Raw genomic sequence first — 68913 nt, forward strand, 5'->3', positions numbered from 1 at the left:
ATAGATTTCTTTTCCTAACTTTTAAGCGTGGACACCTTGCTTAATTGACAGAGGTTGACTTCCAAATTACAATGCGGTCTCCAGAACACAGACCATTTTGTAATTTTCTATTTTTGTCACGTGTCATGTATGATTGATGACTGGCGTACTGACAGTGTTCCTGTAGGCTGTGCCCCCCAGAGCAGCAAGCTAAGAAATCCATCAACACAAGCTAGATCCACAGCCAGCATCTGATTAAGAATTACGGATTATCCTCAGTGGCCAGAACATGACCAGCATCTCCTCAGCTTTGAAACTGGAAGGTGGCCAGAGGTCAGATACCTGTCAGCGAAGTTGCCTTTGAGTTTCCTTGTTTGCTGGTGGAGTAGCACTTGCCACGCAGGACCCAGACTTTCCAAGGACTGAAGTTTAATGATCGAAAACAGGAGCTGCATCAAGACATGAAAAATCAGAAGCCAGATGCATTTCTGCGAAACATGTCAAGGGCAGGCGGATGTGCATGAACCTGTTGCACTCTTTCCAAAGCAAGAAGTTTGGTGTACAGACCAGTGACAGGGTCCAGATGGAGAAGAGCAAGAGCAAGGGTGACCGGGTGTCAGGCTGAGGGGTCAGGACAGGGTGACCGTGTGTCAGGCTGAGGGTGAGGACAGGGTGACCGGGGCGTCAGGCTGAGGGGTCAGGACAGGGTGACCGGTGCGTCAGGTTGAGGGTCAGGACAGGGTGACCGGGCGTCAGGCTGAGGGGTCAGGACAGGGTGACCGGGGCGTCAGGCTGAGGGGTCAGGACAGGGTGACCGGGGCGTCAGGCTGAGGGGTGAGGACAGGGTGACCGGGGTGTCAGGCTGAGGGTGAGGACAGGGTGACCGGGCATCAGGCTGAGGGGTCAGGACAGGGTGACCGGGTGTCAGGCTGAGGGTGAGGACAGGGTGACCGGGCGTCAGGTTGAGGGTCAGGACAGGGTGACCGGGCGTCAGGCTGAGAGGTGAGGACAGGGTGACCGGGTGTCAGGCTGAGGGGTGAGGACAGGGTGACCGGGCGTCAGGTTGAGGGTCAGGACAGGGTGACCGGGTGTCAGGCTGAGGGGTGAGGACAGGGTGACCGGGTGTCAGGCTGAGGGGTGAGGACAGGGTGACCGGGTGTCAGGCTGAGGGGTGAGGACAGGGTGACCGGGTGTCAGGCTGAGGGGTCAGGACAGGGAGACCGGGCGTCAGGTTGAGGGTCAGGACAGGGAGACCGGGCGTCAGGTTGAGGGTCAGGACAGGGAGACCGGGCGTCAGGCTGAGGGTCAGGACAGGGTGACCGGGCGTCAGGCTGAGGGGTCAGGACAGGGTGACCGGGCGTCAGGTTGAGGGGTCAGGACAGGGTGACCGGGCGTCAGGCTGAGGGTCAGGACAGGGTGACACGGGGATTTCATACGAAGTAGCGAGGGGGGCGTGGCACACAGGAGGCTCGGCACGAGCAGGGCTTCACACATACTTCTTATGCATGTAAATTTCAGTAGCCTTAAAATAATGTTGAATAACGATTTATGAACATTTCAAGTTATGAACGGTCGTTCGGAGAGGAGCGTCAGTGTTAACTTTGAAATAAAAAATAACACTGAGCAAACATCAATTCAGTGACTCCACATCATACAGAGAATATAATTCCTAAGTACAGAATTTTGTATACAGTTCATGATCTTGCGAGCATTCGTTCTGAATTCTGTATTTTACCGCTAGTTCTGTGCTACCTCGATCCCCCATTTTCCTCTTAAATAATTACTTACCTGCTTCCTCAAAAGACTCTGCATTCCTTTTGACGTACACGTGTGCCCAGTAGATAATTTTGAGTAGCTCTGCAAAAGTTCCAGAGTTAAAAAAACGGGAGCGTGCCTTTGTGGGGCGGAGTCTGACCGGGTCCCGACGGAGCGGAACACCTCAGTCACATGCTGATGGAAGCCTGACCTACTCAGCTGTCCTGTCAGCGCCTCACGATCAACAGTCATTAGTGCCATTAAAGGTGGGTTTCTTGTTTCCGGCCCCCCACTCAGAGTCATTTTGCCCCCCCCCCCAGCCTCACTCAGATCTCCTAAATATGGAACGTGTCTGTTTAATATTTAGTAAAGTGACTGTTTGTGGCCAACAGGGGGCGCCCCAAACAAACATGGTTTGAGTGGTAGCAAACACTGCCACTGAGCCTTTGATTCACCCCTAAAGGCCAGTATCAATGCTGGGATCTACCCTGTGGACAAATGAAGAGAAACCCTGTTGGATGAGAGTCAGCCGGGGGCTCCAAGCTCTCAGCTCAACATTACAGAACCGTTTCCTGACGCCCAGTCTGGCTCCGCCCTGTTGGTGACACTGCACTCGTTTGAAGCTCTTCTATATCATCACATCACACATGCACTTTTAACATGGTCCTGAAATTTAAACCCGAAATGCTTGATGCCTTTTAACTGATACAGAGGGTGGACAAAAAATAATGGGAACAGCACATGAAAAAAACTAACTTTGAAGTAACAGTCAATTAGAAGCGCAGCTACAAAGGTGAGTCATGTTAGGCTGCATGCCAGGTACCCGGATGTGTCGCCTGCAAATTAGCGCTTTGATGTGCGAGTTTTCAAAGCAACACAAGTTGAAAGGAGTCCAGATAGAGCCTGGATTTCTGATGCATCGGTGCCTAAATCAGCAAAAATCATGGATTATTTAAAGGAAGACCGGCTCAAAAATCATGACAGCGCATGCCAAGTACAGACAAGAGGCACGAGTGAAGAGGAAGAGTCAAGTTCACTTCAACCCAAAGTATCTGCTAGCGTTTCTCCCCCAGGGAGCCATTATGCCAGATGTTTGTCCCACATGGACATATTACAGGAGAAAAATCACACTATGGTGCGAACTCCGATTCCTCAGGATGGTGATAACACCCCCTGACAGACCACTAAACAAATTCACGAGTGCTACAATGAAGTCAAACATATTCCACGTGCTCCCCTGTCACCTGATATATCCTAACCTAATTCATCCCTCATCCCTCAAAGAAACAGAGGCATTTCATCTTGGAGAATGGTCCAACATTCCACTGCACAACTATATGACAGTGCCAAAGACCCCGGGGACAGCGACAGGGACAGTGCTAGTGACAGTGCCAAAGACCCCGGGGACAGGGACAGCGACAGGGACAGGGACAGCATAAGGAACTGTGCCGGCGACAGTGGCAGCGCCAGGAACAGTAGCAGCGACAATGCCGGGGACAGTGTCAAGGACGGGGACAGTGTCAGGGACAGTGCTAGTGACAGTGCCAGCGTCAGGGACAGCGCCGGGACAGTGGCAGTGACAATGCCAGGGACAGTGTCAAGGACTGGGACAGCAACAGAGACAGTGCCAGTGACAGTGCCAGCATCAGGGACAGTGCCGGGGACAGCAGCAGGGACAGTACTGGGGACAGTGCCGGATACAGCGCCGGGGGACAGTGCCGGATACAGCGCCGGGGGACAGTGCCGGATACAGCGCCGGGGGACAGTGCCGGATACAGTGTCGGGGGACAGTGCCGGATACAGCGCCGGGGACAGCGCCGGGGGACAGTGCCGGATACAGCGCCGGGGGACAGTGTCGGGGGACAGTGCCGGATACAGTGCCGGGGGACAGTGCCGGATACAGCGCCGGGGGACAATGCCGGATACAGTGTCGGGGGACAGTGTCGGATACAGCGCCGGGGACAGCGCCGGGGGACAGTGTCGGGGGACAGTGCCGGATACAGCGCCGGGGGACAGTGCCGGATACAGCGCCGGGGGACAGTGTCGGGGGACAGTGCCGGATACAGCGCCGGGGGACAGTGCCGGATACAGTGTCGGGGGACAGTGCCATAAGAAGGAGAGTCTGTCACAGGCCATCCAGACAGGCTGACTTATATTTATTGATTCCCAGTTTTTATATAAAACTGGGTGTTGAGGCATAAACAGAACATTTCTACAGTTTCAACAAAAATATAACCAATATTTACAACTGTTGTATTAAAAATACAAAAAGGATACAGACTCCACCAATTGTCTTTCTAAAAGACATACAGGACCAAATAGTATCAAAAGCTTGAGAAAATCACACATTTTAATGTACATTTTAAATCGGACATCACACAGTGAACTGAACAGCAGTTCTATTAACTATAACCATATACATTTCTGTGTGGCTTGTTTAATTACTAGTGTTCTGCCTGACAGTGTACACACTATCTCCAGGGACTACGACGGGAGTGATTAATGCTCATTACCATTAAATTACAAATGCAGCATCAACAGCCGAATATGCAACAGGAAAATAAACATCGAGAACATTATCTGGTTACGAAACGAAATTTAAATAAAACACCGATGTCACACAGTACAGTGAAAAAACACTGCGATCTCTCGAGTCTTCTATAAATTCTCACTTACCGATCAATATGATCAGCTCAACTCAAAAGGAAGGACAGTAACCTAATGACAAAAATGGAGGAGAAGATCTTTGTATTTTTCTACGACAGGATATAATTCATTGTTTTCCGGAGTCTCGAAAGAAAAAAAAAAAAAAAGACCTTTGCTCATCAGTCATTAAAACGGGCTGGAGCAGCATTTAGGAGCAGGCTGAGGAAAGCCGGCCTTCTTCATACACACCACAAAGTCCACCTCAGAAGTCTTTAGTGTTCATGGACTAAAACAGTACTGATACAGATTGGCCAGCAGAGGGCACAGTCAGTTTTTTTAAAAAAAAAAACACACAAACACTGTGATTCCCTAAAAGGCTCATAGGTAAAAGGTAAATACTGTAACCATGGATATGATTTAGGAAATGGCCTGTTCGACCATAACTGCACACGTGAGTCCATCCTCAGACTGTCCTCTGGCAGAGGGATGCGGTCATTCTAGGGAGCCCAGAGCCCCCGGAGGCCGGTCGCCAAGACGATGTGTGTAAACAGGAAGGGAGTGGCTGGGGAAAAGCCGCCCTGCCCCTCGAGCAGGCGGCAGCTACGGCCGTTTGTCCCCAAACATCACGGGTCCCCGGAGTGCTGAGCGTCTGTCCAGTTCCGGTAACGGACCGGCAGGGCACCGGGAGCCCCCGGCAGCTTTAAGGCGGGGAGGAACTCAGCACCTGTCGCTTGTACGCCACAAAAGGGGGAGTGGGGGGTTGAGTTCTTTTTTGCTGTAAAAACACATCCAGCAGATGGCGGTCTTCTCAGACAGCAGATACCTGTTCGTCTGTGGAGAAGGGGGACAGACAGAGGTCAGTACGGGCAAGAAAATCGCAGCGGCGATCCAGAACACAAGCAATCTGAACACTGAATGACTCAGAATGACACGTGACATGAAATGAGTCACATGACAAATAATGCAAATTAAAACTTCACTATGTACTCGTACCACATGTAATTCTGACACAGTTGCAATGAAATGCACTTACTATACAAAAACGTGTGTAAAATAAAGGGTGTAGGGGGCAGGGGCAGAGCTGGAGGGAGCACAGCAGATGGGGGGTGGTCCGGTCGCGGCCACCGGGGGACACTGAGCATGCGGGGTCTGGCACACGGCTCCCAGATGCTGAGGACGCCACACCACGGCTCGTACAGCGCATGCACCGTCAAAGAGCTGAGAGGGTTACCTGCCTCCGACTGGCCCGCCTCTCACTCACGGCCTGGCACTCTCAGGGGTATAAGCGCCTGTCTTCCGCAGAGGAACAAGTTTTGGGGACAAGGACTCACCCTCTTCCTCAGCCGGCGGCCCCTGGGCCGGAAGGCGGGGGGGCCGCGGGCTGGGCCGGGCCGGTGGCTGTGGGGGGTCACTCGTGTGAGCGACCATGCGCGACCTCTGCAGCGCCACGTTATAGTCGGGGGGTTTGCGGCCGACGTGGGGCGGGGTCTTGCCAAAGTCGGAGATGGTCAGGGCCGTGTAGCCGGGGGGCGTTGGGGGTGGCTCCCGGAAGCGGCCGTCTCTGCGAGCTGGGGCCACGGACACAGGGAGGGGGGGAGTTAGCGGGCCTGAAAATCTGAAATCGTGTACGGCATATTGAGCGGAAGCAACACCCTGACGACATGAAGCAGGGCACTGCAGGGCGACCAGAAGCAACACCCTGACGACATGAAACAGGGCACTGCAGGGCGACAAGAAGCAACACCCTGACGACATGAAACAGGGCACTGCAGGGCGACAAGAAGCAACACCCTGACGACATGAAACAGGGCACTGCAGGGCGACCAGAAGCAACACCCTGACGACATGAAACAGGGCACTGCAGGGCGACAAGAAGCAACACCCTGACAACATAGAACAGGGCACTGCAGAGCGAGCGGAAGCAACACCCTGACAACATAGAACAGGGCACTGCAGAGCGAGCGGAAGCAACACCCTGACAACATAGAACAGGGCACTGCAGAGCGAGCGGAAGCAACACCCTGACAACATAGAACAAGGCACTGCAGGGCGACCAGAAGCAACACCCTGACTACATAGAACAGGGCACTGCAGAGCGAGCGGAAGCAACACCCTGACAACATGAAACAGGGCACTGCAGGGCGACAAGAAGCAACACCCTGACAACATAGAACAAGGCACTGCAGAGCGAGCGGAAGCAACACCCTGACAACATGAAACAGGGCACTGCAGGGCGACAAGAAGCAACACCCTGACAACATAGAACAGGGCACTGCAGAGCGACAAGAAGCAACACCCTGACAACATAGAACAAGGCACTGCAGAGCGAGCGGAAGCAACACCCTGACAACATGAAACAGGGCACTGCAGGGCGACAAGAAGCAACACCCTGACAACATAGAACAGGGCACTGCAGAGCGACAAGAAGCAACACCCTGACAACATAGAACAAGGCACTGCAGAGCGAGCGGAAGCAACACCCTGACAACATGAAACAGGGCACTGCAGGGCGACAAGAAGCAACACCCTGACAACATAGAACAGGGCACTGCAGAGCGAGCGGAAGCAACACCCTGACAACATAGAACAGGGCACTGCAGAGCGAGCGGAAGCAACATCCTGACAACATAGAACAGGGCACTGCAGAGCGAGCGGAAGCAACACCCTGACAACATAGAACAGGGCACTGCAGAGCGAGCGGAAGCAACACCCTGACAACATAGAACAAGGCACTGCAGGGCGACCAGAAGCAACACCCTGACTACATGAAACAGGGCACTGCAGAGTGACCGGTGGTATTATCGTGACAACATGAAGTAGGGCATCATAGGGCGACCGGTGACATTGCCATGACAGCACAAGATAAGCAACTGTTTCACTGCCATCCATCATCCCTCCTTCCATTGCTTAGCCTGGACAGAGTCACGAAGGGGTGGCAATTGGGGGCTCAATGGACTGGATGCTAGTCCATTTCTCTCTCTCACACACACACACACACACACACACACACACACACACACACACACACACACATACACAAGGACCAATTCAGAGACTAATTCACAAATTCAGCCCTAAGTCCTTGGGGCAGTGGGTGGGAAATCAATATGAAAGAACAGGTTAAATCCACACACACAGCTGCCCAATATATTACCTCTAACAATAATTATCACGATAACAAAACTGCTACTAAACATCGTTATTGTTAATAGTGGGGGCAGGGCTTACCGACAGGGCCCTTGGGCGTCCCAGAGGTGGTGCTACCGTGCAGTGCCCGGCCATGATGCTTCAGTTCCTCTACGCCCCCTGGCGGCACGCTGTCCATTTCCACCTCAGGGTTCACGTCCTTCCCCCCCCGCCGTTTGATGGTTCCCGTGTCTCCTTCCGAGTCCTCCCCCCCAGTAGGCGGGCGAGGATGCCCAGCTCCCGCGGGCCCGACCCGGATCGGGGGTGGCCCGGCCTGGCCCGGCCCCGTGCTCGGGGAAGTTCGGCCGGTCAGAGGAGATCGACTCCCGCCAGTGGTGGATGGTCTGGATGTTATCGTGGGAGCCGCTGGAACAGGACGTCCAGCTGCCGCGGCCACTGTCAGCAGCATCCAGGGAGGCCCGGTCCTGGTCCTGAGTCAGCTCCTCCAGGCTGGGGGAGGACAGGGCTGTGGTGCAGGAGTATAGGCCACGGGCCTCGCCCACCGAGGAGTAGGAGCTGAGGGGGAATGGAGGGTCATTAGGGTGTCAGTGGCCAGGAGAGGCTCCCGTCACTTCGATCGCTGTGGTCCGACTCACCCCAAACTGTACTGGTCGGGGTCCAGGGTGGCCCTGCGCTCCATGCGGCCGCCCCCGGGACTGGCCTCCATGGCGCTGATGGAGTGCCGCTGCCTGCGCTCATCCTGGATCAGGTCGAAGGATGAGTTGCTGAGCAGGCTGGAGCGCGACGACCGCTCGCTGTGGCCCGAGTCGGAGAAGGTGTCCGCTGTCCGAAAATAGCCTTAAGGGTGGGGGAGGGGAGGGGGGCCGGTCAGCTTTGTGTTAATGGTCGTGCTGTCAATCACCACCAGACACAGCACTGCCATTATCGAGACATCATTATAGCAACGGCATGAGCCCAGAGCGCTGGGACACGAGCCATTAGCGGGGCGTCCTCTGGAAAACGCGGGTAGAACAGGAAGAGCAGGACGAGCTTAGCGAGAGCCTGTGACTGCGGAGCACACAGCGCCACCTGCTGGTGGCTCCCAAAGCCGCTGCTCACTGCAAGTCACGTGCAGCGGTGCTGTTCACCACTAACACCATCTGCTAGCCCCCTGTTGGGCACATACAGTCACTACAGTCGTTTTAAATAAACTCATTCCTTATTTAGGAGATGCTGAAGCAGCTACAATCTTCTGATTGTGCTTGCTAGCTGTTTATTTGGTTTTTGAAACATTTGCGGAGGAGGCCAAGAAAGCATCGAACACCCCCCCTGGGTTCATGCAGAGTTTATACCCAACGGAGCTCTTAATCAAAGAGGCTTGATTGAATCATAATTAAAATCGCCTGACATCTGCTACTTGAGAGTTTCCTATAAATCTTAATTGCACTAAATTAACCGTTACATGTTTGTCTTAATAAAATGGGCCAGAATTTTAACAAGCAATATATTTAAGTCGACTCCGTATTAGTTAAGGGCTATGAACAAGTGTATTACCTGAAAATCTATAATGAAACCTGGATTAGTCGCTCTAAAGCTGTTTTGGGTTAGAATAATTTAAAAGAATCTTCGTTCATTTTTCTGTGGCTTAGACAAAGCACACCGCACAGAGTAATTATTTCAATCAGCAGCTCAATCAAGCCTAATGAGTAAAGAGGCCAGACCAGGCATGTGGTGGGGATCGAGATTAACTCTCTCCTCCCTGCTGATCTTACATGTTGCTGCTCATCACACCCTACGAGCCACATTAATAACGGCGTCTGATGAGTGACCATCACTAGGCGAGTCACTGAAGTCGCTCGGCAACCTCGCACCGATTCTGTGACAAGAGCTAGTAACTGCAAACAGTATACACCCCCCCCCCCCCCCAAAAAAAAAGCCAGAATGGCCCAGGAAGACTACCTCTCTGTTGGCCAGGACATTTACTGCAGGAAAATCAATCAACGTTCCCAGTCCCAGTGACAAGCTGCTGCAGCTGTGAGGCTGGCAGTTGCTCAACTGTCCACTAGGGGGCAGCAGCCGGACGTTCTGCACCATACCTTTGCGCGGAGAGCTGCGTGGAGAAAGAGGCGGCGAAGACAGATGGGACGAGGCACTGGAGATGCTGTCTTCCGTCTGCTTCCTGGGTCGATCAGCGGCTTCATCCGACAGCATCTTCTTCAAGGCCTGAGGGGAACTGCCCCCTTGAAAGAAAAAATATTTATACAAAGAATTATATACACGAAAAAGTAAAAATAAATGAATAAATAAAAGGACCAGTATTTTAATGGCATCTCAGCCAATTAGTGGCACGGTGGTGCAGTGGTTAGGGTGTGGGGGGGCATGGTGGTGCAGTGGTTAGGGTGCGGGGGCGGCATGGTGGTGCAGTGGTTAAGGTGCGGGGGCGGCATGGTGGTGCAGTGGTTAGGGTGCGGGGGCGGCATGGTGGTGCAGTGGTTAGGGTGCGGGGGCGGCATGGTGGTGCAGTGGTTAGGGTGCGGGGGCGGCATGGTGGTGCAGTGGTTAGGGTGAGGGGGGCGGCATGGTGGTGCAGTGGTTAGGGTGAGGGGGCGGCATGGTGGTGCAGTGGTTAGCACTGTTGCCTCACACCTCTGGGACCCGGGTTTGAGTCTCCGCCTAAGTCACATGTGTGTGGAGTTTGCATGTTCTCCCCATGTCGTTGTGGGGTTTCCTCCGGGTACTCCGGTTTCCCCCCACAGTCCAAAAACATGCTGAGGCTAATTGGAGTTGCTAAATTGCCCGTAGGTGTGCATGTGTGAGTGAATGGTGTGTGAGTGTGCCCTGCGATGGGCTGGCCCCCCATCCTGGGTTGTTCCCTGCCTCGTGCCCATTGCTTACGGGATAGGCTCCGGACCCCCCGTGACCCAGAAGGATAAGCAGTTTGGAAAATGGATGGATAGATGGATATCAGCCAATTAGCTTTGGCTGATATGTCATGAATATAATGTTTAAAATTTCATACAAGCTTGAATCATAATCTACACCTAAAAAAATCGCACCACTAAAGGACAACACAGTTCCATTATCAGCCAAGTTCCTGATTTTGTACGTCTTTGACACCCCCAGCACCCGTTTCCTGCTGAGAGAATCAGCAGACTCCCATGCTCTCTCTTACCGAAGGCCGGCAGGTCCTTCGCTGGCATCTTCTTGTGAGTAGTGTAGTGCAGCCCAGCTGCCATTTGCAGGTTTCCTTTCTGCTGTGACGCCCTCTGCAGGCCAGTGCGCTGGACCACAGGCGATGTGTCGGGCTTCCGCTTGTCACCGGCACCCTTGGGCACTGAGAGGGGGCAGCGACTGTCATGTCATTTGACCTGTGTGATGATGGATCACCCTGCACACTTCACAGATACATCAGATTATTCTGGCTAAGCTCCCCGGGCTGTGGAGCACTTGAACTATACCCAATTCATCCGCACAGTGCCTCTAGAGGTGGGGAGGACTCACAGGTGCTGGAGGAGGGCTCGCACTGCAGGGACATGGTCTGCAGGGTCTCCTCGCTGGTGTCCAGCGTCAGGTCGGACAGGTACTGGCGGACACGGCGGGCCATCTGGGCGTCCTCGTACAGCTTCTTGGCATTGAGGAAGGAGCTACGGCGAACGCGCTTTTTGTGCCCACTGGCCTGTGCCACGTCCAGGACGGCTGAACTGGCGCTGCCCTGACTCAGAGACCTGTACAGTGCCAGAAGAGAGAGGCCGGGTCAAGACCGAAAAACCGTCACTGACCCCAACCACGCGTGTTAGCATTCCGTCCGTGAAGGAGCGCTGCATGCTGGGGATCCGAGCACTTCCTACGTTCCTGCATGCATGTGCTGCTCACTGCCATTAGTGTCTACTTGCCCGGCACACTGCGCGAGACTTCGACGTCTCACTGCTCCAGTGGAGGGTGACGTGGTAATGCTAACAGCTGTATTAGGCATGCAGCTGGCTAGCTTCCCTGCCGAGGTTAATCCTCACCTGCACATGGGAATCCCGCCCCCCAAACCACTCTAAACCGGAAGGAGGCTGCCCTCCATCGCATGATGAATCATTACGACAGCGGCAAGTACTTTACATTATTAATTCTTTCATAAGTGAGCTTTCAATTCAAAATCTGGATGCATATCAGGCCGAAATGAGTTTATTTTGAAGACTAAGAGTACTTATGTCAGGGTCATTTCTTTGGGTGAATTATAGGAAAGATGGCGTTATTTTGTGATTGTCTACGGGAGCCCATCTGCAGGAGATGAATGTCCATGAATGAAAAGCTTAAAAAACGGAAATGGAGGCGAAGGCTTGGGGGAAGCGCAACCAGGCAGGCAGAGGAAGGGTCACAGGCCAAAGGTCAGAGGTCAGCACTTACCCAAGACTCCTCCACTTCTTCTTCCTGTAAGTGAGAGCCATGAACAGTAAAGCATGAGGATAGAAGAAAGGCAGAGAGACAGAGGAGTGAACGGCTGAGGACAGGTGTCGAAACGGGTCGTAATCGAGAGGCCAAGGAGACTGATAGGAGATGCCGGGGGGGGGGGGGGGGTCACTGTCTGGCTTCAACCGATGGAGAACCAATGAGGAGCACAGTCATTGACAGCATGCCAGCCTGCCCATCTCCCCTCCCACCGTGGATTCTGAAGCCTCATTTCCTCCATCACTAGCAGCTGACGTCATGAAGTTCTCCCACGATACTGAGGCACAGAATCACACAGCACTGGACCACACAGGACGAAAGCTGCACCGAGGAGGAGACTGGAGGCAAATGGACCGCGACCGAGGAACTGCGCACTGGCAGAAGAGGAGCCAGGCGTCCTCACCAAACTGCCTTGAGGTGCTTAAGTGCTGTCCATAAGACTTTGTCTCAAACAGAAGCTAGAAAGTGACCAAGGAGCCTCCAAAACAGGGGCCCGCGATGACCAGACGTCCCGCTTACCTGGTCCTGAACATCAGCGCAGGGTCCATGTTGATAGAAGCCATGCGCCCAACGTGGCGGACCTCTTTGGCTATCATCCTGAGCTTCTCGAAGTTCACCAGACCATCAACCTTGGAGTCGTTGCCTAAACATGGAAGAAAACACCATTATGTAAACAATGGTCGGTGAAACAGCTGGCATCTAATATTTGGGGGGAAAACCAGGAGTGCTAGTTACCTTCGTGCAAAAACGTCAGGTCCTTCTTGATGACAGGGAAGAGAGGGATTATAGGAGGGTGGAGGTTCTGATTGTTCAGGACATTGCGGTACTTGGCCATGTTCCTAGAAGGGTCAAAGAGGTCCTGGAGATCTTGAAAGAGTTTCTCATACTTGCTGGGAAGTTTTTCCCATGTCCCTCGTAGCCTGGACACTGGAGCCAGATTCAGCCCGCTGGAAAACAGTGAGGAATATTATGCCATACTGTGTGTAATGATCCAAAAAAGCATTTCACTCAAAGCAGCCTAGATTACTATCTGCAACTCCACCAAACAGAAGCACAACAAAGCAGGCAATTTTCAGTCCCAAGAAACCCATGTGCAGGTCACCTGATGATGGAGAACATGGAGTTGAAGTTCTTGCACTCGCGGCAGTGCAGGGCGATCTTGATAAAGTGCTTGATGATCTTCATCCTCTTCAGTTGGTTGGGCTCGCGCACGATCTCCGAAGCCACCCAGAAGGTCTCCTGGTTGACTACCTCCTCGAACTTCTTCAGATTTTCCGAGCCCGTCTTAGACTTGAGCTTGAAGAGGTCGTCGACGTACTCGGTGGGTTCGATCTTGCAGAAGAGCTCGAAGTTCCTCACCGAGAGCTGTGTGGCCACCTCCACCGTGCTGAGCTGCAGCAGGGAGATCTGGCTCTCCCGCAGGAGGTCCTGGGCGTCTTCGTCCGAACACAGCGTCTCTGTCTCCATGTTGTTCTTCAGGTAGTACCTTGCAACACAGAACCCAGGACACATTCTGAGCCTGGAGATCCTCATCCATGAGTTCCAAACTAAAACAAATCCTGTGTTTCACTGTTTCTAATTATTGTTACCTTTGACTTGTATTTCAGAAATACAATTGCAATACTTTTAATTTACTCTTTAATCCAAAGCAATGCACAATTCAGAGGGTCAAAGAACCTCTAGAGGAGTGTTTCCCAACCCAGTCCCCGAGGACCATCATCCACATTTTTGTTCCCTCCCAACTCCCAGCACAACTGAACCAAACAAGTATGCAATCAAGTATAATGAATACCTGGTGCAGGTTATATACCTAGAAGGGAGCAAAAATGTGGACTGCCTGGGAGGGAGCAAAAATGTGGACTGCCTGGGAGAGAGCAATAATGTGGACTGCCTGGGAGGGAGCAAAAATGTGGACTGCCTGGGAGGGAGCAAAAATGTGGACTGCCTGGGAGGGAGCAAAAATGTGGACTGCCTGTGAGGGAGCAAAAATGTGGACTGCCTGGGAGGGAGCAAAAATGTGGACTGCCTGGGAGGGAGCAAAAATGTGGACTGCCTGGGGGTCCCCTAGGACTGGGTTGGGAAACACTGCCCTGGAGCAGTTTTGAGCCCAACAGCAAAATCAATGCCTACTCTGGGATGTGAACACAGCAGCCCATATTTGGGACTGTCTGTGCCCCAAGCACCAGTAGGTATCTTTCGGTAAAGGCCCCCTGCGAACTCCCACCTTCCGCTCAGCTGGATCTTATCCGCCAGCTTGGAGAGCTGCTCCGGCAGCCGCCGCTGCTTGATGACGCCCTCGGGGGTGACGGACACCTCGCACAGCGAATAGGCCTCCGGCGCCGCCGTCAGGGCGAACTCGCGGATGGCCTGGACCACCACCTCCCTGGCTGTGGTGTCTCTGCTGATCATGATGTAGCGGCTCTGCTGGTCAGCTTTGTAGACCTTCAGCACCTGATCTGCCAAGTCTGCAATACATTAAGCGGGTCTGTTACCAAGTTTACTTTAAAAGGGATGAAAAGCTTGGGTTTAATTAGCCACCACCAAATTACCTTTGGGGGGGGGGGGGGGGGGGGAATAGCTCTAAATCAGACCATGCAGATGAGATTTTGGCAAATGTGATTTTAAATTGATTCCACGGCCAAAGGGATGCAGAATTCCTTTGGGTCGCTCTTGTAATCATTCCGAATGTATTTAAAGGGGTGTATCGCTTTAAATAAATCCAGTGGAATGAGGCAACAGAAAAGAGCTTATTACCATGAAAACAGCAGAGAAGCTGTTTACTTCTCATTTGATAATCGTTTGTAATCCATTCCCATTCAACCAGAAATATCGTTGCTCTCATCGCTGAAAACTCTGAAGACGGTCCTGGTGTTTGTCAGCTGCACAGGGGCCATGGCGTTTGAGGACTCGCGTAATGCCGTTAGCCCTCTAGTGTACAAACACGAGTAAGCGTGCAAACTCAACACACCCAGCCCAAGAGCGGGTGCAGCCTGAACACGCCAGCAGTGGGGCGGTGATCGAGAACGTTCATCTTGGAGAAGGAGGAATCCAACTGTACGCACAGAGTATGGAAACCCTCACACATTCAACCGACATCGTCCCCAAACACGATTCCTGTGTTATATATAACAAATGTCTGAGAGTGAACTGAAGAAAAGTGAACAGAATTTATAGCCAACAATAAGCCCAAGTATGATTTTCTGGTGCAGTTTTTGGTTAAAAAAAATCAATTTAAAAGAAATTTCCTGAAGTATAGGAAAGATCAGGAGAGCTGTATGAAAGCCAAGCAGGAAAAAGGGAACGCATCTCAATACTTACTAATCTCTGTCGGTGCTGAAAGATACACAGAAAGTACATTTTATATAAAGGAAGCGGGAAGAGGTACACTTTGTACTTCACTGAAAACATCTGCATTTGGTCTGAAACTCATTCCTTTGGTCAGAGCATGTCATTTAAGGTCTGTATTGAAAAGCACCACCATGAAACGTGGGACAGATATTCTGTAATGCAAAGGCATGGGTGCAGCCTCTCTCTCTCCCACTCCATCTCTCTCTCTCAGACGCGCACACACACACACACACACACACACACACACACACACACACACACACACACACACACACACACACACAGAATCTTTGACGGATATTTGGCTGAAACTGAAGTTGAGGAGGAAGGTCCGAATGCATGTTTTCCACTGCAGAAGGTGCGACAAGATCGCCCTCACCAGGCGAGTTGCTGAAGTCCAGGATGCGGTGGTGGGACTGCAGGAGGTCGGGGTTGCTGGAGGAGAGGTTCCCGCTGACCGGGAGCGTTGGGTGGATCTGTTTAGACTGCTTCATGCCTACAATGCTGTCGTCCTGAGACTGTCCGATTCCCACGTCACTAGGGGGCAACAGAGAGCTCACTTTAGGATCACTGGCTCTTTAAAGGGACCTAAACCTCAGAAATGAAAGACACGTGAGGGTGAATTCAGAAGGGCTCTCCTGCTCACCTGTATGGCTTCTGGGGCAGAATACTGATGCGCGTCTTGTCGAAGATCTTCTTAAGCTTGTTCTTGCTGATGACGGTGTTGGGTTTGGCCTTCTTGTTGGCCTTCTCGAGGCTCATGACCTGCTCCACGTCCATGGCCAGGTCAGGGATGGAGTAGCGGCTGCCCTTCTTGATGTCCCCGATCTTGGGGAGATGTGGACCCGTGTTCTTCTCCTCTACTGGCATGGTCAGGAGCTCCTTGAATACTGCAGTCAGACAACAATGCATTATGGCAGAAAATGACAGACAGTTGAGCACTATCTATAAAATAAGATAAACAGCCCCTCCTCATATACAAGGAACTAAAAAAAGCTAAGACATCCTAATTTTCTTAAAAGTGTAATACATCAACTAGTCTTTGGAACTTGCTGCATTCTGGTAAGAATCTACTAGAATAAATATGGCCAAAATGGGCTTTGGTCAGCCATCAGCATTGGGAGACATGACCCCAACTGGCCACCAGCAGTGGTCCAGAGTCCAAGCTCACCTAACAGGTTTGTTTTCACAGTGATAGACAGGTGAGTGTTGTTCTTCAGGATCTCGCTGGCTTTTGACAGCGGCACATTCTCAAAGCTCTGCCCGTTAACCTCCAGTATCTGCGAGGGGAGACGAGACAGGGATTACGAATCCGCAGCATGTGAAGAAACACCTCTTAGATCTTCTAGGGGATCTAAGGGAGAAGAGGGATCAGGGCGGAGCCTAGCCAGGATGAAGGTCGAGCCCCCCTTTGACTCTCCGTGTGGCGTTTCCTGCCCCCTCATTAGAGCACAGCCCCCCCAAGGAGCACAGCCTCACATTAATGCTCACTGATAAGCAGCCATTTCGGGGACTAGATAACAGAGTGATGAAAGGGCAGCCAGCTGGAAAGCCTGACGTTATCTCCAAATGTCAGGACGGCAGAGTGTGCGGAGAAGCACCGGGCCTCACTGCAGGCAAACGCTGAAGCGCAAATTCCATGAATAGGAAGGATCTTCCGAAGAGAAACCCCCTAAGGAAAACCTCTAAAAGCCAGACGTACGGCAAGTAGGATAAAACCAGTAAAACCAGAGAAACCACAGCGCGACCAGCCTTCTCAGATGGGGAGGGAGACATGAGAGCCACACCTGATCTCCTCGCTTGAGGCCGACCTCCGCCGCCTTGCTGTCCGCCTCCACGCTGTCCACGAAGATGCGGAAGCCCTGCTCAGAGCCGCCCAGCAGCGTGAAGGGCAGTGGGGCCTCGCGGGACGGCTTGGTCAGGGTCAGCACCCGCAGCTTGGCCTTGGCGGCACAGGCGATGTTCAGCAGTCTCAGGTGGCCGCTCATTTTCTGTTATTGTTCAGAATAAAGACCGATGAGGCGCGTCGGCCGTCATTCACAGAGACACGGAGCGGCACGGCGCCCCAGGCAGACGGGGCGACAGACCTCTCTTTCCAGATTGTTCTCAAACTCCTCCAGGAAGCGAGTCATCGGCGCGTCTCCTTCAAAGTCGTTGAAATGATTGTTCACCCACAACAAAACTACCCGTGTCACCTTGAGAAAAAAACAACATTTGCACTCATAAATCTCTCATTTTAAGTTCATAAACTCATATTTTTATTGCAATAATATATGCATGTTTGCCTCTTGAGTTGAGTCAGACTTCTGACAACAAATGTACTTATTCGGGTTATTAAAAAAAACTGCCCTCGGTTGCCCTGAAGGAGCGTGTGTCACATGACATACCTTATCCCGTAAGCTGGGATCATTAAACCACTCGAGAAGCTTCTTGCCCACGATCATGGGACTAGAGAGGAAGGTCCGGTAGGTAAGTAGGAAGTCCTCAATGAAGGTGGGGTCTACCACGGAGTGTTCCTCCACCAGGTGCATGGTTAGTCTCTCCGCAGTGCCCTGTAGGAGAAAGGGTGGTTGGCGGTGAGACCCCTAGTGGCGCTAAGCAGCCATGCCTTAAGGGAGGCCGGGATTTCTGCAAGACCTTGATGACGATGTGGCCCTTCCGGGTGCCGGTGCGGTCCAGCTCGCGGTGCTCTTTCACCATGACGATCTCGCCCTCCTCCTCCACCTTCTGCATGTTCTTCTCCACTTGGTTGAGGATGCAGCAGTAGTCTTGCTGGGCTATGCACACAAACTACAGCAGACAGAGCTCATCATTCAGTAGGAAGCCTTCGATGGATCCCTTCAAAAACAGGAAGTCAGAGAGGAATGCCAGCCCGCATTTTCTGCAAGGCGACCTTCGACGCGATGCATCTACACCGCATCCACACTGCAGGCCGCCGGCCTCCAGGACGGCAGTCTCACCTGGCAGTCATCCACCTTTGTCTTCATGACCCCCTTCATGAGCTCCTTCTCCAAGGTAGGCGAGACACCAAAGCTGTTGCCCATGCAGAGGATCTCGGTCCTCCCGTCTGGGTGAGTCACCTCTACAGAACCGTTCAGGATCACTGACCAGGAGTCCAGCTGAGTCAGGAGACAGAGACAATCAACGTGAAGCGAAAGGATGCAGCACAGCTAGGGTGTGGTTGGAACGTGGGCCAGGCCCTCGACAGTGCTCAGTGACCCCAACGTGGACCAGGGCACATGGCGGCCCGCTCACCTCCTCCCCGTCGTTGAGCACGATGGTTCCGGCACGTTCCACCACGGCGAACACCATGACAGCGCACAGCTCTCTCCGCACGGACATGGTCATGTTGGCGAATGCTGGCAGCTGGTGCATGAACTCCAGGAGCTGCTCTGTGGTGGGAGAAGCAGCTAAACATCAGGATCAAAAGCCAGAGCTCAACATCTTCCAGCGAAACATCCCTCGAGATCATCTCCGTCCACAGCTCAACATCTGCATCACCCAGTGATACATGCCTCATGACATCATTCCCGTCCACTCGCCTACCTTCTGGAATATCACTCCTTCCTGTTGATTCCATTTAAATTAGATTTTAAATGACTTCTAAATGTAATGATACGCCGCGCCTAAGGGAACAGCATGCTGACACACCAGGAAATGAGCACAGCAGCCATAAAGAGCAGGACTGAGGCCCGCCCCCCCCCCCCCCCCCCACAAAACGTTACTAATGAGATCAATGGGAGGGAAAGGTTCAGTCGGCATGCTCTGCTGTGGCTGCCCATTGTTAGCCGTGAAGCATTTCATCTGGGGTACAATGCCCACATACGATCTCAGCCCTCCGGCTGCGGGGATGAATCCTGCACCACACTGCCCCCCAGAGGCCGCACCCTTGATTATTCAGTGCTGAATTATGCAGTTAAAAGGTAGATTAGCCGTGGCTGAGCGCCGTGCTGCTTTCATGCAGAGGTGACCCATGCAGAGTGCTGTGGCCGAGATCGGGGGGGCTACCTAGAAAACGTGATGGCTGAGGAGGGCCGTCCGACGCACAAAATGTCACATGTGACCGGAAGCCACACCCACTGACAGCACACGCGAACCTGATCACCACCGGCTGCACTATAGTCCTCCAGTCAGTACATTCTCCATACAGCATTTGGCCTCCATTGCCATATTAGCTGGGTTAGCGTGCCTGGCACCTGCTAAGCTGATTCGCCGATCTCTTTAGCATTCCGATCTGACTATGACGCACCTGCACGCCGCATCACGACTTTGCCGGCATGTGAGCCACATCAGGGCACTTACTGCACAGACTCACCAATGTCGTCGTCTGTCCTGTCCATGGGGTCCTTCTCCAGACAGTCACGCACGATGTCCCGGCTCATCAGGGGGTCGGAGGCCCGCTCGATGTCTTCCTCGTCGTCGTCCTCCTCAGAGTCCACGGCCGTCTCGAGGAGGCCGCTGAGGTCCATATCTCCTGGCTCGTTTTCCGTGGCCTGGGGTGGGGTCGGCAGAGAGAGCAGTGACACTCCGGTGACTGAGCATGCTAAGATGTAGTGTCTGTGATCGGAAGGTCGTCATTTCAAATCCCAGGGTCAGCACAGTAATGTCACCGTTGGGCCAAACAAGGCCCTTGACCCCGGACTGCTCCAGGGGCTGTCGGACCCCCCTTTTTGCTGTTTGCAATGTACCCTGGTTTGTATAAAACTGCCTGCTAAATTAAAGTAATGCAGCTAACTGGAGCAAAACTACACGTCGAGAAGAGTAACTCTGCAAAATGTATAGAGTCGTGAGCATTGACCAAATCAACCCAACATGACACTTAAAAAAAAATCTGAAATGAAAGTTTCTCATATTAATGTGGACAGACATGGCTTATAAACCTTCATCATCAGGTCAATGCAGACCCAGTCGGCATGAATAACCATAAGCAGCCATCATGCAGCTCAACTCCGGCGCTACGGAATCCCACCTGAGATTTCTAGAAAACGTCATCACTGCACTCGGCTAATTTAAGCCTGCAGCTAATACCCACCTACAGAGTAGTTATTAGTGTTAAAGATTCTCACTTTCCCAGCATCAATGACTTCTGCCAACAAGAGCAGATGGAGGCAAAGCCGGGGAGATGGGCTTAGGTGCAGAAATCAACCCCATCAGCAAGACAAGCAGAATGCAGCCTGTTTCTGTTTGGGGGAACTCTCAGCATAGCCGACCACATCACACACAGGCCACCTTATGCTACGCCCAAGCCCAGCCCGCTGCTACACCCAGGACATGCTACACCCGAGCCCAGCCTGCTGCTACGTCCAGGCTGTGCTACACCCGAGTTCAGCACGCTGAAACACCAGTCGTGCTACACCCAAGCCCAGCCTGCTGCTACACCCGAGCCCAGCCCGCTGCTACACCCAGGACGTGCTTCACCCGAGCCCAGCCTGCTGCTACGTCCGAGCCCAGCCTGCTGCTACACCCAGGACATGCTACACTCGAGCCCAGCCTGCTGCTACGTCCAGGCCGTGCTACACCCGAGTTCAGCACGCTGCAACACCAATCGTGCTACACCCAAGCCCAGCCTGCTGCTATGCCAGAGCCCAGTCCGCTGCTACAACCAGGCTGTGCTACACCCGAGTCCAGCACGTTATGCCCAAGTCGTGCTTCACCCGAGCCCAGCCCACTGCTACGCCCAGGCTGTGCTACACCCGAGCCCAGCCCACTGCTATGCCTAGGCTGTGCTACACTCGAGCCCAGCCTGCTGCTACGTCCAGGCCGTGCTACACCCGAGTTCAGCACGCTGCAACACCAATCGTGCTACACCCAAGCCCAGCCTGCTGCTATGCCAGAGCCCAGTCCGCTACTACACCCAGGCCGTGCTACACCCAAGTCCAGCACGTTATGCCCAAGTCGTGCTTCACCCGAGCCCAGCCCACTGCTATGCCCAGGCCGTGCTACACCCGAGCCCAGTCTGCTGCTACACCCAGGTCGTGCTACACCCGAGTCCAGCACGTTATGCCCAAGTCGTGCTTCACCCGAGCCCAACCCACTGCTACGCCCAGGCCGTGCTACACTCGAGCCCAGCCTGCTGCTACACCCAGGTCGTGCTACATGCAGGCCGTGATACACGCAAGCCCAGCCCGCTTATATTTTAAAATACATCTCTGTCGTCCTTACAAAAAGAGGAACATAGGCCTTACATAGGATACATACATAGGAAATCTGGGGTCCCCGCTCTATATGTACACCCTTCTGAAGCCAGAGCTCCTGTACATGATTTAAAGTGAACGTCTGCTTGACAAACACAGGCCCCATCTCCCCAGTACTAAACGGTTTAAAACCAAGTTCTCCTCACCTGAGCACAATGCCAAAATTTCTACAAAGGCCTATGAACTGAGCCATTCAAAACTACCCTGCAACACAGCTTCCCCGGTTAACGCCCCACACCCTGGCTGACTCGAGACACGTCTTGCTTCTCTGTAATAGCAAAGATGTGTGGCGTGTGGCTCGTGGGTTAGGACTGTGATAGGAATATTGCTGGTTCAAATGCCAGGGTCAGCACAGTGATCGTCACTCCCAAATACTCCAGGGACAGTGAGAGTCTGCTTTCTCAAAAACGCACTACGCCGGATAAAAACATCTGCAAAATTAATGTAAAGGATAAATGTTTCAGGACTAATTACACAGATGTACGAGGACCAATATGGCAACATTTTTAGTTTAAGAATCCCATCGATACTAAGCACTGCAAATGAACGACGGCAAAAAGCATGTTTACGCAGACGCACGCTGCATACGATTAGGCTGCCGCTTCCTGCAGGCAGCGTGCAAGCAGACGGGATCCCTTAGTGGCCGACACGCATTGTCTCGCCGCTAATTAAGGCTCACAGACGCCGGGACCCTCAGCAGAGTGGCCTTATCTATAATTGGGCGTCGTCCATCACGCCGGAAGGCTGCGCTATTATTTTTTAAACGTGCTGCTCTTGGACCAGCCTCTAAGCCATCTGAAGGAGTGATTTGGGGATTTAACCAGGAGCCGGGGCTGGTGCGTGGGGCGGCCCCAGAGCGGTCTAGCAGTGGGGGGGGGGGGGGGGGGGGGGGAGCTGCCGTCTTTCTCATGACGGGGGGGCGTAAAGCGCAATGCGCAAGAAATTCACACTTCAGGAGGGTGTGGGACGCGTCGCCCGCGGATCCAAGCTGTGCGGTTTCCATTCTCTCCTGAATCGTTCAGGGAGGGGGGTGGGGGTTAAGGGTGGCGTACAGTTTAAAGCTGAGTTTCACTCAACATATGAAAGACCAGGGTGGGGGGGGGGGGGGTGCAAGTAAGTTGATATAAAGTGCAAAAATGGTCACACTGCTACAGGGGCCGCGACCCAAACGACGCCGGTGTTCAGCAGAGACCCCTCCTGCATACTGATCTGCATGTCAGAACCACAGTGTGAGCCGCCGGCTGCCGATTAACACAGAGGAAGCCCTCGGACCTGGAAGTGAGAGTCACGGTCGCCTAACATGGATGGCCATCCATCCGGTTACCGGCGGCGGCATGCGGGAGGGGGGGGGGTCACGCATGCGTCTACCGGTGAAGGAACTGAGGGCGGATTAGCGGGGGAAAGCAGATGGTGCCCTGATCAAGAGCAGAGACAGACCTGGAGGACCCCATGGGCAGTACTGGGGGGGGGACCCACTAGGGGCTCTCAGCCAATCAAGTCGCAAGGTACGGCGAATGCATCAGTTGCACTTCAGTCACAAGAGACTGGACCAAAGTGTGGCTGATGTTCATCAGCTGGCTGGTGAGACAGTGCTTACGAACACACTGTAGGTGCTTCACTGGCCAGGGAACTTGCAGCACAGCCTTAAACGCCATCATTCTTTTTTAATGCATTTATCTGAGAGTTATTTCCACACAATTCTTTATCTGACATCCTCGCCGTTTATTGCCAGATATTATTTATTGTTACTGTCTTTTAAATGTCTTTTTTATGGTCTGTTTATGGGTTAAGGGTGGTGGTGCTTACCTGGTAAATATCTGACAGGCTGCTGCTCCCAGAGTCACTGGTGATGCTACATCCTGAGTGGCTGGAGGTCACATGGGTCACCTGAGGGTGGAGGCCGTCGGCCAGATGATGCTTGGCGAAGTCAGCGGGGAGCTGGGTGGCAGGAGAGGCGTGGTTAGACGCCATGGATCGTGGTTGGAGGCCACAGGTCTCAGTCAGAGGGTGCGAATGGCGGCTAGAGACCACAGGTTTCACTCAGAGGGTGCGGGTCGCAGTTAGAAGTCATGAATAGAGGCATGGTCAGAGGCCACAGGTCTCGGTTAGAGGGTGTGGGTTGCAGATAGAGGCTGCGATCAGAGGCATGGTCAGAGGGCCCGGGTCTCGGTTAGAGGGTCTGGGTTGCAGATAGAGGCTGCGGTCAGAGGCCACAGGTCTCAGTTAGAGGGTGTGGGTTGCAGATAGAGGCTGCGGTCAGAGGCCTCGGGTCTCGGTTAGAGGGTCTGGGTTGCAGATAGAGGCTGCGGTCAGAGGCCTCGGGTCTCGGTTAGAGGGTGTGGGTTGCAGAGAGAGGCTGCGGTCAGAGGGCCCGGGTCTCGGTTAGAGGGTCTGGGTTGCAGATAGAGGCTGCGGTCAGAGGCCACAGGTTTCAGTTAGAGGGTGTGGGTTGCAGATAGAGGCTGCGGTCAGAGGCCTCGGGTCTCGGTTAGAGGGTGTGGGTTGCAGATAGAGGCTGCGGTCAGAGGGCACAGGTCTCGGTTAGAGGGTGTGGGTTGCAGATAGAGGCTGCGGTCAGAGGCCTCGGGTCTCGGTTAGAGGGTGTGGGTTGCAGATAGAGGCTGCGGTCAGAGGGCACAGGTCTCAGTTAGAGGGTGTGGGTTGCAGATAGAGGCTGCGGTCAGAGGCCTCGGGTCTCGGTTAGAGGGTGTGGGTTGCAGATAGAGGCTGCAGTCAGAGGGCACAGGTCTCGGTTAGAGGGTGTGGGTTGCAGATAGAGGCTGCGGTCAGAGGCCACAGGTTTCAGTTAGAGGGTGTGGGTTGCAGATAGAGGCTGCGGTCAGAGGCCTCGGGTCTCGGTTAGAGGGTGTGGGTTGCAGATAGAGGCTGCGGTCAGAGGCCACAGGTTTCAGTTAGAGGGTGTGGGTTGCAGATAGAGGCTGCGGTCAGAGGCCTCGGGTCTCGGTTAGAGGGTCTGGGTTGCAGATAGAGGCTGCGGTCAGAGGGCACAGGTCTCGGTTAGAGGGTCTGGGTTGCAGATAGAGGCTGCGGTCAGAGGCCTCGGGTCTCGGTTAGAGGGTGTGGGTTGCAGATAGAGGCTGCGGTCAGAGGCCTCGGGTCTCGGTTAGAGGGTCTGGGTTGCAGATAGAGGCTGCGGTCAGAGGCCTCGGGTCTCGGTTAGATGCGCGGTCAGAGGTCGCCAGCCCCACTTAGGTGCCCAAGCAAACCCCACGTATCAATATCAGCCCCCGTATTACAGCATCACTCCACTGCTCATATGTGTCAAAGACAACCTAGCAGCACATTCTCAGAAAGCCTTTTATTAAAAGAAAAAGACATTTAAAATTAACTAAGATCGACAGAAGGTCTGCATGAAAGAAAGAGAGTCAGTGAAGCTCTACTTCATAAGTCCTGCTTATTATTCAAGGATTGTGAAATTACCCCAAATAACACCTCTAAAAATAATGGGAGGAAACGTGTCTTCACACGTTTTTTTCCCCCAAAGCTTAACACGCAATTTCCTTCCAGCTCAAATCTCCGGAGAAAATCGAAAGCAATGACGTGAGGCTGTGACTGTAATCCCCTGGAGAAAATCCTGCCAGAAGACGGCATTAAGAAGCAGAAAAACCAACAGTGAGGCCGGTCAACAAGGAAATGTCAGCAGGCCATGTGATCGGGCCCCCGCCCCCAGGACAAAGCTGCGCTCTTGCTCCAGCACCACCTTCCATCCCCCAAGGGGCCCAGCCACCCGTCCATCAGACCTGCTCTGAGCGATTAACGGAGATGTGAGCTAATGTCCCCTGTGCTCCGATGGTTTTTTTGAGTCTTGGGGGGAAACGGCAACACTCCTGAGATTCCCTGACGCCACATGCGGAAGCAGCCGAGACTGAAGGCTGAAATTCAGTCGAAACCTTTAGCCGGCTAAGTGAGGGGCTGCTTTCAGTCATCAGGCTGATCCGCAGAGTCTTGGGGTAAAACATCAATAGCCCAGAAACTTACTCACCCACCTAATGCCGGTCACTCTACCTGGCCCAAAATTCATGACAAACACGCCACGTTATGGCATTGCAACCCAACTCACCGTTCGACACACCAGCATGGATACCATGTAATTGTGCAGTCTCTAGTGTGCACCACCAGGGAACATCTAGCAGATGACACACCACATGCATGGTCGAAGACAGCTGAGTGTTTACTGATGATTAACAAGAAGAGAGCGGTGCCCGACTGGTACGGCATGCTGATAAAATCCAGCATTTATTCTCAGAAGCCGGTAACGACCTTTAATGGCGGCTCCATGCTTCACAGTCAGCTTGGACAGGCCATTTATACAGCCACCACTCTCCTGCGCTCGTCAGGAAACAGCCACAGAACATGCACCATTTGCTTTGGACACACGGAGGCGATTAACAAACAAACGCCAGACATTGATCTTTCAATAACCTTGTAAAGTGAAATGACGTCAGGGCCCAGCCGGGTGCTCTCAGGTTTCAGGCCTGGGGAGTGGCAGTCGGTCCCCGTGAGACTTGCTTTGAGAGCGTAGTGCTCCACAGACATCTCTCCCCCAAAAAACCACATCCTTGAGTGGCCGACAAATGGCACCAAAAACCTCTGAAATTCACCTCGTCTTTCTCAGACTCAATTCACAAATTATCACTCAAATTATAACTCAGAAACTTGTTGGTTCGAATCCCACCACCATTGTCACCATAGGCCCCGACCCCAAGAGCAGATCCTCAATTTCAACAGCTCCAATAACTAGCTCACCCTCACCCCCACAAAAAAAGCTAATTCTTTATCTGGTAAATAAATGCTGAATTATTGTAAGTTTCCTCCCCAGGTAAAACAGCACAGCCCCCAGGACATGAACCAGTTTCAGGTATCCAACTTCACAAAGGCCAACGCAGGGGACACATGCCAAAGGGCCATCGAAGGGCCTCCTTACTAGACGGAAATCGCACCTACACAGCCGTGAAGGTCGCCGTGAAGCAAGTACGGGGCTCCAAGGAGGGACCGGGCCGGGCAGGGACCGCATTCTGCCAGAACTGCCGAACACGGCCGGACATAAAGTCCTTGATGCTGCCTGTGAGGCAAGATGCCTGGTGGAGACATGACTAAGCAAACATCTTTATATGACTGTAAGACAGAGAGACACACAGGAACAGGGAAACAGCGCAGTGGCACGCAGGGAGGCCCCCGCAGCGGTGAAAGGCTCCGTTCAGAAGGTACACAAACCTCCATTTTCTGTGCAGAGCCCTGGATGCACACCAGCACGCGAGTCCGTGATCATGTGCTAATTACACCTCAGACGCCGGCAGGCTAATTTATGCGCGCAGGATGGACGCAGGAACACGGACCCGAGGTGCAGCCGGGGACCTGACAGATCACGCGAAGTGCCAAGCAGCGATGTCACTGCCTCCCACGGACGCCTCCACTCAGGGAGACAGACAGAGCGCAACCCTTAGCATCGTCCCTGTTTAAAAAAAACCCGGTGAAACGCAGAGCCACTGCAAGCACCCTCAGCGCCGCCAGCGCGCAGCCCCCTCGCTCAGGACGCATCATCTGTCAGCAGACATTTCCCAAGAGCGTCGACGGGCCGCGCATCACAACAAGCACGAACACCGCTCCACGTCGAGGCTCCGGACTGCCGACCGCGTTGCCCAGCCCCAGCAGATCGCCGTCGCTCACTCACCCGTGCAACGGCGGACCAGAAGGATCGATTTGCCAGCAACACGCCGAGATCTACGCCCCCGTCTGCCCGTGAATCACTGGGGGGGTCCCCGTACTTACAGGATTCCTGTCTTGCTGGCCCAGGACTCCATGGCTGGCAGTGTCAGCTAATGGTTTCATAATGAACCAGTGTATGGTGCGTGCAATTCTAACATCCTGCTTCGTCTCTCTCTCCCTCTCTCTTGCTCTCCCTCTCTTGCGCTCCCTCTCTCCCTGTCCTCCTCGCAGCTGTCTGGCTACGCTCAGCACCTCCAGCAGGGAGGGAGGGGTCCCGCAGCTGTGGGGAGCCAGTGATGGCGGCCGTGGCGTGCGTCAGCCTGGTCCTGCCCCCAGGGTCTGCGCAGACGCACAGTGTGTTACGTTCACGCCGCGCTGCATCCCCACATGCTCCGTAATGGAAGCACTCTGGCTAATCGGCCAGATAAAACTATTGCTGAGATTTTTACATTTTAAAAAAAAAAAGAAAAGAGAGTAAAATGGCTGTCGGCACGTTGACAAGCTCTCTCTCTTTCGCGCTCCCACCTTCTGTCTCTCTCTCTCATGTGTTTTCTCCTTTCTCTCTCTCTCATGCACTGTCTCCTTCTGTCTCTCTCTCTCTCATGCGTTGTCACCTTCTGTCTCTCTCTCTCTCTCTCTCTCTCTGTTCCCTCCTTCTCTCTCTCTGTTTCTCTCATGTGCTCTCCCTTGTTCTCTCTCTCTCTCTCTATCTATCTATCTCCTGGTCTCCCCCCCCCCCCAAATGTAACCTGGGCTCAGGGCTTTGTGGTCGCCCCCCACTCAGCCCGGAACTGAGTACAGTCCCCACCCCGGTTGCCCCCTCCGCACTGTAAACAGTACCCATCCACTGGCCAGTGAGGGGAGGGGGAGGGGTGTGAATAGGGACAGCCCCCCAGCTGCTGAGAGCAGAGAGCAGTCAAAGAAAGCCTACCATCCTGTCACTGCACTTTGGGAGATTGCAGGGTACCATGCGGGGGAGAGGGAATGATCCTCCGCCCCAAACCCTCCCGCTAACATGAGGTCATTAACACGCCTGGTGTTCAGGGGGACCAGGGCTGCCGGCAGTTGGCATAGCAACCAAGGAGAATAGGCTTTTTCTGGCATTATAGGGCCCCATCGCCTGTCATTTTGGGGGGAAAGGAAGATGGGTGTTCCCAGACAGACCCTTCAGGAGTGACTCCCCAAGGCGGCCTCCTGAAGGGGGAGGTGTGCCTTGTCTGGGCTGACAGTATGCAGCTCTATGCTCGCTGATGTCATGGGGGCGCGGGGGTGCCTTAAGCTACAGCCACCCACCTGCAATGTGCCTGCACTCTGGCCAAAGCCCCCGGCCCCCTCATCAATCACGGGCAGCCGCTGTGGTGCGATGGCTTCATTGAGCGAATCTCTTGGCCTTTTAACCCACGGCCAATCGTGGCACGGTCAAGCATCCGGGCCGGGTGGCGGGGTTGGAGGCCAGGGAGTGGAGTGAGAGGGAGGGCCAAGAGGATGGAGGAGGGCCAGCATGGGGATGCCCCTGAGGACGCTAGCATGTGCCAAAGAGCATGCAAAAAGCCCGTCAAACAAGTCAAGAGGGTTTGGGACTGGACATCATTCCGGACGTCATTCCAACATGGAAATATGTACACGGATCAGCTGATGCCGCCACACCAATACGGAGATGAACACACCATGTGATGCTGCACAGACCGGGGCAGGCGCTGCTCGACCCGGGAACAGCAGCCACGTTCCCACCACTAAATTAGGTAGGCAAAGCAAAGCACTGCGTCATGCTGACAAACAGCCAATCTGACAGGCCGCGTGAACATCACTGCAGATTGGGCCCTTCAGATGGACGGTGAAGGGTGCAGTGCCCAGCTCACTGGGGGTTACAGTTCTCATCTCGTGTCCAGAAGGTCGTGGGTTTACATCCCAAATCCACGCCCTTGAGCGAGACCCTTGTCCCCAGTAGCTGGCTGAGCTTGCCTTAATGACCCCAAGCTCTCATTATTTCATACAGGCTGCAGCTTCTAGGTCAAGCGTCACCATTTGCTCAAGCCGCTGTTTCCTACCAGTGACAAAGTAATCACATTCAGGCTTTGTCTGCCCTACAAAAGCCATCTATGCATAACAGTGTTTTTATTTGTTGAGGATAAAAGAGATGTGGCAAGCCTGTAACCCCCACGAGATGATCACCCTTACTCTTAATGACCTGCCAGGCTGCCTGACACCAGGCACTGCTGAGCCTCATTCATTAAGCAGACACTTCTGAATCAATCCCAAATAATTCCCTCAGCATAATTTACAATATACCAGCAATATGGATACATGGATGGATGGACTGCAGCCGGTCACTCATGTCCCTCCATACAGTAATTGTACCCTCAGCTGCTCTTTGCATCCCAGTGAGGTCAGGAATTCCACATCAGTAACAGCCAAACTCCTGTTTGCGCAGTTATCCCGCCTTCGTGCTGGTGGTGAAAATTCCCACGCTAATCACGGAAGGCCAGGGGGCAAACCGAGGGGCTGGTGAACTTCCTACCCAAGCTGGCCGACGGGAAAGGGGACTTCCTCATGTGCTTTGGGGGCTGGCAGCTCAGCTCAGAAACAGGCGAGGCAGCGGAGATGGGGAAGGAAACGAGGAGAAAAGCAAAACAAAGGTGCGTGGGCAGGGCTGCGAGAAGAGCCGAGGGGGCGTGGCTGCGAGAAGAGCCGAGGGGGCGTGGCTGCGAGAAGAGCCGAGGGGGCGTGGCTGCGAGAAGAGCCGAGGGGGCGTGGCTGCGAGAAGAGCCGAGGGGGCGTGGCTGTGAGGGGGCAGGGCTGCGAGAAGCACCGAGGGGGCGGGGCTGTGAGAAGAGCCAGGGGGCAGGGCTGCGAGGGGGCGGGGCTGCAAGGGGGCGGGGCTGCGAGGGGGCAGGGCTGCGAGGGGTGGGGCTGCGAGGGGGCGGGGCTGCGAGGGGGCGGGGCTGCGAGGGGGCGGGGCTGCAAGAAGAGCCAAGGGGGCAGGCCTGCGAGAAGAGCCACATGAGTGTACAGTGCCCAAACGGCAGTGCTGCATTTCAGAAAACTTGGATAAAACTAACAGCTGGCTTGGAGGATTCCTGAGAGACGGCTGGCATGGAGCACGGAGCCGGAACTCCACCAGCAGGCGAAAGAAAGCAGAACAGACCAGGCCCGGCAGCAGCCCGAAGGGGCTCGAGGGCAGTGCCTGCAGACCCACTGCGCTCTCCATCGACACGGTTATGAAGCAGCGCTGCGCTTCAATCAGGCTTCATTCGGACTTCTGTGGAACAGGTGCAGTGCGCCGCAAAACTATCACGTTACAGCCCCCACGAACTCCGTGGGGGGAGGCACAGGCCATACACTCATTCCCACGGGCTGACACTCATCAGAATTAAATGGAGACTTAATGAGGGGGTCTTAAATCGGGGGTAACAAGCCCTGTAAACATTCAGTTATGAGTAAGATCCCCTCAATTAGACGGATCTTCAATACACCAGGAAACAAGGTCATAATTACAGCGAGTGCTTTAGTTATTATTAATGATACCATAGGGTCCTCTGTTTATCCTGTACAAGACTTGTCGTTTTATTGCTATGGGAAATATCCATTACTCAGACTGTTTAAAGTGTGTAATAATGCTAATAAAATAAAGTTAATAACCTCTGCGCCTTTACTGATGTGATAAACAAGAGGAGGATAGACACAAGAAATGAGAGATACAAATAGAGCGAGAAAGATGGAAATGTGGAGAGAGAGAGAGAAAGACAGTAACAGAGAGAGAGCGAAAGAGTAAAAGAGTAAAAGAGAGAAACAGACTAAGAGAGAGAGAGAGAAACAGTCACAGAGAGAGAGAGTAAAACAGAGTAAAAGAGAGAAACAGACTAACATAGAGAGAGAGAGGGAGAGAGAGAGAAACACAGAGTAACAGAGATAATCAAAGTAAAAAGAGAGAGAGACGCAGAGTAAGGCAGGGAGAGAGACAAACAGAGTTTTGACAGTTTCGCAGACGTCGATGTGGCACGGAGGACGGACACCACACGATTCTAATAACTAAAGTGACAAGGGGATCTGTGGGAAGCGAGTCACACAAGCTGAAGTTACAGAAGAAACACCTGAATTTGCATCACAATTATCATGCAGTAAATAAAGAAAAAGCATCTTTTAATGTGGAACAGATTTGGAGAAAATCCTTTGAATGTGACTAAATGAAATATGGAAAAGACCCAGGGTATCTCAGAAGGGATTATTCCGGCAACTGTCCCATGCCTCCCTGGCGGCTTGGCTTCGAGGAGTCACTGACTGCTGAGGGACAGACCCACCCAAACAGCGGTCGTCCGTAAATATAGAGGAACCGGTAGCCGGGCTGCACCTGTGCTCAGTTAGGCATCCCCCTGCCTGCAGACGGCAATGTGCACCTTTGCATGTGCGTAGGATCGGCTGCTATGGAGCATGAGAAAGTCCAGCATTTTCTGCTCCAGAGAAATTTCACATAATTCCACGGATTTTCCGTGTCAAAAGGGGTCTCTGCTTGGATGCGTAAAGGGATGAATGTGGGGCAACAATTGCAGAGCTGTCAGACACCAGCGAGGGGGGGGCCCTGGGGATCACCTCCAATTGAGACACACATGCTGGCTGTTATTAACTTGAGGGAGAGTCAGACGCACCGGAAACGCCTGAGCATGCAGACACGCTTGGAACCAGCAATCAGTCAGTTTCCCCTCCTGGAGACCAGACTGCACTGAACTGGACACATTCACCAATTAACACCGAGAATTCTCCCTAATTACAGCCTCATGCCTTTAGGACAACAGAGAGGTGAGGTAAAGAAAAGCAGGCCTTTCCCTGGCAGAGGGCGGCCTCTCACCGCGCGGTACGCCAGAGGCAGAGGGCGGCCTCTCACCGTGTGATACCCGCGAGGCAGTGGGGGCTTCCCCGCGGGCTGGGCCTTCCCCATGGGGTATGGTTCCACCGTGTCCATGATCGTCTGCCGCTCTCCTTTCTGGTTAATCTTCCGGAATCTTCTGCGAGACTGTCGGTAGGACGCCTGCCGCTGGAAGTACTCTTCATTTTCATCCATGTAGTCAATCTAAATGGGACAGAGAGGTGAGTGAGAGGGCAGGCCTCACCATGGGCCCCCGCAGCCTGACCCAGAGTGAGATGTAAACAAAGAGCACACCGCTGAGACCAATCATGGGGTCGCTCAGACGGCCTGCCCCCAGAGCACTGGGGGCCCTGTTACAGCAGGCCTGTCCAGGGACAAACCTGAGCTCTCAGCCTCTCCTTTACACTCCCCTTGCACCACAGCATCTCTCCCCTGAACCCTCTGCTGCTATGGCAACTGCCGGAGATCCCGAAATAGTCTGTGGTGTGATCAGCATCTAGCAGGCAGAACATGCCTGTACACCGGAGCCATCTTTCCGTTGGTCACGAGGACAGAGATGGGGAGTCAGAGGCTCAACACATGCACGCTAGCGGTAGGTTCAGGGCAAATACCAGCTGCCTGAGGCTCGAAACAGTGAGCAAATGAGAACACGAACCTTAACAACCACCCCCCCCACCCCCCCATGCGCCCCGAGGCCTGCTGACAGCACCGGGGCTATGTTTACTCCCCCACCACCTGGCCAAATGGGGGCAGAGCAGGGCAGAGGGACTCACCACGATCATCTCGGAAGGTTCCAGGACGATGCACTCGCACCCACGCCTGAGGCTGCCTGCGGAACGCTTTCCGAAGCTGGGGAGAGAAGGGAGAGGAAAGCAGGGAGTCAGATGGAGGAGGCCTTGTGGGGAGGTGCTGAAAGTAACACCCCCGAGACGAGCTGCAATTGACCTTCAGAGTAAAAATACCCAGCGCAGAGTGACATCAAAGCCCGGGCTGTGATTAAAGCACGCACACGCGCCGAAATAGCATGGCGAGGAATCGCCACACCCAGGCAGAGCGGAGTGTGACTCGGAAGCATCTGCACCCCTCTGCCTCCGGCTCGCCACGCGGGATCGAGTTAGGCGCCCCCCTGCCTCCGGCTCGCCACGCGGGATCGAGTTAGGCGCCCCCCTGCCTCCGGCTCGCCACGCGGGATCGAGTTAGGCGCTCCCCTGCCTCCGGCTCGCCACGCGGGATCGAGTTAGGCGCTCCCCTGCCTCCGGCTCGCCACGCGGGATCGAGTTAGGCGCTCCCCTGCCTCCGGCTCGCCACGCGGGATCGAGTTAGGCGCTCCCCTGCCTCCGGCTCGCCACGCGGGATCGAGTTATGCGCTCCCCTGCCTCCGGCTCGCCACGCGGGATCGAGTTAGGCGCTCCCCTGCCTCCGGCTCGCCACGCGGGATCGAGTTAGGCGCTCCCCTGCCTCCGGCTCGCCACGCGGGATCGAGTTAGGCGCTCCCCTGCCTCCGGCTCGCCACGCGGGATCGAGTTAGGCGCTCCCCTGCCTCCGGCTCGCCACGCGGGATCGAGTTAGGCGCTCCCCTGCCTCCGGCTCGCCACGCGGGATCGAGTTAGGCGCTCCCCTGCCTCCGGCTCGCCACGCGGGATCGAGTTAGGCGCTCCCCTGCCTCCGGCTCGCCACGCGGGATCGAGTTAGGCGCTCCCCTGCCTCCGGCTCGCCACGCGGGATCGAGTTAGGCGCTCCCCTGCCTCCGGCTCGCCACGCGGGATCGAGTTAGGCGCTCCCCTGCCTCCGGCTCGCCACGCGGGATCGAGTTAGGCGCTCCCCTGCCTCCGGCTCGCCACGCGGGATCGAGTTAGGCGCTCCCCTGAAAGGCCACGGGGAAGATTCCGTCTAATTACAGCGCTAAAGTAGGACGGGCTGCTGCTGATTAACATGCCATCCCCATCCCACTGTGGTTCTTCATTATCACTCTTTATTCGTGTTTGCCGTGGGGGGGGGGTGTGTAAAACCTGTGCAGAGCCAAACCCTAAGGCGTGCCTTTATGCGTACCGAATCCACACGCCCGGTGTACAAACACTAGGAATACTGTGCGCAGTTAGACTGTACAGTAGCTGATCAAAATATCTCCCTGGGGCGTAGTTGAATGATCAGCCCATTAATTTATATTCCACACCGAGACGTTTACAGCGTTTAGAAGTAATAAAAACCAGAGCAGGAGGGAACCTGTAATCTCCGGGCGGCCTGCTGGGCTCATTACCGTCACGCTCACCGTCTGCCTTTCCACACGGACATGGGGGCGGCGACTGGGTGCTGCGGTGAGGCCGGGGACGAGTGACGGCCCCCAGCCCGGTCAGGAAAAAGCCGAGGAGGGTACAGGTTTCAGACGGACACCAGAGAGGACCTCCATGACGGGTGGGAGAAAATGTAGTATATGGTACAAAAAGGGCCAGGCGAGAGCAGCTGGGAGAAGATCCCTGCCCATGATCCCTACCCCCCGCAGAGGGCCCAGGGCTCGCTCCCCACCCAGTGTCACCACCCCCAGCAGCGGAAGGGGGGTGCAGCGCTTCGGCCAAACGTTGCGGCAAACGACCCCCCCACCGCTTTCCATGTGTTACCGGCAGATAAACACTAAGTATCCCAAGCAAGCGGGTCATTCAGCACCAGCATGGCCAAACCCGGGCGATGCTGATCAGAACCAGCGCGCTACGAGAGAGTCCGGATGGCACACAGCGGCACGCTCACCTCCAAGTCCTCGGTGTGCCGGAGGGGGGCTGTCCGTACCGGCGATCCGTGTGACCGCGTTCACCCCTCCCCTGCCTGGATCCCCGTCCTGCACTCTGTCCCTCTGCCCGAGGAGGAATGCAGGCAGCATTCCCGGGAACGGCCCACTTCCTGATGCATACAGTGACCCGCCCCCGTGTCCCCCTCCCCACGCTGCCCCTGCATTCCAGAGGGTGACCGGCGAGGCCCTGGCCCAAGAAGCACAACCACCGAGAGCCGCTTACGTTCGACATGCCGTTTAGGCGCATAAATACAAGTGCAAAAGTTCGCTGCTCTCACAAAGGGCAGCTTACCTGAAAGGGCAGTGCAAACTGGCTGGGGGGGGGGTCGCTATGGACATGACCTAATCCCCGCCCTCAGGAAACCTCCAAAAGCATAAGCAGAGTTTAGGACCTGGCATAGTGAGAATCAGCATTAGTCCCCAGCTCTGAGCTGGTCACTAGGTCACTGGTGCCGGTAGGGTTTTTGGTTTACACCGGAACAACCAGATTGGACAAAAAGATGGGAACTTTCCTCGGCCGTCCGCATGGCTTTCACGACGGCAAGCGCTTGCATTTCCGCACTCAATCACCGCGCTATTTTTACAGACGACAGTCTGCCCTCCTTCAATTACACGGCTGGCTTTTTAAATAGCACCAAGCTCTCTCCTATTCTTCATTCAATTACCAGCAGCATTATCCTTCCTGAATCTAATATGCAGCTGATTTATGGGAGGGGGGGTGCGATATCGAGGTGGTCTCCCCATCCGCCGCGAACATGCCAGCTCCGCTTTGAAACCCAACCCTCCCATATCTGCACGCTCCAGTTAATCCCATTGTGGCCTCTTAACCACCCCCCCCCCCCCCCAACCCCCAGACTGTCACTGCTGATTTTTAACCCGTTATGCTATGGCGGCTGGTAAATCGGCGGGGGCTGCCTCCAGACCACAGAGGGCAAATGTCCTTCAACTCGACCCGCCCCTGAGTAAGAATGCGGAGGATGCTGAAAACAATGGCGTCTGCGCTCGGTCTTCCCCTTGCCGTCGTGCCAGATCGCCAACATCCACACCGCATCCTCCCCTGCCTTTTCCCCGCCACCGCCGCCGCAATCGTGCCCGACCCTGGTCAATACTCGGAAGCGACCCGGCTGGGATCATGTAGGGTCACCCTGCGGTCGACCGTGTTGGATAAACCCTCCCCGTCGATGAAGCCATTTTCAGGAAACACCATGAGGGCGGAAGAAGACCTTAAAGTACGGAAAGCCGTCAGGACAAAATAAAGAGTGTTTCCTGTTTTCCGTCCAGTCCCATTAATATACACACAGCTGCTGCCGGCTGACGTTCTGTAAGTGTTAACTGTGCGTGTGGCAAGAGTGGTTTAAACTGTCTGGCTTGTTCTTCACTAACACCTCAACATTATGAATTTTATTATCTCCAATAAATTGTTTGCAGTTTTTTCCATTTTGGTGCAAATATAGCGAACAGCTTGTTTTTTTAACCAGCCCACCCCCCGCCCCCCTATCCCTCAATGCTAAAACTTCCTCAAAGAATAACTGGACGTAGGACTCGACTTAAAAATTATGAATCCATGAAATGCATCTTTAACAGTACAGGTGAGATGCGGCAGACGTCAGGCGCAGTGGCTTGGCGATCGGCCAGAGTGCCTGATGCTCGTGAGCTCCCGCGTGTCGCCTTGACGCTGAAGCGCAGAGCGGCAGGAAGGCGGAGGAGCGCAGAGAGAGGCCTGCCTTTTGGGAGAGCGGCATCTGCCGGGGATGGCATCGCCTCACCCGCCTCACCTCCCAACGGGGGTTTCGGGAAACGCCAGAAACGAAACGCACTCGCGTCGCCCTCGGGACAGGACACGCCCAGGGCGTCCGCCGATCTGCACGAAAGCCAGGAGCGAACCCAACACCGCCTCATTCCCAGAAGCTGCTACGCTCAGGCCTGGTAGCTGCTTTGCCTATTTCTGCTTCCAAAAAAAAAATCAATGCTGGCTACCAAGCGAATTACATTTCAGTGCTTAGCGCTGGATTATTGGGCTCTGCAGCTGATTAACATGCAATAATTTACATGCAGCTCTCAGCACAAATGGACACTATAGTGACGTTTCCGGCGGCTGATTACCTACCTGCTCCTCGGTAAAAACATGGATTCTTTGATGAACACAGAGCCGGACAGGAGGATATACCAGCAGGTGCCGATGTTATCAGGGCTGGAAAAAAAACGGTAAAAAAGACGAAAAGGGATGTTAAACACATTAACATGAGGAGTGTCATGGGGAACATATTATAAAAGTACAGAGCAAAAGGGCTAGACGAGAAGATACTATCTCCACGGGATCAGTAAAGCATCACTGTTCTGTTCTGTTCTTTTCTGTTCCATTCCGTTCTGTTCTATTCTGCTCCATTCCGTTCTGTTGTAATTTTAACAGTTACTGGGGAAAAAGAGAAATAAGGTGACTATCACTGAGCTCAAATCAGCTAATTACTAATAGTCGTCATCAACATGGAAGACGGACTCAGATCTGTGCATTCTGACTCGGCTCTGATTGCTTTTACAGGGTTACTGCTGTATCTGTATCTGTCAGGGGCATCGCGTGCGAGGCTAAGCCAGCAGCAGGCCAAGGGAATGCCACTTCGCCACCATGCTAACGAGGCGTGCCCACGTCAGGCTCCGCCACCGCCCTGCTGCCCCAGCTACATCTCCTCTCCTCTCCATATGAGCCGGAGAGGCTGAAATATTAATCATACAGTGGAGGTGTGAAGGGGGGGGGGGGGGGTTGAGTGCAGGGAAAATTGGAATGCTGACATGTTACTGATCCAGGTCATCTGAGTCCCGATACCCTTAAAAATTCTTTATCCTATCCTGAGCCGGGGGACAGAACAGGCACCGGTCAGCACGGCACACCGGGGGCAGGGCAGCACTGAAGGAACACAGACAGATTCCTGAGATTCCTGTAAACTGGTCAGTTCACAGGGAGGACAGCGGGCTGACACTGCTTAGGGGAGTTTACTTCCGCCTGGGGCTGCCCAAATGTACTACAAAGGTCATCGAGCATGAACCAGTAAGAGCGAGGACCAGCGAGGACCAGCGAGAGCGAGGACCAGCGAGGACGAGGACCGGCGAGGACCGGCGAGGACCGGCGAGGACCGGCGAGGACCAGCGAGACCGAGGACCAGCGAGACCGAGGACCAGCGAGACCGAGGACCAGCGAGAGCGAGGACCAGCGAGACCGAGGACCAGCGAGACCGAGGACCAGCGAGACCGAGGACCAGCGAGACTCCCTGCCAAGACACACCCCTGCTCTAAACTGCCCTCACTCCGTCTCCCTCCCTCCTGCACGCGCCTCCTTCTCGCCCCTCCCTGCGTACGCTGGGGACAGCCAGGCCACATTATGAAGCTCCTGGGTGGGGGGGGGGGGGGGGGGGGGCAATCACACTTAAACACAGGCCTTAAACGCACAGGGAACCCATCAGCATTTCCTCCGTGTCATGGAGAGTAACCAGCCGGCCTCCTTCCCAACTCCATTACCTCGCATTATGTAGAGCAGGTGCACGGGGAAGCACAGAAACCAGGCCAGATAAAAAGCTAGAGTACAACTGGACGGCACCTGACTGCATAAATAATGCAGGAACACTAATTAAAGGCTAAAAAGGGAGGAATCTGCGAAGGGCCCTCAGTGACGCCGGTAATGGCTGGATCGCTCCCACGTCTCTCTATATGATGTCCATCATCAGACATGTGGGGGCGAGTTGCACCGGGACGTCACAGTACATGGAAACGCCGTCCTGGAGCTTCAGGAGCACGAAGGCAGCCATGCAGAAACAGCGAAACCGATCCCACTCCCAAAGGACTCTCCACACTGCCTCAGTGCTAAAAGGCCCTAAATGCCAGTTAGGGTCCAGAGCTGAGCAGGCGGTTTTGGAACAGATGGGACGGCAGAGCAGCCCCTGATCCAGCCCCCCTCCCCAAAAAATAAAACGATAAGAGGTTCTTCCACTTAATTTTGCTAAAATTATGCTACTTCGTTTTTCCATTTGCATAGGTACATAGGAATTCTTTTGTTTTCACACATCTTGCTCTGCTACGAGAAAGATGGGTGAGAGTGAATCACGGGGTCCGAGTTCAGCATCAGCCATTTTCCCAGCGCTACATCTTTGGGGTTAAGGGCCGTGTAGGATGGGGGGGGGCCAGGCAGGTAGGAGGAGACACGAGTCCTTCCTTGCAGAGCCAGACCGCGTTCATAACTGCTTCTGGTGCACACTAACAAACACGACCAGCAATAACAGCTCCCCACCCCCCAGACTCAGAGCAGCATAGGGTGCTGCCATTTTGCCCCAGGACTGTCGGGGGAGGGCGGGGGGGTGAGATCTGTAGGAATGAGGAATGGCCCCCTCCGCATTCCTTTTGTTGCGGCGGCTAAAGCAGATCAACAGATTCTCGCCAGGCCCCAAACGGTCACGCATTCGCACATTGCAGGAAGGACAAAGAGCAGGCAGGCGGTCCATTATCAACAGTACCGGGCTTAATTGCTCTGAACATAAAGAGCAGCTAAACGACCTGTGCCATTGTAAGGCGGCGCTAAACGAAGCATCGCGGGGACAGTGACCAGCGTGCTTTTGTTTACAGATCCAGTAACTGTCAAAACTCCCGACATAAAAGCGAACTGCACAAGGGGCACGCCCATAAACATGCACGCCTTAATACACGTGACCCCTCTCCCCTGCGGCTATTCAGCAGCTGAAGCTCATATATCATTTATGGCCAGCTGTGACAAAGCAGAGGATATGCGATGGTGAGACCAGCTGTCAATCATAAGGCGGGGCATAATACAGGCGCCGCTCATTGGTCCGTCCTTTCAGCGGAGGTCACAGACCCTTTACGCTGCCTAGCGATAATTTTATTTTACTATCTCCAGCTTCTTTGCCAGGAAAAAGATGGATTGATCTGCCTGCTGATTAAAATACAATGGTGGTGTGAAATTGACAGAAGCATTGCTCCCCCCACTCCGCCCCATTCAGACGGGCCCCCTTACGCCGGCAAAGGGATGTCTCGGGCAGAACAAAGACAGGACGGGAGGGGGTCAGTTGGTCCTGGAGGGGTAGGGTGGGGTAGAGGTTTGTTATAATAAGGGCACATCGAAACAGGCACTTCTGCTGCGACACAAACTAACATTTCCAGATCTTTTTCCACAAGCACACGACGACATTTCACACCGGGGAAAGCAGCGATGAGGGCTGGGCAGAGAATAAACACAGAAAGCTAAAGTGCTCCGTCCACACATCAATCATGTCTGGATCAGCTGTGAGCCAAAGATACTGCGATTGAATATTCAGTCTCTCGCTCTCTCACAGGGATTTAAGAGCAGGCGTGCAAGCCTGCCGTGCATCTCCACTTCAAAGACCAGCAGTACGAATCATCCTTACACGGATTAATCTGCTATGCAAATACCTGCCAACAGCACTGATTTCATCATCGATATAGGATGTTTTGAGGTCGTACTGGCTTCACCGAAGCAGCTCATGGTAACTGTGAGGATGCACAGCTATCTAATGCACGTAGGTGACTCCTGCACGTTTTGGTCAGCGCTGGACTGCAGACACTGCAACACCACAGGCGCCGGTGACAGGAGAACGGAGGAAAAGTCCAGTCAAATACTTACTAGTAGAGGAGTTCGTTGGCTTCGTGTCTTTCGTAGCGCACCGTCTGACACATAAGCCTATGGAGGAACGACAGGCTGCGTTAGTGAAGATCCAGCACATGACGCAGGCAACAAAACAGAACAGCTAAGATGATTTAAACGGGTGCAGGAGCTACAGGAGATTAGCAGGAGGTCACTGCTCCAAGACACACAGCTTATCCATGTGGCATTTTCTTACGAAATCCACCAAAATCTATTAACTGGAAAACAGTTCCAATTGCCGTTGTGCATGTAATCAGCTGTTCCTGCTTCACAGAGATCACTGAAATGGTAAACAGAGCGAAAATCACATACCATTAAAAACAAGCGCGCAGAGAGCAAGCATCAGAACAGACAGACAGTCTGAGCCTCCAGGACAGCGTGTCTGAAGCCGCCACTGTCCCCTAGACGAGATTCTTACATAATCGAGTGGAAAGTAAAGCCTCTGAAAGGTCAAGCGTGGGAATGTTCCGGACCCGCAGGTCATGTGATCCCATGCCTTCCTAGACTGTGATCCATATGCATTTGCATGCGGCGCGCTGGGAACGACTGCAGAACAAACAGTCGGCAGAGCCCGGCCAGCTGTGCAACTACCTCAGGGACGCAGCAGTGACACTGTGGGGCGTTCCCACATATAATTACAGTAACTTTCTCAACGTTATCCCAACTGATCTCAGTTCAGCTCCGCCTGCTTCAAGGGGAACCACTCCCTCCATAGCCCCATGCATGCCACTGCTAGCTCAAGAGTTCTTTAGTGCCCCCTGGGGGTCAGTATCAGGAGCACCACCGAACCAAGCTCCTCGATCTGCTCGGGTGGAGGTGCCGCCGATCTGGGCACTTCCTGTGGTGAACTCCTGCCTGCGCCAGGTCAATCTTCCGAGAAACCGCGACCCGTGCTCTGAATTCCAGCGCCCTAGTGGGAGAGCCCCGGGGCAGGGCTGGTGTCGCTCTGCCAACAGGTCTCCTCTCCGTGGCCCCAGGCTCCTGTGCAGGCACCCCCAGGGCGCCAGGCGGGGCCAGAACCCGTCTGTGCACACTGCCCAGAGAGAACGTCAACGCTGGGCGCAGAGTGGAGACAGAGTGGCCTAATTCCACGTTTTACGGGACTTTACGGTGCCAGAGGCCATTATCCTGAAGTGGGTGAAAACAACATGGTTGGGAAAAGCGGTGAACCAATCACAGCTCCCTCCCACATCTCATGCCAGAACATCCCACCAAGGGTTCCCTTGTCCTTGCCATCTTCTAGCTCTGGTTCTGTACTTGGAACCATCTAGGCTGGGGCTGACACCACTTTGCGTGATTGGTCAAACGCCAGGACACCGGTGCTCAGCATAAAAGGTCTATGTGGCTCCGTTTACGTCTCAAGAACACAAGAGTTCCAGCCAGTGCAACTACCAAGCCATCGCTCCAGAACAGGAATTGCTTCACCTTTCCAGTCTTACAGGCCATAATTAGGCTAAATATGAGTCTGACATTATGAAGAAAAAAAAAAAAACAAGTACCCAGCTTACGGCCAGTTTGGGTTCCTGATTTTGACGGAATGACCAATCTAGGCCAGTGGTTCTTTGCTTTCACTTGGCATGATGGCAGAAAATCCTAATTACGCAACAAAGCCCATGAAGTCAGCAAGTAAAGTGGAACCAAGCCTTGGACAAGGGAAGTTGACAGCGATGAATGGAGATAGCTGCAGCAGGCAGGACGCTGGGCTCTTACCTCAGCTGGTGCTCCCGGAGGTTGGACAGAGCCTCCATTCCATGGAGATACGAATACACAACTTCCAAGTCCTGAAAAACAGCAAAGACACTGCTTTTAGAAGACATCTCACCACCAGAATGACATTTTCTAAACCAGTGTTTCCCAGCCCAGTCCTCGGGGGACCCCCCCCCCCCGACAGTCCGCATTTTTGCTCCCTCCTTGCTTCCATCCAGACAGCCCATAATTACAGCGGCGTTGTGAAGCAACTCCACAAATTGACAACAAACTCAGGAGAGAAGCCACCAAACTAGGAGACAAACAGGCAGATTTTAGAGCAGAAGCGTAGAGACTAATTCTGCGGCAATAACTGGTGTCTACGCTGTGGCCGGCGGAGGAAAACAGCCAAACACATTGAAGGACAGAGGCATCCTCTCACTGTTTCAGAAGAGCATCCCCACGGGTGGATGAAGGCCTAACTAGGGGTGGGTAATCCTACCATGATCTTCCTGTCACAATCGCAACCCTCCATCTAAATCGTGGTCTCCTTTTCCAATTTTGAAACGTACTGTCAACAATATTCTCAAACAAGTCTAAGAACATGTCTATTAGCACCATTTAAAATGACTGCATTAAAGACATTTTTTTTCAGAATGGTCGTTAAACTTCATTTTAAACAAGTTGTAAGGTACCAGTTTAGCCACTTGTAAATGGTAGTAACTCATTAATATAAAGAAAACTGTCTATTAATTTTAAACAAGTTACAATTTACAAAGTGCTACAACCTAATTAATAACCAGATTATAAACCATTCATAAACCCTTTATATGGGTAACCTTATTGCAAAGTAGCACCAGTTGTAATAACCCGTCAGTAGATAACAGCAATTAAATAATACAGATCTGTCATCTACTCAGGTCTGATGCTGAGTCCTTCCTTGGCAACAGCTGCTCCTCCGCCATGCCGACAACATTGGATTGTTTCTCAAATACGCCACACAAGAGACCCTGTGACAGAGGCACGCGAGATGAAGTCGGGCCACCTTGTAGGGCGTCATTCCGTTGGTTTGAGAATGTAGTACCGATCCGCGTTATTACTGGCCATTGAAGTTTTAAGTGAAGTTTGGAAACATTAGTGGCAGCACTTAAAAGGTCACGACCTCTACGATTCGCATGAAAAGTAGATTGTTGACATCTTCCAAGATCAATCACGATATAAAACCGTCAGATCGCCCGCCACTACGTCTGTCTTCAGAGCAGATGCCCTCCGGCTCCAAGGACGGGCTCTGGCCCCGCCCACGAGCCCCCGCACCCTCTGCCACACTCTGGCGGAACAGAGGCACGTTTTACTCCGAGAATGCTTTGAGGAAACATGCGAGAGCAGATTTAACGTCACATCAGTTTTTTATTACACCACTAAAATATTTTTTATTGTAACCCTCCTACCTAGTAGGAGTCTCTACAGAAATGAAGGTGATTTGTGTGTCACTTTAAGACCAAATGAAACGTACCGATCGCCACGCTTTCCCTGTGCCAAACGAGGAGGTTGTCTGCAGTCAGGCCGCACTCAGGACGCGGTCTGTCCCTGGCATAGAGTGGGAGAACTGCGGCACGGATTAGAGCTCAACCCAGGCTGTGTGGGCGTGGCTTAAGGAGAGCGGGGCAGCGGGCTTTATTGCGAAAAATGGGCCGTGTGCAAACTCCCTCCCATTCTCCCTCTGCCACTTACTGGTGCACATTAGACAGATGTTTAACGGGGATGAGAGAAGAATGAACCAGAGGGGGTCAAGAAAAAAGCTTCTTTTTCAATTATTTTCTAAGCCTTCATATCGTCATTCACCTGAAGCACACTGGCAAACTGCAGCTTCCGAAAGAGGCCTGCATGTGCCCCAGTGCTATCAGGCCACACAGATTTCTATTATGCCCAGGACACACACAGAGCTTCCCGAACGCATTAAAAACGGAACTCTCATTATCCCACCTACAGCGTTGCTCCGCACTCCATACGCTGACCTGCACTGCCTCCTGCTGTCAGCATTTAGTACTTCCAGCTGAGCATCACTCATTCACAGGCGCAGCAGGCCCATAGCTGTGAGCTCTGTCTAAACCCCGACACTATGACGGCTGAGACACTCCGGGATGTCAGGGCGAGCCCATCCAGCAACTAGGGGGCAGCGAATGCTGGGGACATAGGATTCTTTAAGGAGTTGGGCAGCTCAGCCAAGTCTGGAGGATTGGACACGGGGTCCAGCTGCAGCCGCGGGATCAGGGAGCAGCACGGACTGTCCCGGAAAACCGGACACGACCGATTGGTTCAATGCATGGCATCATTCACTGCCCATTTGCACGCACGCATTTGTAACTGTATTCTGTATTTGTCTGCCTTACATCCACTTCTCAGCGTGTCATGTTTCACTGTCTTGCCTATTTACATTGTATTCTCACAGTTTTTTTTCACACTGCGACCAACAAAGACAGAAATGCCATCTGAACGTGACCCAAGGATCATGCAGCTGAAGATACCAAAGACACGCTGACTTGGACAGCACTAGCTAAGTATTCCCATATGGAGAAGACTGGCTGACCCAGATCACTCTCCTGTCCATTACTGTGAGTGATGAACGTTCCCGTCTTAACTAAGGCCAACAGTAATGGCCAATTCTTCGGTAACTGGCAACTCCCTCAACTGACCACTAGGTGTCTCATAGATCCACTCCACATTCACAGAGGCAGCCCTTAAACGAGGGTCTTGGCAGCAGCAACTTTCCAGCCACAGACTCGGCCTGATGCTGCCAACATTACGTAAACCAGAAGTACCCCCCCCCCCCCCCCAACGTGGGAGCAGCTCTGCGTTCAGCATGGAAGGAATGTTTGGGACCCTCATTCTTCTTGTGAAAAGTGGGGGTTACACTGTAACAGCACCGCGTCTGCGATTCAACTCACCCGATGAGGGACGGCGGTGCTGGCAAAGGGGGTCAGAGGATTCGGAGAATACCACCCCCACCAGATGATGCAAACTCATTCCTTCCCTGGATTCACGGTGGTCCCGGGGGTTAGGGTGGCTCAAAATCAGAGCATATTCCCGGCACTCGCGGTGGAAAGGAGAGCGTTGACTGAATGACGTCTGCTCGAGTGCCACAAGGAATCCACGACACCCACCGAGCGAGAACATCTGACGGCTCTGCTCAGAGTCAGGAGGACAGACATAAGAGTGAGATTCTCATGAGGGAAGGAGCCACTGGGGCTGCCTGCGAGGAAGTCAGGGTCCGGGCCTTCTGGCTGTGACCTTACAAACTGACAGACCTACGCTGTCATAACCAGCACACTCCGGAAGGTCACCGGTTCAAATCTCGGTGGCAAAGTAATGTCTCTACTGGATCCCTGAGCATGAGCCTTAACCCCCAACTGCACCAAGGACTGGCTGACCCTGCTTTCTCTAATGTACATCAGCTTGGATAAAAGTGGCTGCTAAGTCAGTTAATGTAACGTAAGGACTCCTCATCCGAAGGCACTGTGAGAATCAGCCCGGGACTCCTTAGAGAGCTCACACCGTTTGCCCAGAGCCAAATCACACGGAAAACCTGGACGCGAAAGAGAAACATCGCGAAGCCATTTCTCTGTGCGAGTCAGCAAGGAAAAATGAGAAGACCACAGTCGTATACCCGAGTCAAACCAGCGGCTGTGTGCTCCCGTTGACTCAGGCAGAGGCCGTAAATGCAGCCAGCGTATTACAGCCAGGGAAATTAGAGGTCTCATGAAACAAAGTAGGCTTACAAGGCCTCTGCTTGCGGCTTTTCCCGAGTTTATGTGGAGGGAGGAGCCACATTTTTGACTCTATCCACAACTGCTTGACAGACTGATTTGTTAATATGTATCGGCGCAGGACAGTTTACCATTAACCCATTGGGGGCTGTTTCACTTAAGTGACAGTTTGGGTTGTGCTTTTCCACCAGTCAAGGAGCTTCAGTTCCCGATGAGCTCCTGCAGGTGGCAGTACCGCCCACGACTTCAAGGGTTACTGGGGGGCAGAGCATGATGGGTCACAAGCTTCTACTGTTGATGGGGCAATCAGGTGAGGAACATGGATTGGGAACGTGGCATGAGGAGCTGCGGAGGACCGGAGCTCCTCCGAGGGCTGGAATATACCCCCCCCCCCCACATCAGTCTACAAACAAGAACGATAAGAAGGAAAAGCTTCAATGCCAGCGACACACAAACATAAACGCGGGTTACTGGTAGCAGGATCACATTAACATGCTTTTCCATTTACAGAGCCCACGCATGAAAGCATCATTTAAAACAGCATAGCTTTATTGAGCCAGCCCTGTCCAGTGCAGTTCCCACACGCTAAACACGCCCTAGAGCGTCACACAGACCCTTTACCCTCGGAGAGAACGCTTTCACATGACCGCTTTAGTCCTTATTTACACAGTCATTAGCTTTTCCCAAGCTGAGCTCTGACGCTTAACAAGGATGATGTCTGGGCTAGCGGGGCCGGAAAACGGGCTGACCCACGCCAAGTGGAACACGACCAGACCCTGATTTGGGCCCCGGGGTGTCCAGTGGTGGCGTTTACCCACATTCATTTCACATGGGGCCCCTGAGGTTTGGGCTCCTCCCCCTGCTGGTCACAAATAGTCACTACACTAAATCAATGCATGCCAGGGTTTAGGGTATTCGGAAGCAGCATGTTCTGCTAACCAGCTAGCTAGCTATGCTCACTAGATAACGTTCACATTATACACAAACCATGAAGTGATCTTATCCCAGCAGTGTCACAAGAAACAAACTCAAAGATAGGAAGTCTATGACAGAACATTTACCTAAGCTGACCAGTTTCTTCACCCCAAACAATGAGATACCTGATAAGAATGAAGTAGACTGATCGCAAACACCGACTGCAGGTCACATGTACCGGCCATTTCAGCTGCCAAGATGCAGCTTGGCTGGGTGGAACACGCCACTGGGCGGGGTCACTATCTACCCGCCACTGTCACACCCCCACACGGCCAGCTCCCGGGGGTGCCCGCCTCCAGGAGGGCGTGGCCTCTGGACGCGACCACCTGCCACTAACGTTTGCACAGGGGAGAGAGGGTTCAGCCACGTGGTCCGGGCACGGGGCGATTTTCCTGAAGTCAGGCTCATCTGCAAGCGAAATAGCTCTGCAGATCAAAAAGGTCAAACAAGCCCTTTAATTAGGACAAAGGCTCCAACATCCCTTTAATTACTGACAATCAGAACGAGTCTCCCTAATACATTATACTGTCAGAGATATTTACCCCGCTCCTTGTGTGGCCTTCAGGGGACACGTGTGCTGCGTTTCCACACTCGGCAAAGATAACAGGACACGCGGCAGCAGGTTCACACGCACCGCAACAGGGCATGCAGAATCACACGGCCCCCGCAGAGATCCGGGGCTCATGTTCCTAAAACGCCGGGCAGGGCCACCTCTGGGGCGACACGCTCGCTCTACTGGGACACTGGCGTGGAAATTTTAGCTGATACCAATAAATTTGTGTCTTACATTATTGATAACTGTTCTTCAGTGAAACTGATGGCAGTGGTGATACTACTTAAGGACAAAGGGAATGTGCGTAGCGACCACAACATGTAACGCAGGCAGTGAGACGCCAGCAGAGCAGCGCTGACTTGGGAGATCGTAGCGAGGTTCTAAGTGACGAATGAGCCGCCGAAATCCCTCGTCCTCCACCGTGGAAAATGGCCGACTGTCCAATGTGACCATCTCCATTATTTTACTAGTTATGTCTTTAGCTCTGGTGCTGCTGACACTGAAAATTGACTAAATATTGGCCAGCAATATCGTCCAAGCATGATGCATTGGACCGGTACTGATAACTTAACTGATACGTTACGCATCTCCAGCTCAGTATTTGATCGTTGGAGCCAAATAAGTGTCTGAGGTTGACCGGAGCAGAACACCATCAGGCCGCCTCGGAGCGCAGCAGGCTGGGAGTCACATGGTGAGCGACATTCATGGGTGAGGAATTTCTGTGCAGATTAGATGCAATGACCAGCTCCAGCACTTACAGAGTCATCTACTTATGTGGGGACGAAGTTCAGCACCCTTCAGGTATAGCCCGTGCAGTCTGTCGGGCACAGGGGCGTGTGCCAGGCGCTGAGGGCAGGTTCACATGTGTGTGTCCTCGGAGGGTATTTTTAACCCGGTGTCCAGTCAGGAGCACTTAGCAGAGCACTGGTATATCAAAGGCTTCTCCAAGGTCACAGAACAGCCTATGGGGGCTTCAGCTGTGCTTCGGGGGGGGGGGGGGGGGGGGGGGGGGTGGCAGCTGGCCAAAAAAGTCTTTTTAAAATGGGGGAAGAAATGCATAAACTTAAGGCCTCAATGTGCAGCACTGTGCACTCACACTGTTCTCTGTGGCGGGGGCAGGTTCCCCCCATCCAGAATGTCCTCTGAGAGGCTCGACACCCCCATAACACACACTGGGATAGGCAGTTAAAAGCAGGGTGGATGAATTTAATTTTCATTTAAATAGGAGCGTTAATACAAAGCACTTGTCACCGTCCGCAGGTCTCCAGCCCGCCCGCCCCCTCCCCGGTGGCAGTTCCCCCTCCTAAGTGACCGTGATAACTGCTAAAATCTGCTTCAGCAAGCTTGTCTCCCTCCTGGCCCATTCAGCGACCGCCCGTCTACATTAGCGTGGCTACACGCCGACCGGCCGCGACGCGGCCATCCGGCCGGAACGTCTCCCCCCGGCCCCCATGTTCACGGGCATGGAGCGTGAACCGTGCGCCTGGCAGGGGAAACGGGAAAAAAAGAAAAAAAAAAATCAGGCCGACGCCCACAGAGGCCAACTGGCAGGCCCCAGCTAGAGGGCGCCAGACTCACCCTGCTTACAAAGCTGGGATTGTTTCCACTCCATCACACATGGTGCGGCAGCATAAATGTGCAGCTGTCACAGATTAAAGGGTTAAGAAAAGAAACCAGCAAGCGAGCAGCTCTATTTACACGGTAAAATATAAATGCGCACAGATCTCCACAATGAGCGGTCTGTGGAAAACCTGCAGAGCCGATCTGCCGGCCCTCATGACAGGGGCAGGGCACAGAAGGTTCACCGGTGACTGCAGCAACACAGGAGGACCCCACCCAGGGCCTATGGAGAACCACATTAATAAGACCCAAACGACTGTAGTGAGTCTGGGTCTATTTAGAGGGGCAGTTTGGTGGAGGGGCGATGGGGAGACCCCGAGGAGGGGGCTTTCCTGGGCGTGTGACGAGCGTCTCTCTTTGTGCTGGAGAGGCTTTAGCTATTTTCTGCTCTTAAAAAGACCCTCGCCCCCATTCTGTGTTTTGCTAAAATTTCCTGCTCTGGAACATTTGCATATTGATGGCCTGGTATCAGGAACTGCACTCCAAGCGCCGTATTTCACAGAAAGAGCCGAAGCAGCTCATGCTTCCTGCCCGATCCCACTGGCATAAGCAATTCCGTTAATGAACGTGCCATGTGACCACGGTAACGGGGGCCGTCCGCCAGTGTGACCACTCGGCCGCTGCATGGCGTCTCATCACTGCCACGTGGTGAGGCTTTCGCAGGAAGTGTGGGATGGAGTCAGTGGTCCCTACATGCCCAAAGCTATGATTACACCAGAAAGTAAAGGGAGGGGATCGTTTCCAGAGCAAATGCAAGTCCAGCCACCCCCAAAGTGCCCCCCTCCTGTGATGAGAGCAGCTCAAGTAACAATGCAAAGCAAAAAAAAAAATATATATATGTTTTTCCTTTTTAGATATGCGAATTTAACAAAAACATTAAAACACACGTACGCCGTTATTAGAATGCCCTCAGTGTTAAAGGATACAGCGCAGACATTCCTGTCTCTCAGTGTCGCTCCTTTCTGCCGAGATGTGGCATCTGTGCTCCGGCTGCGTATGTACAGTATGCCCAGTGTAGTGAAGAAATATTATATTCAATCTCTGTCTTCCAGTAATCATCAGAAAGGTGCAGTGCGGCGTGTGTGGCCATTCTCGGTCCGGCCTGAGTGATGATCTGCTAAAGGTCTGACGGAGGGCCATTATACACACACAACCGCCCCCCACACACACAAAAAAAACTCTGCCCCCACACAGAAGAAATCCCAGAGGAGACGGGAAAGTCCAAGCCCCGCCCTTAACACACAAATCAAGTATGACATGAACCCTTATAATTTGTACAGCAAACTGAATTACCATACAATCCATGACCACTGCCTTTTATCTCCTGATCTACGTAAACCATCAAGCTACTCGTTGGTGCTCCGACCCCAGAACGATGACTAAGTGAGTAAGTTCGGAAGTTCACTTTGAGAAAAAGGACGCTTTTACGTTCAGTGAGATCAGCAGCCGGTAAACCGAGCGGCAGGGCGACGCAGGCGTGGGGGGGGGGGGCAGGGAGGGGGAGCAGGCACCCGGCTGTGCCGCACCTCCACGGCAGTGAGCACGTTCCAGCCAGATGGCGCGATCCGTGCCACATGAAGCGCCCAGCATGACGCCGCGGCCCTCCAGCCACATGGCATTATCCGGCTTTCACAAGGTTCCCCTTTCCCACCCAGGACAGTCTAAACCCTAAAGGAGAACAGCGGGAGGGGCGCCATTATTTGTGAACAATTCTTCAGTGTATCCACTATCGGTTTCAGGGGTCGCTACAGGCACAGATGTGTCTGCTAAGGGCCTGGGCCGCTGAGGGCTCCGAGTTCCTTAAGGCAGGACAGCCGCCATAAATCAAGGAAGGCAAAGGCACGAGTCACTGAGAGCCATCCACTCCGCAAGGCCACAAATGGATGTGTAGGACCACGTTTTTATTCATATTCAACATATTATATTCCATACTGCGGAGGCAATGCCTTGGTGATTTTGGCAGGAACCGAAACACCATATTATGGAGTCTTTTTTGCACATGAATGCAGTAAATGCCAAATGCTACACTGATGACGTCTTTATGTCATCCAGCATATAATCCCTGGACGACCCCCCTGCCTCACGCAGTCACTTTTTAAGGGCCTTGCTCAAGGAGATATGGCTGTTCTGCTGAGCACAGGATTCAAACCAGCAACCTTCTGATCACAGGGATAGAGGCTTAACCCAGTGAGCCACACAACACCCAATAAAAAAAAGCCACCTAAAGATTAACTGCAAATTAACCCCCTTATTGTCAGACGTGCAGAGACATGGGGAAGGACAGTGTGTCGTTGTTCATGCACTGCGTGATTGTGCCTTCATCGTCACAGCACTCTGCATGACAGAACACTGAGCAGATCACTATATCTTTAAAGTTATCTAAAGTATATACATAAAAATATTGAAGAAAACAAACAGCCTCCCGACAAGCACAGCAGACAAGCTGACTCACAGATAAACCTCTACAGTCTGGCATTTTCACCCCGTCTCACGGCACATAAACACATCAAAAGAACAACGTGTAATTACGTTGTATTAATCCGTTACTTTTACCAGCTCAGCAGAAGCTGACAAGCCCCGTAACCCTGACAGCCAGCGTCACACAGGCTTAAAGCTCATGTTCCAGTGCGAGTCTGCCGGCCTGTTCTTGCAGGAATCCAAGTCTAGCTGGCTGGGTTCTGAAAGGCAGGTCTGGGGATGCAGAGACAAAAGCTTCTGTCCCCAAAGGACCGGCCCTGGTCGCCGGGGGGGAAATGACAAAGTTTACTGTCAGTACGATCTGCTCATCCTTTCAGTCTCACAAAGAGACAGAAAACATCTGGTTGCCGTCTTTCGCGGCAAAGCCGACAGTGTTAAACTATTTAGCAGGCAAGTACAAAGCCATCAAAGAGTAAAACCCTACCCACTCCACACACACTGTAATTCTACCCTGAGAAAGAAGCTTTTTATTTTTAAATAAAAAAGGGGCACAACCAGCAGGTGGCGCACTGGTCAACGTCATCGAAAGCACTGGTAAGCAGCGATGTGAGCAAACGTGTTTAAGAAACACTTCTTTACCTTTTTTAACCTTTATACTAACGTTGGAAGTTCTTCAAGAAAAACAGTAAATTCAATGAGATGTTTCATTCAGATGAATTCTACTGGATGGAGCAGAACCTCGACCTGGAGATGGGTGCCATTACAAGAGGAAACTTCTACTATATAAAGACAAGGGAGGGGGCACTACATGAGCCCCATGCAACCCGGAGATCTCATTACCGATGGCCATGACGCCGTTTGTATAACGCCAGAGCGATGACGCAGTCTTGCTGAATCAAAGCCTTCAGCTCCCTGTACAAAGCGTGCAATACCGATCACTACCTTAAGTTCACTTGCTCAGCTGACCTTTTCAATTGAGAGACATATTTCACATATGAACAAAAGAAAAATAAAAATTAAAAAAAATCACACTTACAGGCAGGGAGCGGGGCTCCAGGACTTTTCTCTTGGGACAGCAAGCTTCAGAATGTGAGCCTATTGTTAAGCCACTGCACCAAATCTTTTGTTCCGTTGCCCCCATGAAAGCAGCACCTAGCAGGCCGAGAATGTCATTTCCCTAAAAGCTGCTGGTCTGTACTTCCTGGAGAAGGGAGCATTACCATCAATCAGGTCAGTACCCGTCACACGTCCCGATATCTCATGCTAGCTCAGCCCTTCTTGTCACAACAGCAAAAAAAAAAAAAAGTCTCTGAAAAGAAAATTTCATGTTACCAGCATAGAGAATGCAAGCACAACACACACGGCCTTTAAATAATTGAGGTGCTCTCACTGCAAAGAAACATTTGATGCATTATCCAGTGATATAAAGTGCTGAATCACGTGGATTTTCTCATGGGTTCATTTAAAATAAGAAAAACACAAATGCAGATTTTACTGATGCATTTTATTCCAAATCTGAAAATTATAGGCTATCGGAATAACCAAATGGGCGTCACATGACCTTACATCCTCTGAAACGGGGCAGCTTTCAAAGTGTACAAAAGGACACCTTGGCGAACTGGATTTGGGATTATTTACACCGAGCAATCCGCTCTGAAAAGCATGTGCAGGGATCGATGCGCAGAACCCCTTGAAAGACGGAGGGTGGTGCATTGTCAGGAGGCCGCAGGGCGGAATCGCGCTGACGCTACCCTCCTTTGTTAACCTAATGAGCCCCCGGCCAAACACACCCACCCAAATCAATGTGGGGGCCCATCAGGGGCACCCAGAAGACCATTATGAAACCTCCCGGATCAGCATTACTGTCTGTAATGTCTTAAGAGGGAGTCCACCTGCACTCCATTACGCGGCTCCACTGCCTCACGTCAAGCTCCAGGCACGTCGACCTCCTTCAAACCTTTCGGGGGGGATTGCTCCATCAGTCTTCTTTTCCACGACCCTCTTAATATCATGCCGGGCCAGCAGGTAGTCCCACTGCTAAGAATGCATGCTTTTAACCCCAAGGCTGCCAGCTTCAGGTCCTAGTGAGGGGCCCGGCTGCAGCACTCAGAGCAAAGACCTCAATACTACGCTAAGGACATCCAGATGTTTCCAAGGATAAAAAAGCTGCCAGCTAAGCACAGAAAGAACAACAAACGGGGGAGCACTTGCTCTTTTAACACAAATATTTGATCGAGGCAGAGCTGAGAGGTTAAGAGATGAAACAGAGTCACCTGACCTGCGGCGGTGATTCACGCGGCATGCAACTGTATCCCTCGCCTGACCTGCGCCGCTAGTTGCGTGCATTTCTGCAGCATTCCAGCGAGATGGTGTGGAAGCCGACCTTGCAGGCAAACCTGAAACCGAGAGCAGGCGTGCAAGGCTATCCGGGGACACCCCTATCATAGTAAATCGCAGGGCAGGGGCTATCCGGGGACACCCCTATCATAGTAAATCTCAGGGAAGGGGCTATCCGGGGACACCCCTATCATAGTAAATCGCAGGGCAGGGGCTATCTGGGGACACCCCTATCATAATAAGTCGCAGGGCACGGGCTATCCGGGGACACCCCTATCATAGTAAATCGCAGGGCAGGGGCTATCCGGGGACACCCCTATCATAGTAAATCGCAGGGCAGGGGCTATCCGGGGACACCCCTATCATAGTAAATCGCAGGGCAGGGGCTATCCGGGGACACCCCTATCATAGTAAATCGCAGGGCACGGGCTATCCGGGGACACCCCTATCATAGTAAATCGCAGGGCACGGGCTATCCGGGGACACCCCTATCATAGTAAATCGCAGGGCAGGGGCTATCATAGTAGGTCGCAGGGCACGGGCTATCCGGGGGACACTCTGGCAATTCTGGTACAGTCAGGCATGCACAGTCCCCGCCATTGACACCTGCTTAAAAACCCACATCTCCTCCCGTGACACGAGGTTTGTACCGGTCTATCTGGGCTGCAGAATGTCACCTTGGCCCCTAGCCAGCAGTGGGATGGCAATGCCATCGTTTTCTGGTAAAAAGTTGCACGACATTTGCATATTAATATGTGTACATTTAAAATGGCTCTGCTCCAAACCGCAAGGTGGCCAAGAACAGCAATGCGACTCGCAGTTCCTGTAAGATGCCTTCATCAAACAAACAGTCAGGCTGCAGCCGCCAAAAAGCGAAAGTAATCCTGACCTCTGGTGATACTACATACAGGACACTCACTAGGGGCTTGAGACTTCACAAGAGACTGACACACGTCAGGATCTGAAAGATGACAGCAACCGCCAGCACTAGGGTTATTCTCCCTATACGAGGCATCATGACGATACTGGGACCTTGAAACATACATTCCTAACCACATTGCCTCATCTACGGGGCCCATTTCTCTGCTAGTGTAACCGATAAATGCATCCATCATTCATACATCTCTGGCATCTCATTCCATTCTCAATAATTCTCAAACAATGGAGGCGAGCCGCATTCCTGCATTCCGGGCTAAAATTAAGCACATACGCACTCTTGATACGCATTCTCCCATAAAGGCCCTTTCGTTTGGCCATTTTGGCTGTCAGGCATGAAGGCGGAAACTAAGCAAGAGGAGCATGTTCCAGCCATGTTTACTTTCCTCCTAGACAGCTGCTTACTTCTGCCAGGCTGTAATACGTGGGAGGCCACGGGGGCTTCTGTCAAGGGAAAAGGGGCTTCCAGGAGGGTGCCAGGGGGAGACGGCAGAAAAACAGAGTGTCACAAACAAACAACTCAGCTCGATCCATTCAGTAAAGGCAAAAAAATCAAGACAATAATATATAGCACTGATATATAAAATATCCAAATTTCTTAATGTTTGGGTTAGAAGAAATGCTTTGGAGAATTACCCATAAAAGCTAAATGGAGTTTGAAACTCCAGACTGTTCGCCCTGGCAGTACTGATGAAGAGATCTCATTCATCCTGCGAACACATTACTCCGCTTTTGGGTCTTTTGTTGAGTCTTTAAAAACAGGGTGCCATTTCAGGGTCGTACTGAAGACACTATTCTCCCAAAGACCCCAGTGTGCGGTATTTTGGTTTCAAAGGCAGAAAGAGACGGTGTGTTTGAATGGTGCAGGCAGTATTCCGGCGATGCTACGCGGAGCGTGATGAGAAAAGGCTCTCCGGCTCCCTGTTCACCGTCCAATGAACAATTAGCCCTTTAAGCAGCACAACAAGAGGAATGGGAGATGGTCCCATCAATGAAAAGACCAGCCTAAATACATTACATTTTTTGTGGATTATTTTCTCAGGCTACATAATATTGGAAAAAATTTCAAATATTGTGATGTTATTTTTATGCAGTAAATTTTGCCATATTTAAAACAGCAGTTGAAAACGTATCTAAAACAAACTACAGCCAAACAGAACTTGCCGATTCAGACTATCCTGTACCCACTTGTACACTCGCACACATACTATTTTTTTTTTTTTAAATATAAGTAAACGTATGTAGAAATAAAATTCCGTACAGCTGTAGGTCCGTCAAAATACCACATATAATGGCCAGATGGTAGAACTGTACGAAAATAAATTAAGGCACATGACATGAGTGATGGGGGCAGCATGGTGGTGCAGTGGTTAGCACTGTTGCCTCACACCACTGGGACCCGGGTTCGAGTCTCCGCCTGGGTTACATGTGTGTGGAGTTTGCATGTTCTCCCCATGTCGTCGTGGGGTTTCCTCCTGGTACTCCGGTTTCCCCCCACAGTCCAAAAACAGTGTGCGTGTGTGAGTGAATGGTGTGTGAGTGTGCCCTGCGATGGGCTGGCCCCCCATCCTGGGTTGTTCCCTGCCTCGTGCCCATTGCTTCCGGGATAGGCTCCGGACCCCCCACGACCCAGTAGGATAAGCGGTTTAGAAAATGGATGGATGGATGGACATGAGTGATAAAAATGAAAATAGCCCCATAAACGACCAAAAGTGCTGGGAAATTGACATGCAGCGATAACAGTGCCTCGCAGGCTGCATGCAGGCATTCACAGCCGTTCCACTTCCTCACAGCAGCCGCATCCTGCTCCTCCGGGTTCTAACTCCACACTGAATCACTGCCCTTAATACACGCCACACCTGACGTCACATGCAGGGCAGGAGTTCCAGCTAAATTCCACCTGCGGCCGAACCCATGCGACGGCAGGCGGCAGGATGCGCGCGGTGCCCGGGGCGATGGCCGCTTTAATGTGCACATCACTATGGCATCAGACAGCGGTGAAGAACCTGCAGAACCTGCGACGTGGTGCTTACAACGCTGAAGGAAAGCTTATGTCAAATGACACAAGTGCCGCAAATTCACATTCAGTGAATGTGGACTCACTTACAGCACAAAAACGTCTATGTTTCCAGCCATGATCAGCCAGCAGAGCAAGGACCAGCATCACAACACGAGCAGCGAGATAAGGGACGCAAGCCAGCCACAGATGATATTTCAGTCAGTATTTTCACTCAATAAATAGCAGACACTGGAGGTACACGGGTCCGTTTCTGCCAAATATCCCAGCAGGTACTTAAGTGACCGTGAAAATTTCCCCAAATCTGCACTCACAGTCCAAAGAATCAGGCAGCGATCGCTGATTTTGGAACAGCCACAGTTTGCAGCTGTTATTCCCAGCTTATGACAAGGACCAACAATAACAGCGAACTTTCGGCACTAAAATGTGCAGCGCGGCCTTTCACTGGCCCACGCCTGACCGTGCACATATGTTTGTATCGGTTGCTATACTCTCTGCAGGGCTTTTCATTCAGATACGATCTATTATTTATTTCAGGAACATAAGAATGCATGCACTGGGAATTCACAGCAGATATTTTACAGAACTGCAGAAAGTTCAAGAGTTTACTTACTTATAATAAATGCTGAAAATCTGCAGTTTAGGTTTCACAGAATACTAGAGGAATACAATGTAAATGCAGAGTATACATAGAAATTATATAATGGGCTTTTCATAATCCACCAGGACAGCACTTATATATTTATCAGCTACATTTAAAATTGCACAGCAGTGGCTGGTGACAGAAGGCAGACCTTGGACCTGTGAAGGTTTTGCTTTGCTGAGGCAGAGGTGGAGATGTGAAATATATCAGCATCAGGCCGATGTATCAATCTTGGTTGATATTGCCCGTCGATATTTAGACTAGATGAGGGATTTCATTGGCTCATTCGTCACTTGGAACCTCACTACAGTCGGTGCTGCTTTGCTGACGTCTCACTGCCTGCGTTATATGATGTGGCTGCTACACACAATCACAGGATCTTAAGAAGCACCGACATCAGTGCCCCTTCAGATCTTTGGAGTTCAGAGGTTAGCTGGTTATCAGCGTCCGTAATAAACAAAAAAAGCCATGCATCTCGACTAAAATTTCCATACTAGCACACCACTAGACAGAAGCAGCAACACCATATGCATGTGCAAGACCGGTTAGCTGACGGAGCACAGACACCTCACATGTGTGGATGCCGTCACCTTGCATTTTCCTAGCAAATTAAATCCAAGGTGAGATCACACTAATTACAGGGCACTGATGAGGCCCTGAATCAATGAAAGTGCCGGCAGATTCTTCCAAAAAGAGCAAATAAAATGCACTTTGGGTGGAAAAGGAGGAAATTAACTGCACTGGTGCACTGTATCACCAGGGTACCGACACAATGACAGCACTGGCAAATGAAAGACCAAGCTCCCAATGTAATGAATTACAGAGATTCTAGACCAAATGGAAAGAGGTGCGGCAGAGGGAGATTGTTCTTGGACGAAAGACTACATAAGTACTAGTAAGACCACCAGGGAGGCCGGTATGTCTGAGACGTCCTTTGGCTTTGGGCCTCCACTGCCTGCTGATGACAGTTTAGGGGAGGGAGATTAGGAACCTTCGCCAAATCTGTTGGGCTTCTTGTTTAAAGCGACGTCTGAATGCTTTTTGAAAATAACATTTCAGCTATGCAGAAACCCTATTCCGCAATTTTGATTTGCAAATCTAAGCACACAAAGGCTAAAGAACCTCTTGGATCAATTTGCATGAGATTCACTGCACTTACTGGCAGGACATACAGCTGGTTTCAACAACAGGTCTTTTAACTCCATGACTGAAGAAAAACACTCAGAAAACAATTTTGATATATACACTCACTGGCCACTTCATTGGCTACACCTGTTCAACTGCTCTTTGAAACAAATATCTGATCAGCCAATCACATGTCAGCGGCACAAAGTATAAAATCATGTAGATACAGGTCATATGGGTCGGGATCTTAAGTCAATGTTCACATCAAACACAAGACTGGTGATGACAGGTGATGTAAGTGGCCTTGAATGTCACATGGTTCTTGGTATTTCAGCAACTGCTGATCTACTGGGTTTTGGAGAAACAACCATTTCTAGGGTTTACAGAGAATGAGCCGAAAAAGAAAAAGCATCCAGTGAGAGGCGTTTCTCTGGGAAAAAATGCCTTGTTGGTCTGTAAAGGTCAGAGAAGAATGGCCAGACAGGTTCAAGCTGATAGGAAGGCAACAGTAACTCAAATATCCACTCGATACAACCAAGGTATGCAGAAGAGCATCTGAACATACAACACGTCGAACCTCGAAGAAGATGGGCTACAGAAGCAGAAGACCACACTGGGTGTTACTCCTGTCAGCAGGAAACTGAGGCTACAGTGGGAAAGGACTCACCAAAACTGGACCATAGAAGACTAGGAAAACGCAGCCTGGTCAGATGCGACTCGATTTCTGCTGCGACATTCAGCTGGTAGGATCACAATTTGGTGTAAACAACATGAAAGAATGCATCTATTCTGCCTTATATAAACAATTCAGCCTGGTGATGGTGTGATGGTATGGAGGATATTTCCTTGGCACCCTTTGGGCCCCTTAGTGCCAGTTGAGCATCGTTTAAACGTCACAGCCTGCCTGACTATTGCTGCTGACCATGTCCCTCCCTCTACGACCACAGTGTACCCAGCTTCTAATGGCTACTTCCAGCATGATGACGCACCATGTCACACAGCTCATATCTTCTCAGACTGGTTTCTTGAAGGTGACGATGAGCACACTGTACACAAACAGCCTCCAGAGTCACCAGATCTCAGTCCAATAGTGCAGCTGTGGGATGTGGTGGACGGGAGATTCGCGTCATGAAGGTGCAGCCAAAGAATCTGCAGGAACTGCGTGATGCTCTCATGTCAACATAGACCAGAGTCTCTGAGGAACATTTCAAGCACCTCTGCTGAATCTATGGCACAGAGAATTAAGGCAGGGCTTAAGATAAAAGGGGGTCCAACTTGGATATTAGGTCGTGGAAAGGGCTATAACAGGCTACTGGATCAGGCTGCAGGGATTGTCTGTGTTTTATGGGTTTGCAAGAGAATAACACAGAATTTGGCATTATAACACGGAAGACACAGACGAGGGTGCTTGTCACCTAATGTCACCTCAGCCAGATAATGAGCTATAGCGATTGACCGTAACCTTATCGCACACAAGGAGCCCTTACAGCAAGCCAGACAACAGGAATTTCCCCCATGATATGATACTGAATTACAACATATGCAGCTACCTGCATGACCACCTGGAAAGCAGCCAGTTTGCACGACTGACTCATAACTATTACTAAAATTAATAAATGAACAAGCGGCCATCTGTGTCAATGAAACAAGCAGTCATTTAACTAGATCCCTCACCAACACACGTCTCACATATAGCACTGCTGTACTAGAGCTATACGACGGGCTTGTGATTCCAAAGAAACAAGCAACAGAGAGAGAGAGAGAGAGAGAGAGAGAGAGAGAATTCTGAAATAGAGAAGGCTGAGCAAAGGCTTAGGTTTGAATTCAACACTGATAGGGACCAAATCAGCCCCGAAACCCCCACCCCCACTAAACACACACTCCTACGACACTGCTAGGGACAAGAGACATACCAGGATATGGTTGGCTACTTGTTACCATGTAGTTACACACATGCAATAGTCTTTAACAGATCCAGGCTTACAGTTCTAACCATTAGTCTTATTTGGGCAGGTACTTAAGAGTGGAGAGGCGCTATTTGTGTTGGCCGACGCAGCAATAATTGGCTGATGGTTAAAAATGAGCCAATATTTACAGCCAAAAATTCATTTTTAAATGGTAAGCCATATTGCTTTGCACACCTACGTACTCAAAAGTTCGAAAAATGTCTGCCCGATGGAATTATTTCAATGTTGTTAGAAATGCGTTTCGCAAATATAGTTCTGCTAAAATTTCATGATGAAGATCTACTAATAGACATTTCAACACAACAGATTTGATTGGTCACCTTAAGAGGAGACAGTGAAGAGTATGAACAGTTTCTGAAAAACAAATCCATCCAAATACAGAAAGCTGCAGTACTGCAGAATAACACCAGTCAAAATCACAAGAAAAAAAATCACAGCATTTCACACTTGATGATCAGCCCTTCTCCATTTTGAATGCCATAAATACTGTAGGACCTTGGAACTCAAATGCCTCTTAACTCGACCAACTCAGAAATCAAACAGGTCGGCAAATTTTCTTCGACTTGTACCTTGACTAAATCTTGGAACTCGGCCATTCTTGCAAAATCTTGTATGGAGCGAGTCCTGTTCAACTCAAGCAATTCAGGCCTTGAACAGTTCGGTTGAGAAAAATCTAGCTGCAACCTGACTGAAAACTTGGAACACAAAACAAAACAAAGCTGCTAGAACTTGTAAGGCATGTCTCCCCGTCCAAACAACAACCCTCCATCCCTCCATCTCTCCGCCTGCCACTTCCAGTTTGCCATCAGCTCACCTCTAAACAGGTACAGCGCTCATAAATTGTAATATATTTCATGTGTATTGCTCTTGTCTCTCTGCTTTTTCATGCGTGCATTAGCTTTTTATTGATTGTTAATGCTTTCTATCATTAGGTAGGTAGGTAGGTTTAAATAGTTAGTCATTTGGGGGTATGGAACAGATTTAATTCATTTACATTATTTCTTATGGGGAAATTCGACTTGGACCTCATCCAAATCGCAACTCGACCAGGCTTCTGGAATGAATTAATTTGAATTAAGGTTCCACTGTATATAAGATACATACAGCTATAAAATTTAGGGCTCTGGGACTGTTGTATGCCAGAGACTTGGTGTTTTCTTACCAAAAAAATACATTCTAAAAGTATGAAAAAAGTATGTAATTCAACTATTTTATCTGAGCGGAGTGTCCCTTTAAACTTATAAGCACTACCTCCCAAATAAATCCCTGTCAGTTTATGAAGTAACCAGTGTCAGCCAGAAATTTCCTTAGCATTTCAGTGCATTATTTATGCTTGTGGGGGACAAGTAGGTCACAGTTTCAATATTGTATTAATGTTCACAATACTTTATTGTAAAGTACCAATGTAAAATACTAAAAATGCATAATAAAGTATTACTACACCACAAGATGACTGCATCTACACACTAAAAAGCTTCGGCAAGCAACAGCACCAACGGCAGACATTACAAACCACATTATAGCAAATGGTCTATTAACCCTGCCTGGAAAACGAGTGAATGAGCACGTGCTTGCGGTCGCAGCAGCACCTTCGTGGCAGGAGGAGGTCTGCGGACTGCTGGTGTCGTTATGCTCCGCATGCTTAGTAACAGGCGCCACTGGGAAGGACAGGGCTTGGCCTGTTCCCCCATCACCTGGCAGCGGCCCACAGCCAGGCACTGTCCCCTGCAACTTCACCACAAGCCCCTCCTGCAACTAACTTTTAAATTTAATGGGCGGTCTGAGCCGTTAAGAACCGGATGTTATGTTCTAAACTTGCACATTTTTCTTTTACCGTTTTCCCTAAATCGAGAGATATTAATCTGTATACTTTTGAATTTGTTTTATCAGTTTAATTACGCCTTACTGCCATGCCAATGGCAATTACACCACTTTATTTTCATACAAAAACTGGTTGCAACTTCAGGACGCATGTACTACTTATGAAAAACTTGATAGAACATATCACTACTGAAACAATTAGGACTAAAAAAAGAATAAGGGACCCATAGCATGTTCCTTAATGGGTCCAAACCCACCCCCTGGTACAGGAAGCTATTTGCTCAGCATCCACAAACAGGCCCAAAGCTGCAAAGCTTCCATGATGAGAAAGAATGATGACAGAAGCTGTCATGAAGCAAACAGATACGCTGTTTTTAATGACAATTTTAATAACACTATCCAATCTGGAACGACAAAACAGCTTTAACAACCAACATTCATACATGTTACTTTAAATGTTTTTCTACATCCTCAAATTAACCATTTAACTCATCACTCTCCCAGAAAGAAACAGGTTCCAATATCCATCTGTCTACACGTAATCTGGACATAATCAGCGCAGAATCCCCTCTCACTGATCAAACAGTAACACGATGACTGGATGCAGAAATCATCAAAAACAGACTGATGTCATTAGAACCAGGTGAACGTCTGTCATCGATAAAAGACTAACAGCATAGCGATGTTTATGGAGAAGCGTCCAAGAAAGTCTTGTGGATGTATTTAGAGAAAAGAGGACCGTGAAAACCACAGGGTCACCTTAGTCATTTACCGAGCTATGTGAATAGCCTCTCTGTTCTGAAAATTACACTGTTTGCTCTGTGGATTTCAATCTTTCCAGAACAAGTTTCCATTATAACACATGCAGGAGCTTACAAGTTGCCTCAACTCCCAAAAAAAAAAAAAAGAAGAAGATTAAAAATGGTATTAATAAATATGTTAACAAGGTCCCAGAATTATCATGAGATCGGTCACCTGAAATTACTCATTCCACAGCTACAAAGTGGATATTAAATGCTAATAATTTCTAATCTGATCTTTATTTAACCGAATCACAAAATCACAACGATGTACATTATGTGTGAAAGAATGACAGATCGCCTTCGGATTCATCTTGTACCGCTTCGGGGTTCCCGAAATTAACTTCACTAATCAAGTAGTCCGCACTGAACCTTTACTAGTTAACTAATACCCACATTTCCACGCGTAACTTGAGCTGCTTCCATTATAATTAAATATATGGTACATTATACATACATGCATGGCTGTCATATTAAGTTACAGAGAGCCGGCTATTATGTAACTTAGTTAATGTTTAACTTGGCTGTAAGTATAACTAACTACCTACCTACCCTCGAACAATATAAAACTTAATATATAGCCCATGTGTCTCGCGCTAAAGCTGCAAAGCAAGACCGGTTGCATATTAAATTAAATAAACTTTTCAGGACGTTAAAAACGCGGCGACAGTCCCGGCTGTGCCACTTTTATTCGTATCTTCTCAAATATTTTGATATATCTGCGGGAAGTTGAGCGCTGACCTGTTGCGTCCGCTCCGCCGGATTCATCATCACCGCTTGCCGAAAGCGCTGGTCCACGTAGGAGGCCATTTTCGCCCGTTTCAGCCAAACCGGCGCAAAAAAACAACACCAAAGTCCGCTGTCTCCTCAGGCAAACATCGGGGGGATAATGGAACTAAACCCGCAGCACTTTTCCGACCGTCCCGCCGCCGGTACTTCCCAAAACGGACGCGGCGTTCCCAGGCCGCAGCGGAGCCTCGGGCTCTAGGTCCTCCTCGACACTGGCCCCCCGGCGCACTTTCCCCGTGAGGTGCGCCGAGCTCTCCCCGCCCACTCCGGCCTTAACTCTCTATCAACGCTGACTTTTATTCTGCCGCAGATAGGGAGCTGCTAAAGGTTCGGTGGAGCGACTTTTTAAAGTCCCTTCCCCATTTGTCCGGGGCCGGCTAATCCAGTTAGCTAGCCAGCCGGCTCTGCGTTTAGCGCAAACTCCAGAATCCTTCAGGCCAATATATGTACAAATAAAAAATAAAAAAAAGAATACTGGCTAAAATCCCGTTAAAGCACAGCTGCTCATTCCGCTGATTTGGGTTCAGCTGGCTTTCATGTAACTGTACACGGAGGTATTGTGTTTAATATTTCTCCATTGGGGGGTGGAGGGGGAATGACAGGATCAAAAGGGATTACGGGGCTGCGGCGCCATGGCGACGGCGAAACGCTGCTCCGTCGCCCCCTAGCGACGGGCGATGGACTCTCGCTCATCGCCACCCCTTCGGGGCGCGTCGCGCAGAGCCGAGATGCGTGTATTGTCATTTGTTTTGTGTTACATGCACATGTAAGTATACATATATTCTTTTTATTTAAATAACTCATGGCAATGTAAGCGAAGCAGAACCGTTTAAAGGGAGTGCATCTTTGTGAAAAGCTGAGTTACATAGCTTCTTAATAAATAATATGCTGTAAAATTGTAACAACGGACAATCTAATAACAAAACAACAGTAATATTTATTATTAGTATTTTAAATATAGTACTAGTACTGAGAAAGTGTACTATTTTGGTATTCAGTTAAAATGATTAAAATGGGTTTCACTTGGAACACAGTCTAAATTCAGCATTTATGCATTTATTCAATGTTTCTTTGTTTTTCTTTTTCTTTTTTACGCACGATGCTGAAAATTTTTTTAAAAAAATTTTGCGGAAATAAAACATGCATGGCATGCATTACTGATGCGCCTAAAAACGAATGACCATTCCGCACTTTGTGCCTGGCGATTGTCCTCAGGCGTCAAACGAGTCTGATTACGCGACTGCCGCCGATGGGCACCCTAATCAGCATACAATGGAAAGGGAAGAGACTGAAAAGAATAGCACAATGACGGGAAGCCATGGAGGAAATACGCCATTGCTTACAGACAGAGGGAATCAACAAACATTCGGCTTTTGACGTCTGTGTGGATGCAAAACAAATGTTTCACATATGGTCACTAAAACCAGTGATGGGCTATATCTAAACATTTGTATTATACCACTGGTTGGTACGGTACTATTATTTAGAACGTGCATATAGTAAATCCATAATTCAGTTTTATATTTTCAGACATTCATCTGCACAGACAGTTGTGTCTTTATTATATTATATTGCTGTTAATCTTCTGTCATTTTCATGCAGTAATGAATGAAGGCGTGTCACAGCCTTCCTTTTCGCGTTAGGGGGGAGGGGAGGCGTGCTCCGATGGGACAGAATAGCCAGATGGGAGGTGACGCTTGGGTGCCTGGATCCACACGCACACACACGCACATACACACCGAGTACGAATTACCAGTGATCACGTTAGGGTTGCATTTCACCGGCTTATTATTCAGGTAATAGGAAGGGTACTTTCGGGGCGCTTTTGCTGACGAAATTGAGGACTGCAGAGTGAAACTGACTCACCTCACCTGGTGTAACGGTGTGTGACCCCTGTCTCTGAGCGCACCCTGACATGGGATATTTGTGACGTCAACTGTGGGGAGGGAGGGTCCCTGCAAAGGAGTGGCTCTAAAAATGTATTTTCAGTGCGTTTTGGGTGCGTTTACACCCTCTGTTATTCTTGTGATCGGTTCACCCAGGACGCATGTTAATGCCAAGTGTGAACAGGGCCAATGACTCTGAGGAATTCAACCAGTCCAAGATAGTCCTTTACTAGACATGCATTTTATATAGGCATATATCGAGAGCAGACTGACTGGCTAGCTAGGTTAGCCGACATGGACAAAAGGAGAAGCGACTTTATAGAGTGTGTGGATTACGTTGTGGGGATCAATTGGCCCCCACAATGAAACAAATGCCTGTTTTTTTTTTTTTTGACGTTGTTGGGACCATTTTTCAGGTCCCCACAAAGATCTGTGAATGCAATAAAAAAAAACTAAAAATGCTCAAACTCCTGTATTTTTTGTATGGTTTCCATATAAATGAATGGAGAGTCCCCACAACGATTACAGTACAGGTACAAGTCTGTGTGTGTGTGTTTCTAGAGGCCTTATATACATATACTCACCCATATTATATAGGGCTATACATAGTCTTATAAAATAATATAATAAGCCTAAATACAGTGCAAAACAAGACAACGTGCAATATATTATGCATAGAATGGTCTATGATCCATTGCAAGCTTATGAAACGATTTTTTGCAAACGCCTGTCGTGAAGCATGGGGCACGTGATTCTAGTGACTGTCTAAAGTTTAACAGAGAATGAAGCGTATGTGTTTAGCTACCAGTTTCTCGGACTTTATCGCTGTGCAGAGATACTTTTTAGATTAAAGAGAAAGTATGTCGGTAAGCCTAAAAAGACAGAACGGCTAACAGATACTAAACGTCACAGCGAGCTAATCTATAACTCAGGCTTTTGTTCCTTTTTTAAAAAAGGAATTAGATTGAGTAGTATCTATTTTCCGTCACGACCAAGGCGCTATTGATTACGGAGATCCGTGAAACCCAGCGAGTGCAGGCTGCCACCTCTCCGCCGTTCTTACTTCGGCAAGATCGTGTGCCAGACAAGCGTATAATGATTCTAATAGGGAAAACGGGGACCTTATTAAAGTTTAAAGTTTTTTTTTCTTATATTAATTGAAAAAGACAATACGGATCTGAAGAGATGATATTTTGGCTAGATTAATTTGCTTGGGAAAAGTGCACGATGCAACTCAAATACAGTGTTTATTTATTTACTTTATTTTTAAATATTTGGTTTAGTTTTAACACTTGGCCAAATATTAGAGAGAGCAGCCGCATTTAGGTCAAATGTGTCCAGGACTAAACGCAGTTCGCCTCAAAGCCAAACAGCGCCACCTGCTGTCAGCGGACAGCATCGTAGCGGTTCGCCCACGCTTCTCCTGCTATTTGCCGTGTCTCACGCGTGTTAATTGATCTTCTGCAATATCCGGTTACGGAGAGACCAAAGTAACAACAGTAAAAACATAATGTGCATCTGCTTTTCAAATATCGAAATGAAAAAACGTTTTTTAAAATTGTTTCATACTGCAAACGGCATAGGAGACAGTTTCATATTGGAGGAACACAACTTAATAATTTACATATAAAGGTCTATTAATTGGAGGTGATTAATGGATACAAATTAAGTATTGGGGGAGGGGGGATACCGCTGCCTCCCCCGGTTCCTGAGCTCTTGCCTACACTGTTTGAAACGAGTACCAATTTGTACCACAGCTTGTCACTGGGGCTGTTCTTCCAAAGCTCTGACAATTGTAGCATTTGCTGTAGGTAATTGTACCTTTTAGTGTAATTTAAGGTGCAAAAAAGGGCTTCTAAGGAAAATCCACGAGGTTTGAACAGCATTAATGTACCCTCCAGTGTACAAAAACCTTCCCCATAGTCCATTTACTTACAGGTAGTGTACAGCTGGCAGACTCTTGAGGGTACAGCCCCGGATACAAACCAAGGCACAGATTGGTGCTCTATTCTCCGACAGAATATGTCAATAAATGATGGGAAAAGCCCCATATCTGTCTGTTAAGCAGCACAGAGGATCTCACTGCTAACGTCATGGACATGCACAGCTACGTGTGACACACAGTAGCAAGTTGTTGAATACATTGTCAGACATCGTGATGGCGAACATCCGTCAACCGTATAACGAAGGAAGGGCGATTTACAGATCCCAGTTAGCGCCTAGCTGCGTATATTTGGACTGCAGTGGGAATCCGGAGGAACACAAGGAAGTCCATGTGTCACATGGGGTGGGGGGGGTGGGGATGGGATGAGAGCGCCCACCTCTGGAGGTTTCAGGCATAGCACATACACTCCCATATTACAAATAAAACTGATAGGGATTCCTAGGGTCACAAATGTTTGCATGCAACCATTATATAGACACGGTTTTTGGGATTCTTTCTAACATATAAACATCTCTTTGCGTTGCGATTATAGGAAAACAAAAATCCAGTTATACACAAAGCCAGAAGCACGTCTTTGCCAGCTTCAAAGGGGGCTGGAATGAAGTATTCCCTCAAATCCTATTATATACAGGACTTCTACGAAAGGTTCTCTTAAGTTGAAACGTCGCCGCATGCTAGTAGCTGTCAGCCTGATCCCATCTGAATGCTATAATAATTGTTTATGCTTAATTAACAGACAAACAGCCTTGATTCAAAGACCGGCGTGTGAGGGACTGAAGGCTCAGATCGGGAACGATGTGTGGAATTCTGTCAGGACCCTCGGGAATGTCTCGGCCCGTATGTTACCACATGGCTACCTGGGGCCCTGTCACCTCATTGGTTTTCGTGAAGCCTCAGCCAACAGCCAATCAGCAGTCCTCCAGAAACGCACCACACCCCCCCCTCATTCCTGGAACACTACTGATTGGCTGTTGGCGATGTACCAAAAATGGGTGTTACAGCTCAGGAGATACATATTTAGACTGGCCTAGTACCGCGGTTCTGGGTGTACCTGGAATCTCCCCTTCCTGCAATGGTTCTGGAGCTCCAAGGTCAGAGCCACAGATGATGGATG

General features: G+C 51.2%; 1 protein-coding gene across 1 annotated transcript; it reads right to left on the bottom strand.

Moving 5' to 3' along the window:
• Nucleotides 1-3869: 3869 nt before the first annotated feature.
• On the bottom strand, nucleotides 3870-52720 carry LOC125704457 (rap guanine nucleotide exchange factor 2-like). The gene is given in 30 exon segments (XM_048970016.1): nucleotides 3870-5211; nucleotides 5612-5948; nucleotides 7609-7777; nucleotides 7779-8082; nucleotides 8163-8364; nucleotides 9603-9746; nucleotides 10679-10840; nucleotides 11008-11231; nucleotides 11902-11925; nucleotides 12463-12586; nucleotides 12679-12890; nucleotides 13046-13429; nucleotides 14168-14408; nucleotides 15671-15828; nucleotides 15938-16181; nucleotides 16463-16571; nucleotides 17079-17282; nucleotides 17379-17486; nucleotides 17679-17843; nucleotides 17929-18081; nucleotides 18252-18410; nucleotides 18547-18683; nucleotides 19607-19784; nucleotides 23292-23423; nucleotides 32092-32277; nucleotides 32847-32922; nucleotides 36963-37046; nucleotides 40497-40553; nucleotides 42228-42298; nucleotides 52570-52720. Coding segments are annotated over 29 exon segments (4827 nt in total). The 5' UTR covers nucleotides 52675-52720; the 3' UTR covers nucleotides 3870-5211; nucleotides 5612-5637.
• Nucleotides 52721-68913: the final 16193 nt, after the last annotated feature.

Source organism: Brienomyrus brachyistius, chromosome 12 (genome assembly GCF_023856365.1).
Source record: "Brienomyrus brachyistius isolate T26 chromosome 12, BBRACH_0.4, whole genome shotgun sequence".
In the NCBI taxonomy this organism is placed as follows: domain Eukaryota; kingdom Metazoa; phylum Chordata; class Actinopteri; order Osteoglossiformes; family Mormyridae; genus Brienomyrus; species Brienomyrus brachyistius.